Raw genomic sequence first — 72,089 nt, forward strand, 5'->3', positions numbered from 1 at the left:
TATAAAAAACACAAGTTCTTTCATATTTATTATGTATATGATACCTCTCCTATAAGATGGGGACTGATTAAAGTTAGGAACTAAGATTTTATAATATGAAAAGTTGAGTCAAATTAAGTTAAATTGTGTTTTCACGTATAAAAGTTTGGAAATTTTAAAGTTGCCTCTTTTGACCAAATATTCTGAGCCAAACAGAAGCAGTAAAGAAAACTGCACCAGCCAGAAGATGTGAAAGACTCAAAGGCTTTATAGATGTGTGACATCCAGAAAGGCTAATGGGAAATCTGGCATAGCCAAAGGAAACCAAAAAGATGTCGATAATATAAATAATAGGATATTTCGAGGTGAGGCATATTTTTAAAATAAATATTCTCTATATAAAACAAAGCATGCTTCCAACAAATACAAAATATTTATTACACAAAAATGTAGCAACCGACAAACTACCAATTTGTTAAACTTAGAAAAGTACTGACTTATTTCCCCCCAGAAAGGAAAATCTTTACATTTCTGTTCCTTGAGCTCATTTGCCTCCAAGTTATAAATGTTACAAAATTTTTGTTTAAAAAAAAATTGATACTCTATGATTGACCCAATTTATTTTGCTATGCCATGACAAAAACAAAATACCTTTGAAATGTTCTCAGGACTTAAATGAAATCATGTGTGTAACATACACTTATTCAAATAACGTTTACATCAATAATAGGCCAACATACACATTAAATACCCACTGAGTATAGACGAGCTCCGACAGCGCCGCAGGGAACTCAGTACCTGTGTGTTCACAAACAACACGGTTACCAATCTGACTGGGGCTAGTACTACTTAAAGAACATGGGCACTGACTCTCTCCTGGTATGAACATGCTGACACTTTCATCAACTGAATACCAACTTCATTATCTCATATTCTTTTCTCAAGTCCTTGTCTCCAGGTCGGAATAGCCCTAGGGAGAAGAAGAAGGGCAATTATAATACAAAAGGAATTTTTTAGAAATCCGAATCAATTAAATTCTACGTTGGACTCGCTGAGAGGTAATATACTACGCCTCCTAGGTAAGTAAAATGCTTTTCATGGGTGACTTAAATGCCACTCTATGTTATTAGGTAAGAAGCGTAAATAGCTCAAGTTTTCAATGCATAGGAATGATAGAACATCTATATAACTGAACATTATTTAGCAACTTTTATCAACTTTTTAACTGTAAAATAGAGCATGCAAATAGAAACTATATAAAATATAAACATGTAGTTATGAAGTTATTGTAAAGTGGACACCCACTTTAACTCCTTTTTACCTGTGTGGGATATGCAGAAGTGGCCCGGAGCCTGTGGGTCCCGTCTTCTTAGTCCGTTCCTCCCAACCTTTGGTAGGTCTGTAAAGCCTAGAGGGATCCCTACCAACGTTGTTTTCAACCTGTAATCAGAAAAAAAATGAGTGCCGGTTACTTTATATGCACTATTAAGTTTGGGTTGGTGAGTGAGATCTTTAGTAACAACAGCAAGCAGTTATAAGAAACACCCTTGAAATTCGCTCAACAGAAATAAAACTGTTAATAACCTTTTTGGCAAACTTCCGATTGTGCTCCTAGAGCTAACATAAAATCTGAACTCCATTAATCTATTAATAAACTGTTTAACTTAGTTTCTTTTTTTCTAGTTCAATTATTGTATTCTGCTTCCACTGTTGTTCTATTTTTTGTTTCTATTCTGAGGGAAATGTAATGCCTCCAAGGGTGATTGTGGGATAGCCAGACAATGAATTTAGGGTAAATAACTACCAGGAAAGTCCTTCGTTCCCAGGAGAGTCACCAACATCCGTAGTCCGTGTACTCCCAGGGAGATTAAGCAATGCTCCTAGCTACTATAGGTCTAAAACAGAGGCACGTATGGAAGAAAATGAAAAACAGAATGAAGAGTAAGAAGAGAAAATTAATTCAGGGTAAAAGAAAATAAGGTGCTTAGAATGTGAAATGGCAGAATTCCAACAGTTGCTTAAGTTGTGCTAAACTGTGCTTTGTAATACATAAATCCGTTAAGTACGAAATCTAGAGGAAGCGATACAGAAATAGAGTTCTGGATATAAAGGAAATGGATTTCATGCTTGCCTCCTTACCAATCAAGGAGTTAGGATAATAACAAAATAAATCTCAGCACACAGCACCTTTTCTTTTAATTTTGCCAGTTTTCTTTGTTTTTCTGCCTTTTCATCTTCCTTTAACTGTCGATCTAGAATTTTCAATTCAAGTTTATGTAAATCCTAAAAAAAAAATACACCAACAATAGGAAGGTAACATTAAGAAAATAAAATTCATTAGAATTTATTTCAAAGGTCAGTAGCTTGCAAGAAAAATCAAATTACCCTAAATATCAATACTTCAATATTAACCTTTTCCAACAAAGGCTAAGAGCTATCTTTATCCTGAATATAAATGTAACACATGCCCATCCTTTCTGAATTGCTTTCTTTAGCTGTTTTATTTTATAGTTCAATCCAAAACACCTTTTCTTTGATAGTTGAGCTAAGCCTATTTTCACTTTTCAATACAGATATATCTGGTTTTAGATCTCTCACATATGTTCTATTTTACAGGATTTCTTGTTTTTTTTTTCTTGGTCTTTTATTGTGTGGCCTGCTCACCTTTTTTTGGTGGGCGGTGGGCAGAACGCATGGGATCTTTTGTTATTTAGGAAGATTTTTACATATGGACTAGGGGAAATTCCATTAGTGTGGTTTTGTCTATGATTTTTCTTTGCATTTCCCTTATTTTTTGCTTCATGACAGCTGCGGCTATGTCTTTTGATGCACATAACAATTCATAAGAGTTACTTCATAATAGTTATATCTTATTTTTTAAAAAGAGTATTTATTTGGCAGAGAGAGAGAGAGAGAGCGTGAGCACAGCAGGGGGAGCAGCAGCAGGCAGCCAACTTCTGGGGCTGGAGCCCAACATGGGGCTCGATCCCAGGACCCTGGGATCATGACCTAAGCCGAAGGCAGATGCTAAACCCACTGAGCCATTCAGCTCCCCCAGTTATATCTCATTTGAACCCTTTTTCATCTTAAAGTATCCTTCTTGGGTACCTGGGTTAAGCATCCCAAGTTAAGCTGGGGTTAAGTTGGTTAAGTACCTGACTCCTGGTTTCAGGCCATGATCTCAGGGTCATGAGATTGAGCCCCACCCTGGGCTCCAGGCCCAGGAAGGAGTCTGGTGGGGCTTCTCCCTCAGCCAGATCCTCCCTGCCTGTCCTGCGTGCTGCACTTGCCCTCTCTCTCTCTCTCTCTAATAAATAAATCTTGAAAAAATAAAGAATCTTCCGTATCTTTTTAAATACTTTTTGGACTGAATTCCACTTTAATAGTAAAACTGTACTCTTTTTTTGATTAGCATTTTTCTTGTGTATGTTTTTTATTTTCCCCTCCCTCTCAGCAGTTACCTTGATTCCATTAAGTACACACTGAGTTTCTACACCGTACCAGACCTGAGGGTACACGGATGAACCAAAAGGACAAGACCTCTGCTCTCATGGAGATTTCATGACGGTGGGGAGATGGACAGTGAACAAGGGAGCGCATCACCAGTGGGCATAGGGCCAGCAGGTCTGGCAGAGAACACAGCCCATGTGTGGCCTGACCTGTGACTACCTTTCCAGCGTCCTCCCCAGCTGCTTCCCAGCTCCTGTCTGGTGCCCTGAGATCGCTGCGGTTCTGACAGGTTTCTCCCCAAACCACACTGCTACCCTTCATGCCGTTCCCTCTGCCCTTCATGCCGTTCCCTCTGCCAGGAAGGATCCCTGCCTTTCTTCTCCTTCAAGACTGCACCCCAGCATTACCTTCTGTCTGACCCCCACAGCTCTGGAACACTTCCCTCGCTGCCTGCCTGCCTCCCGAAGTCCCTGGAGAACCCATCACTCTACTTCTGCGCGGTCTCACGTCTGTCTTTCCCTGGGGGCTATACGACCCACTAGGATTCAGGGAGCATGTCTTCCTCACTTTCACCACATGAATGCCGGGTACGGGCCCGTTTTTGCAGACCTCAGTCTGGAACGGGACACCACTACGTGGGGCCCTGAAGGCGGACCCAGGAACCATTACTGACTCACTCGCTCTTGAAACCTGGAGATCTCCTCAGCAGCCGTTTTCCTCTTTTCTGCCTTTTCTGCCTTTTCCTTCATCTCCTTCTCAAGCCTCAGAAATTCTTCCTGCTCTTTCTTCTGCTGGGCGTAACTCTCCAGGAGTAATTTTAGTTTAAACTGGCGTTGCCGCGCTTTCTGCTGCTTCTTCTCTTTCTCCTCCTCTTCTCTCACCTCGGAGGCACGTCTCATGGACCTTTCTAGACTCTTCTGCTTCTTCCACGCTTCCACGGCCAGCTTCTGCTTCTTTCTTTGCTCTTCTTTTCGCTTTTGATTATCTTCGTTTTTACTGTGGAAGAGCAGAGATATGTTCTCTGCCTTTTCCTTTAACTTGAGAATTTCCTCCTTCTTTTGCTGCTTTTTGGTTTTCCAGTTCTGAATAGACTGATTAAAAAAAAACAGAGAGAGAGAGAGAGACAGGAAGAGAAAAACATTTTTAATAACCAAGAGCACTTGAAAAGGCAACCCCAAATCCATCTTTCTAGAAAGAACATTGCTTGCACGAGGCTGGTTGCTTAGGTTTTAAAGCATTTTTTTCCCTGAACCAATGCAATTTTTTTCTACTTCATTAAAAAAAAAAATCATGTATCTTTTAAACACTGAATGGTGGTTTGTTCCTTTGGCCTTCCCCTTCCTCTCTTAATTCTCAGGTTCACAAGGACGGCACCTCGTCAAGTAGCTTCCTCTCCTTTACCCTCTTCGTTTGTGTTCATGGGGAACATCTCTTTCTTCTAATCATCTTGCTCTGCTTCCAAACCATCTGTCTAGGCTTAGAATGGTGACCTTTACCTCTGGTCAAATATCAAAAGAGGAATTAAAAGTGGGCGGCTTGGGAGCACAGGGTCTGAAGCCAGCTGTCTGGGACCAAATCCTGCCCTCGCCGTTTAGTAGGTGTGCCCTTGGATGAGTCACGGAACCTCTCTGACCTCACTCTGCTTATCAGTAAACCGGTGCGGGAGTACCTCTCAAACAGGGTTGCTGTGAAGATTCAATGAGTCAGTGCCTGGCACCTAACGATTCACGAGTGTGAAAAAAAAGAAAAGTAAAATTGCTGTACTGCACTTGTGGGTATATAAATATTATTTAAAATTCTAGCAGCCTGCTAGCAGTCATAAAGGAGACATCTCCTGAAACACTCTCCCCTCTAGTCAGGAAACTGTTTCTTCATCTTCTCTCATGGTGTAGCATACACTCATGAAAGAAATCCCCATGGCACGTGCACTGTATGCAAGGCGGTGGGAGAGGAGCCACGGATAATTAAAACACCACCAAGCGCCTTCTACAAGAGTCTCTCAGAGTGCGGGTCCTCAAAAATACCGAGAGTTCACTCCAGAATGTAAATCAACGCACTGCTTCCTTCAGTGAGGACGTTTTCCATGGAAAAAAAAGTGAACTGAACTACACAGGGTGCTTACTGAGTAGCTGATTCAGGAACAATTTATCCTACTGGAAACCAGCAACAGTACAAACTGACATCCAGTCCATGGGCACGTTTGAGTAGCGCGGCTCGGCGTGAGATAAGATACATGCCTCAACACTAGCATACAGAATGCACCCTAGCACGTCACTAAAGAGGTATAAACAAGGGACACCTGGGTGGCTCAGTCGGTTAAGCGTCCGACTCTTAATTTCAGCTCGGGTCATGATCTGAGGGTTGTAGGATTGAGCCCCGGGTCGGGCTCAGCGCTGGGTATGGCGCCTGCTTGAGATTCTCTCTCTCCCTCTCCCTCTGCCTTCCCCCCAACCCTTGCTCACACTCATTCTCTTAAAAAAAAAAAAAAAAAAGTATACACAAGGCGTCTGTGAATTCTGAGGGAACTTCTGTGTCTGAGTGGGCAAACAGGAAGTAGCTTCTGATCTGGGCAGATTTTGATGGGCTGGTATTGGAGGGGAAAGAAAGAATGGAGGCTCTAGAAAGACAGAACAAGACAAGCAAGGATGCTCGGGCCAGAAAGTTCAGAGCATGTCTGAAAGTCATTATCTTCAGTTGGGCAAAACAGGGCGTATTAAATGAAGTGCAAGGTAAAAATGGAAAATTTCCTACCCATCATCTTTTTTTTTTTTAGAAGACTTTATTTTTAAGTAATCTTTAAACCCAACGTGGGGCTCGAACTCCCAACCCTGAGATGCTGAGTTGAACGCTCCACCCACCGAGCCAGCCAGGTAGGTGTCCCTCCAACTCATCACCTTAAACTCTGTAGAGTTAAAACTACATTCCCGATGCTTTCCCCCAAACTTTCCTCTTCTCCTCCAACATGTCTTACTTCAGTGAACAACTCTCAACCTGACTCAACCACACTCCTACATTCAATTAAGAGTCAAACATCAGGAAACAGACTGCGGAGAAGAGGGAGCTGGAATCCAGGTGGTTCACCTTTATTACAAGAAGCACTGTCCCTGCCCCTTTTCCCCAGGGAGGTGGTTCTCAAGCTTGAGCTCTTAACGGAATAACCCAGTGGCGTCGTGAGAACACAACCTGCTCCCCACACCCAGAGCTCAGATTAGGTCTGGAGTTGGGGCCCGGAAAGTTCTAATAAGTCCCCAGGTGATGCTGACTTTGCTGGTCCAGGGACCCCATGTTTTCAGCATCCTGGAAAAAAAGCCCAAATAATTCTTAACAGCTCATTATTTCGAGTTTTTAAAAATGACTTGTTTCCAGGGGCTTGGGTGGCTCAGTTGGTTAAGCGTCTGACTTGTGATTTCGGTGCAGGTCATGGTCTCAAGGTCATGAGATTGAACCCCATGATAGGCTCCGTGCTGGATGTGGAGCCTGCTTAAGATTCTCTCTCTTCCTCTCCCTCTGCCCCTCCTCCCCTCGCCATCCCCCTGGCATGATCTCGCATGTGCACACTCGCAATCTCTCTCTCAAAAAAAAAAAAAAAAAAGAAAGAAAAGAAAAGACTTATTTAAGAGAATTTTCTTAAAGTCCCAAATGCCAATTTTCCTATCTTCAACTTACTTCACAGGGAAAAAAGTAACACACAAACCCTAGTTATTTTCTCTAACATTTTAAATTAAACCTAGAATCCACATTTCTTCAGTGCTCCTTAGGTATATCATCTGTTGAACAATCATACTTTGGCTGTCAAACCAAACCAGCTGATGTTTATTACAGCACAAGTCTACAAGAGGGACTCAGACTCAGACTATCTAAACCCACGGCACCCCAACAGGAGCAATTCTTGCCCTGCAGGGGGCACTGGGCCATGTCTGGAGACATCGTTGATGATCACAACGATGTGGGGGGTGTTACTGCACCTTGAAGGTCAAGGCTAGGGACACGCTAACCATCTACAGTGCACAGGACAGCAAAGTCTCCAACCCAAATAGTCCACAGAGCCAAGGCTGAGAAGTCCTGACTTAAACCAAAGCCAGAATAATATCATTGTGAAAATGGAACCTGTAAGGTATCTGCTACCAGTAATAGTTACTCTTTCCCCAGGGGTAGCCAACATCTTGAGTCTTTTAAAATAAACAATGAGGCTTAAGCACCAAAACTCCAAGAAACTGTTAAGAGTCAAAGAGTCTTTTCCCTACTGCCTCTTTATTTTCCGTTGAAAACAGCTGGGCCTCAGTGGGAAGATGACTTTTACCAAAAACCTAAGTAGCTCTGGATTTCCCACATTTCAAGAGGACATGGAGGGTTCTGCCCACCCTCAGAAGGTCTGTGGCCCGCTGTTATATTTCTCAGGGTCTTGAGACGTTCAGCTGGAGCTCTACCAGTTGGGTAAAATTACTTAATTTCTCATTGCCTCAGTTTCTCTTTTATTGGACAGTGGGTTGGGGGACTATAAACACACTTCCCAAGTGGGTGTAAAAGTAATGATCCATGTTAAAGAGTCTAACACGGTGCCTGGAAGACAGAAACATACAACAAGTAATAGCTATTGTTATGATTTTTACCTCTTTTTTTCTTTCTTCCAGGGCCAGAAATTTTTGATACCATTTCTCGTGCTGCTGAACTTCCTCCTGCGTTCTTCCAGGAAGGTTTTCTAGAACTTCTCCCATGAACGCTGGCTTCCCTTTATGTTTGTTTCTCACCTTCACAAAGTTCTGGTGGTCATAGTCATCCCAGCCCCCCTGTCGCCCGCCTGTTTGCTGAAGGAATTTTTCAAAATCTACCACTTCTTCTGGAAGAGTGCTTGGCATTTCTCTGTCTACAGGAAGCTTGCCTGGCGTGGCTCTGAAGGCCGCCTCAGCTCCTGAGTTCCCCAAAGCCCACATGTCGATTTTTCTGGATATGGCGCTCAACTCATTACCAGTGGTTTTCTCTTCTTTCAGAAGCTCTTCATATCTAAAATTTTAAAGGTAAACTTTGACTAATAAGCTACAAACCGATCCAAACGGACCTTGCCTACCCCCCCACCAAATTTCATTATTCCCGACTCTTCTCGTGTCATCTTCTCGAATTAAAATTATTTACATTATAAATCTAAGCCTTAAAAGAGTTTCCTCAGAGGGGAAAAAAAAAACATCTTTCAAATCCTTATTTAGGTTTTCTGTCTTGTCCAAATATAAGTGAAAATTCACTTGAAACATGAAAAGCAATCTAAAACCCAAAACAAAGGAAGAGAGATGTTATATTGCTCTTGTGTAAGACTAATAATATTAAATACAGAACAAAAAAAATGCCTTGTGTACAACAACCTACTAGAGAGGTAATAAAAGATAAAGGTCCATAATTTTATATCAAAATGAATTTAAAACATACATCAACCTCTGTTCTTCCTTAAAAGTGTTAATCGCATTTTCAATTTCTTCCATCATTTCTCTGAGCTTTTCAACAACTGTAAAAACAAACAAACAAACATGGAAAGACTTTTATGTCGTATTTTAGTAGGACTAAGAATAAAATGTTAGGAGAAAATGGAATGTTGCCTTAATTTCAAAACATTTCTTAACCAAAGGATAAGATAATTGTGCTTTTATAAAGCTAATGTTTATGCCTGCAGTGTTTTTCCCAATTATAGATTTATTCCTGTGCACATGTATTATTAAAATGTACTATCATTATTTTTCCCACAGAAATGTCTACTACTACACATACTGCCTTGTGACAAGCAGTCTTCATTTAACAAAATGGGGTTAAATACATGTGGTTAAGTTCCCATGTCAATATACATATGTCCCCCCTCATTCTTTTTTCGTGGTATCTCGCTGTCTACATTTACCCTAAGTCTTTTCATTAATTCTCCAAGTGATGAACCTTTCGGTAGATACAATGCTGGGGTGAATACTTATGTGTAGTGATCTTGTACGCTCAAGTGTTCCTAGACAACAACTGAAAAATGTGAATGCCACACCAAAAAGTATGCATACTTTACGGTAGGGTCAAGGACGGCACACTATCCTGCTGGGGTTGCTCTACACCACTTATGGCTCCTGAGCGCCCCCTTCCTGTGTACCGTGGACCATTTCCAAAAGGAGAGGAGAAATGGGTCAGGACTGATTTCACTGACATTTTTGTGATCATTAATGAGCCTGAGCAGTTTCTTCATGTGTGTTTTGTATTTCTTTTGCTATAAACAAGCCCCTGATAATCTTTACCCATTTTCCTATTAGGTTATTTACCTTGGTTGCTCCAATCTGTCAACGCTCTTTGTATGTTATGGATATTAGTTTTTTAAGTTACATACGTATTGTTGATATTTTCCTAATATGTTTGTCAACTTTATGGTTCTGGGATTTTTTGTGTGTGTATGAAGTAGTCAGTTATGTCTACTTTTGGCTCTATGGCTTCTGATCGTAACTCTTACAAACTAGAATACAACTGTAAAATTATGAACTCTTGTTGTTTTCTACAATTTTTATGGCTTCGTGTATTACTTTAGTAAGTAATAATTAGCACAGTCATAGTTACCATTTTTTAGTGCTTCCTAGGTTATAAACACTGGATAAGTGCTTCATACGCATTGTCTTACTTCATCTCCCCAAGAATCCTGAGGTAGGTCCTATAATTATCTCCATTTTACAGCTAAGGAAATAAAAGCTCAGAGAGTTTAAGTCATTTGCCTAAAAGCATGTAAGTAACAAGTGATTTGATCCTTCAGGAATGAATGCTGGGGGTTGCCTGGGTGGTTCAGTCGGTCAAGAATCTGCCTTTGGCTCAGGCCATGATCCTGGGGTCCTGGGATCAGGTCCCACATCGGGTTCCTTGCTCAGTGCAGGAAGCCTGCTTCTCCCTCTCACTCCACCTCTGCTTGTGTTCCCTCTCTCACTGTGCCTCTCCCTGTCAAATAAATAGATAAAATCTTAAAAAAAAAAAAAAAGGAATGAATGTTGGCGTACTCAGGCAGGTAAGGATGCTATTTGTTTCCAAATAGCTAGCATTTGTCCCAACACTATTAAGCTTTTCCTTCTGTATTTGAAATGCAATTATTTGAAAGGCGATTATTTCAAAAAGCAAATGGTGGGAAAAACACTAGGCTAGGAATCAGGAAATTGGTCCTTTTCCTCTTTAGTAGCTGAACCTGAAAGCCTCCACACCAGAGTTTCCATCCTGCACGTGACACTATGATCTGTTCTATCCACTTCCTAACTTGGGGGATGCGACAGCATTTTAAAGGTAAAGAACTATATAAATACCACCTGTCACAGTTAATTATCCAATCTATCTTTCCCGATCCCTAACCAATATGACCTAGCTCCATTAAGGCCAAAGGGGGAAAAAAGGTACCTATTAGATTACATAAATATTTCTTTTTTTCTTTTTAAAGATTTTATTTATTTGACAGAGATCACAAGAAGGCAAAACAGCAGGCAGAGAGAGAGAGGGGGAAGCAGGCTCCCCGCTGAGCAGAGAGCCCGATGTGGGGCTTGATCCCAGGACCCTGAGATCTTGACCTGAGCAGAAAGCAGAGGCTTAACCCACTGAGACACCCAGGTGACCCAAGTATATATATATTTCTAATGAGAACAGCAAATATGAATATGTAAGTCAGAAGATGAAATCTAAATTCGCTCACCATCAGGGGTAGGCTTCACATCTTTTAACTGGTGTTGAAGCTTCTTTACATTGTTGTGTATTTTGGCCAATTGCTGCTGGAGTTTTGCTCCTACAAGGAAGAAGTATGTACCTTCAAATAACTCTATGACAAAGGTGGTTACAACTCAGGGTTCTTCGCGTAAGACTGATCACCATCACTCAGTAAAAGATAGCCAAGAGCAATTAAATAAAGGAAAAAAGATGGTTATTTGTGTCAAAACAGCCCGAACATTTTAAAGTACCCTTGCTCTAACTAAAACATGAGAGATGTTTTATTTGTTATTTCCTCCAATACTTAAAAGCACAATGGGTTAAGTCTTACTATGAAAGGAAATGTTCGTTTTCTCTCTCTCTCTTTTTTTTTTTTTTTAACTCTTAGGAGATTGAGTGGACGCTGTTCTAAACACAGGAAACAGTAGCTCAGATGTAATCATGTTCTGCTCTTAGAAAGGTTTTTTTTGTTGGTTTTTTTTGTTATAATTTATGGAAATACAATTTGATCTCTACTGTTGGAATATTAAAACTGTCTACCCAATATTAATTCATTGCATACCGTAAAACTTCCTGATGAGAATTAATGTCATCTAACCACAGCCTCTGTGACTGGGGTCAGGGAGACCCACTAGTGTCACAGTCATGGCCTTGGGGAGGTGCCCAGCTGCCGTGTAGTGGTACTTGTGCTACAGGTCACCAAGTTTGACCAAGGGGTTAGCCCGAAGGAACAGCCTAGGCCCACTGTAAAAGCCAAATGAAGGTCTCACAAAGACATTTTCAGATGTTCTATATCAGCAGCAGAAAAAACTGGATTCTTCTTTCATATTTTCTTTCTGAAGTAATCACCTTACTTCAAATGTTTATTTAAAGTATTAAGCTAGTATCACATATTCATATACATACTCATACAATAATATTATTTCATCATTATTGGGGTACTTTATGTGCCCCCTCTTCCATTTTTGCAACTTTTCCACAAATAAGCATGAGGCACCCAATAGCTGTCTAAAAGTCCTTAAAGCCAATTTTTAAAAAGATTTTATTTATTTATTTATTTATTTCTCAGAGAAAGAGAGCACACAAGCAGGGGGAGTGGCAGGCAGAGGGAGAGGGAGAAGCAGACTCCCCGCTGAGCAGGGAGGGCAATGCAGGACTCCATCCCAGGATCCTGAGATCAGGGCCTGAGCCAAAGGCAGATGCTCAACCGACTGAGCCACCCAGGTACCCCTTAAAAAGAATTTTTTTTTTTTTTTTTAAGTTTACCTACAGGCTCACAGCCAGTGTTAATATTCAAAACAAAAATCACACATGTATATGTGACTTTGGTTTGTTCTATCTTTTTTTTTTTTTAAGTAATCTGTTTCTTTATTTCAGTAATCTGTACACCCAACGTGGGGCTTGAACTCACAGCCCTGAGATCAGGAGTAACGTGTTCTTCTGACTGAGCCAGTCAGGCGCCCCCGGGTTTGTTCTAATTTCTGTTAAAAATCAAGAGTTCCACAAAAGCAGAAACATATTCAATGTATTTTATGGGGTTTCATTCATTCACTGTTGGAACTCTAGGTCAGGCAACTTCTCTAGCAAAGTGTAGTAACTAGGGAAGTAACAGTTTTGTTATTTCGTTTTTGCCACAGTTTGATCAACTACAGTGATAATGCCACAGAGCAAATGATCCCTTAGTTATTCATTTGGAACTGACAGTATGTTTGGGCTGACCGTTAAGGACAGCATTACATAAACACAGGCCAAAAGTGTGGCATGATGTTTGAGGCAAGGAAAAGGTATTTACTTCTTCTAAGTTGTAACATGGCAAAGAGAAACTTCTATAAACTTATACTGAGACAATGCTCTCCCAGAGAAGATGAACACAAAGTGTGAATAAAGAGAGGTGAAACTGTGCAACAATGGGAAATGAAAAGACAGAAACAAAGTTGTCCTTCAAAAGGGAATGCACAGAAGGGAGACCCTCCAGGAACGGCATGATCAAGAGGTATAAAGATCAGCCTCAGGGCGCCTGGGTGGCTCAGTCAGTTACATGTCTGACTCTTGATTTTGGCTTGAGATTCTCTCTCTCCCTCCTCCCCTCCCCCTGCTCATACTCTTGCTCTCTCTCTCTAAAATGAATAAACAAACAAATAAAATCTTTTTTTAAAAAGATAAGTTTCTTAGTCATCTATAAAAGAACTGAGAGGAAGGAAGAAATATTAAACTAGGGATGTTTCAGTTTCTCCATAGAAAAAGGAGAACTTGGGACGCCTGGGTGGCTCAGTTGGTTGGACGACTGCTTTCGGCTCAGGTCATGATCCCGGAGTCCCGGGATCGAGTCCCGCATCGGGCTCCCAGCTCCATGGGGAGTCTGCTTCTGCCTCTGACCTTCTCCTCACTCATGCTCTCTCTCACTGCCTCTCTCTCAAATAAATAAATAAAATCTTAAAAAAAAAAAAAAGAAAAAAGAAAAAGGAGAACTGGACATTTGGTAATTATATTAGGTCCTGCTGTCATCCCAACAGAAGTCGAAGAATGGTTCTTGCCACTATCTGACAGAAGATGACTTTTTACGATACTACAATCTTAGACTCTGCAAGAGAACATTTATTAAGAATTTCTTTTAACTGACTATAAAGGAGTAGAGGCAGTGTGATTTTTATACAAGTCTTAACAGTTCACAAGGCTTAGTTGATAACCATTATTTTTCCTTTATGCAATGCAAAGCAGGTTTTTTTTTTCATTTTGCAACACATAAAATCTACAACAAAACCAGATATTTTTATAGAATTCTTTTCTGAAGGGCAACAGTTAGTACACCGTTAACAATGATTAATATTCGTAACAAACAACAGAACATAATTCATCATGCACTTTATATGGCACTTTCTCATGTATTACCTCACGGGATGCCCAGACAGCTCCCCTGAGGCAGAAATGGTGGGTTTTCCATCACAGACAAGCAAACTCAGGTTTAAGCAGCTGTGTGCCTACCCCACTCCGTACCACTACTAAGTCTAGTTCCTGCATCCGCTGATGTTGACTTATTCAGTCACTAATACCAGGGTGAGGAGCTAAGACATGAGAGCCCAGGAACCAATTTCCCTTCATTTTAAGAAATTTTAATGACATGAACAGGTTTGGCAATGGAAAAAAAAACAAACAAACAAACAAAAAAAAAACAAAACCATCTTTTTCTTCTTAAGGAGAGAGAAATGTACATAGAAAACAATCCAGTTTGGATGACCAAACTGGGACCGGAAGGAACAGACCCAAATCCCTACCAGACAGACATATTACCAAGTAGAAAGTATTTTGACAGAGAATATAACAGAGTCAATCCACAAAGACAGAGCAACACAACCACAACTTGATGTCACTCAACAGTTTATAGCTCGTGAACTCAACTTACTTTCTGTTTTCCTGCTGTTGATCAATTTATTTTCCAGTTCTTCCAGCATACCGTGCTCACTTCTGAAGTCACTTTTTTGGTTGTAGAAATGACTATGTTTATCTTTTTCTATGTTAATCACTCTTTAAGTAAAGAAACAGATGGCATAAATGTGGTTGAGTATATTTTTCATTGTTTAAAATACGGAGACGCTCATTATAATCAATACTTATGGACAGGTTAATGCATGTGAGGAGCCCAAATATAATTACGAGAATTGATTAAGGCTAAGGAGTCAGAGCAGTAGCTAGAAAAGAGTCAAGTTCAACTATAATCGTAATTTGAATCGCTGTTTAAATGACAAAACGTGAGTTTCAGAAAAGGCACTCACGCACTTGGTTTGAAAATACAATAGCGGTCTGGCTCTTGATTCCAGGTCAGTCTTCCTGTGGCCTGAAAATGGCCACAGTTGCTGATGGCTGCTTTCAGGAGATGCAGTTAGCTTTGTAAATGGACCCAAGCCCTTTAGCCTCTGCTGGGGTGAACTTCCTCCTCACTAAAATGCGAGCCCTAAACAAGGCTGTGATTAAATTATATAAGGGCACACCTCCATATGCTAAAAATGTACTACGCAAGTATATTATATTATTAATATAATGACTAAAACTAAAATTTCAAGGGGCAAACAATCCACATAGACAGGAATTTTGGTGTATTTAGGGATATCGTCTACAAGGACTACAAAGCTTCTTCTGTACCATCTTTGCTCCTTGGACTTAGTCCATATTCCAGTAAGGAGATCTAATGTTAGTTTGAACCCTGGGGTAAGACAAAACAGATACTAGCAAGAAGAGTTTCTGGTTGGACAACGAAATTTATTTTCTTCTTCCAGAAATCAACACAAATTCTTCTCCAGGAATCTTGTATTTAATGAACGGTGGAATGTCTCAGGCCTTAATTTCATACAACCTGAGGGGTAACTATCTAAGGGAGTGTTCCCCAATATTTTCCACTTCGCCATCCATTAAAAAAAGTTAATATTTGGGACGCCTGGGTGGCTCAGTTGGTTAAGCAGCTGCCTTCGGCTCAGGTCATGATCCCAGCGTCCTGGGATCGAGTCCCACATCGGGCTCCTTGCTTGGCGGGGAGCCTGCTTCTCCCTCTGCCTCTGTCTGCCTGTGCTCGCTCTCTCTCTCTCTCTCTCTCTGACAAATAAATAAATAAATAAAATCTTTAAAAAAAAAAAAGTTAATATTTATAAAGTTCAGTGGGGAAAACAGATGGGACCGTTCTGGGCCCTACCTGGCTATCTCAAAGGCTGAGAAGATCATACAGTAGTGAGTGGGCTTGGGAGAGGAAGCGAAGGGTAGAACAGAGCTGTCAAGCAGATCTCAGTTTGCGTGTCAACTCTTAAGGACTAAGCATGGCTCCCGGAGTCCTGTGCTGAGACTGGGAAGCCCAGCTAGGCTCTGGTTGCTGGTGGGGGAAATTACAGGGTCAGACAGAAATGTCTACATGGACAGGGGATATGCTAGGACGGTAAGTAAGTGACGTTTTGTGATTCCTGATTTAGAAATAGGCTCCTGTAAAAACACCCAAAATGGACTAATGGAGACAAACAGCTAAACACAGGGAAAGATGCTCAACGTCACTCAGAAGAGGAGAAATGCAAAGTAAAACTAGACCACGGTAACATCATACACCTCTCAGACTGGTGAACATCCCAAGTGTAAGTACATCTTCTGTGGATGAAACTGTGGGGGAACGGATCCTCTCACACCTTATTGGTGGCATTGCAAATTGCCTATAGTGCTCTGTTTGGCAATATTTATTACATCTGCAAACCCACATGCCTTGGACTGAGCACTTCTCCCCCTAGGAATTTTTCCTAAAGATGCACTTAGACATACACAAAATGACACGGACCTACGCAGATACTGTGATTCGTTGTGGCCAAAGATCGACTAGAACCTAAGTGCCCACCACTATGGGGGCAGGTTACATAAATCATGGTACATTCACGCCCTGGGACACAGCCCAGCAGTACCGTGTTCTGTGTGCTGACGGAGGAAAGAGCTCCCAAGATGCACTCTTCTTCTAACAAAGGTTTTATATGAAAATGTTAGACACACCCAAAAGTAGAGAGTGACTGAATGACGCCCCTCGTGTACCCTCATGCCACTCTGATTTGACAATGTGACCTCTCTTTTTCACCTAGCTCTTTTCCATTTTCATATTTTTCTGTGTTTTACGAAGGCATTCTAAATCAATCCACTACATGATATAATTCCACTCCAGGACACCTAAGTGTGCGTCTCTGGGGACTACAGATGCTGAACTAGAAGGCCATGATCCTGTCTGACAAAATCAACAAGTCCTTGGTATCTAAGATATACTCGTAGGTTAAAAATAAAACAAAACAAAGCAAAATGCACAGTAGTATGTACAGTATGCTCCCATTTATATAAAAAAGGAAAAATCTGAATATGTATTTTTATTTCCTCCTAAGCATATAAAAATCCTGTGGAAGGATACATAAGAAACTAAAAACGGCGGCTGTCTGAAGGGAAGGAAGTGGGTGGCTGGGGCCAGGGGTGAAACAGACACTTTCCACTGTGTACCCCTCAGTGTGTGTTGAGTTTTGAATTGTGTGACTGTATTGTTACCTATGCGGAAAACTAAACAGAATTATATCTGAACTGTTTGTTTTTTCTGTATTCAATGAAAATTTTTGGCCAGAGACACTCTACTAATGGATTTTTCTAATACTCTTTCCATGAGCTTTTGCAAAATCTTAGAACAAAATGAAGAAAGTCTAATCAGAGGTGTAAAACCAGCACATACTGGCGAAGAAAGTCTCTACTGGTTTGGTTTGCTGTAGACATGGCCATTAACCACTTGGCCAGTTACCCATCTAAGGACAAACAGAAGCCAGACCCCCAACCTACAGTCCAGTCCTACCTCAAATCATGCATTTTCGAAATAAAAAGAAAATAAAATTGTATTTTCCGAAATTCTGAGTTTTAAAAAATATAAGTAGTACATCCCTGCGGAGAGCATTCAATCCCCGAAAGCTCCAATACGGTCTAACGTTTCACAACGCAGGAGTATACTTTTTTGCTGGCAGAATTTCTAAACAGAACCGCCACTAATCCCAGGCCAGAGACCATTCCCTACAACAGGCTCCAGTTCTCCTGACTTCTTTAGCAAATTGATCTTGTACAAATTCAAAGCAGCTGCAGGGTAGGGTTGGGTGCTGTGAGCTCTAAGGCTTTTGCTCCTCCTTCACAAGATTTCTCATATCATGGCGCTACTGACAAGGCTGAACATGCAACAGACATCACTGGCTGTTAAAAGAAAAAAGTACACACACGCTAACAGTTAAAACAAATGGCAACTTCTCAATTACTCTAGTCTTGATGGGCTGGACGGATCTGAAAGGAGAGAGACCAAGGGAGGGAGATCAATGAAAAGGCCATTTCAAGAAAAATAACTCGAGGGTACAGACTCTTCATTAAAACTACTGACTCTCAAAAATATTTACCAAGTGCTTACGTTGGTCAGTGATGCAATCTAAGGAAATAACTGTTTTGTTTCCCTTGAAATACGCGGACTCAAAATAACACACGAAACTGAGAGAACGCTACTTAAAACTGCGTGTGAAATAGTCTGTTATCATTTGTCTTTTTCATACCCCTGCCTTTCTCGTTCATCTCTGGAAAGCCAGTGACTAGAATTTTGTAACTTAATGTGAGATTGGAGAAGGCGTAGAGTAGGATTAGAAGGAGTTAGAATGAACTTCATGGTGTCCACAATAACATGGCGAGCAGTGGTAATTGAAGATAATGCTCTTATACTTACTGATTTTTTAATTTTTCTGCTGTGCGCATGAACTCTGCTTTCTTCGTCCGACTAACTTTCTGCTTCCAGTTTTGAAGCTGAAAAGGACGAATCCCACCCGAAGTACTGAAACAGCTGTCGTTCTACACAGAGAATAAAAACAAATTTACCATCGATAATAGAAATGGCATGAGATGAAGACAGGATTTTTTTCAGGGAGAAAGCATCGGTAATGAAGTCTCTTGGGGGATAATGTGGGGACCCATCTTATGTAATATATTAAAAATTATTTCTGTTTATTTTAATTAAAAATTAAAAATATATTTTGTGGAAGGAATATCTACCTTAAAATCTAAATTAAATATTAAGTCTCTGGGGATTTTTACAAAAAGATCTAATTCTTTCAGTCATTGAATAATAGGTACTGAACACTTGTGATGTGTGGTATGCTGGACGCCAGGGAAACAATGATGATCCCATCAACAGGGCCCCGGGCTTAAAGTCTGGTAGGGGAAACAGATTTACACAGAAAAGGGTAAACGAACAATAAATTAAAAAAATACCAATTGCAATAAGTGCTACTTAAGAAATAAACAGGACTGAGTTAGAGATAATGGATTAACACACTGTTTTTCAGTTACAATGGCCACAGAAGTTCTATTGAGAGGATGACACGTAATAAGGAAGCCTGGAGCCAGCCATGTCAGAGCAGCAGGGACAGGAGTCCTACCTAGGCAGAGGGCCCAGTGTGTGCAAAAGTGGCAGGGCAGGAAAGACCTTGGCTGGTTCAACAGAGAAAGAACAGAGGTGACATGATGTTAGTAAAGGTGGGGAGTTTGGTAGGAGATGAAGGTAGACGGGCAGGTATGTGGCCCGTCATTTTGGCACTTTAAGTCACTTGGGGGTCTGGATTTTACTCAAGGGTTTTGAGCTAGGAGAATACCACGATACATGTAATCTTTTAAGAAACTCTTTCTGGCCATTTTCGGAGAATAAATTGGTGGGAGGAAGGAGAGGAGGTAAAGCAAGCCTGGAAGCAGAAGGATGGAGGAAGCAGCTGGTACAGCAACACTAGAATGATGGTGTCTAGGACCACTGGGGTGGCGGTGGATAGAAAAAGGAGGGGCGCCTGGGTGGCTCAGTTAATTGAATAATCGACTCTTGGTTTTGGCTCAGGTCATGATCTCTGGGTCTGGGACTCAGTCCCATGTTGGGCTCCATGCTCATTGCAGAGTCTACTTGTCCCTCTCCCTCCCCTTCTCCTCCTCCCCCTGTTCTCTCTCTCTCAAGTAAATAAAATCTTAAAAAAAAAAAAATGAAAGTCCGACTAAATCCATCTTGGATCTATAACAAAGAGGAATTGCTGACAGATCGATTTATATGCAAGAGAAGGGAAACAAAGCTTTACATTTCTTTCACATTTCTAGAAACAAGCTAAAAAAAGTAATGAATTTAGGATATATTTTTTCCACTGAGATGTAATTCACATTACTCTCTCTCTCTCCATATATACATATGTACATATATATATACATATCTCCATCTAAAACGTACAATTCAGTGGTTTTTAAGATATTCACAAATGTTTGCAAATATCACTACTAATTCCAGAAAATTTTTGTCATACCAAAAAGAAATCCCATACCTGTCAGCAGTTTGCTCCCCACTCCTCTTCCCTACAAGCCTCTGACAACCATCTAATCTATTTTTGACTCCATGGATTTGCCTGTTCTGGAAAATTAATATAAATGGGATCACACAACATGTTAACTGTTTGTGTCTGGCTTCTTTCACTTAGCATAACGTTTTCAATATTCATCTACATTGCACAATAAATCTGTACTTCATTTCTTTTTATGGCTGAGTAATAATATTCTATTGTGTGGATCTACCATCTTTTGTTTATCCATTCATCAGCTGATGGACAGTGGGCTATTTTCCAATATTTGGCCAATATAAATAACGCTACTCTGAATATTTGTGTACAAGTTTCAGTATGAATATGCTTTCTCTTAAGCATACAACTCAGCAGAATTTTTGGATCCTAGGGTTAACTCCAACATTTTACTTTCTCATTTTAAAAATTGGGTTGTTGGGGTATGTGGGTGGCCCAGTTGGTTAAGCATCTGCCTTTGGCTCAGGTCATGATCCCAGGGTCATGGGATTGAGCCCCATGTTAGGCTCTCTGCTCAGCAGGGAGTCTGCTTTTCCCTCTCCCTCTGTCCCCGCCACCCCAGCTCATGTGCTCTCTCTCTCTAATAAATAAAATCTTTAAAAAATAAAAAATAAAAAAATAAAAATTGGGTTTTCTTTTTACTGTTGAGTTGGGGGCATTCTTTATGTATTCAGGATATAACTCCCTTCTCAGGTAAAAGACCTGCAAATATTTTCCCAATTTCCCTGAGCCATCTTTCCATTTTCTTGATAACACCCTTCAAAGCACAAACATTCTCAGTTTTGATAAAGCCCCATTTATCCATTTTATCTTTGGCTGCTTGTGCATTAGACAGCCTACAGAAAACATTCAAAGGTCATGAAGACTCACATCTATATTTTTTTCCCAAGAATTTTATAGTTTTATGTCTTACATTTAGGTCTCCACCGATTTTTGTGTTTATATATGGTGTGTGGCAGGAGTCTAACTGGGCTATTTTGTGTGTACATATCCAGCTATCCCAATGCCACTTGTTGAAAAGAATCTTCTTTCCTTATTGATTTATCTTGGCACCCTTGTTGAAAATCAACTGCCCATACATAGGGTTTGCCTATTAACTGTCATTGACCTATATGTCTATCCTTATGCCAGTACCGCACAACTGATTACTGTAGCTTTGTAGTAAGTTTTGAAATCGGGAATAGGAGTCCTCCAACTTTGCTCTTCAAGATTGTTTTAGCTATTTTGGGCCCCATGCCTTTCCCATGTGAATTTTAGGATCGGTTTATCAATTTACGCACAAGAAGGCAACTGAGATTTTCAGAGGGACTTCAACTCTGTAAATCAATTTGGGGATTATGGCCATCTTAACTCTTCATATTCATAAGCTTAAAATATCCAATGATGTAGGTCTTCCTTCTTTTCTTTCAGTGATGTTCTGGAATTTTTAGAGTATAAGCTTTGCTTTTTGTTGTTGTTGTTGTTGTTGTTGTTGTTAAATTCATTCTTATGCATTTTAGTCTTGTGATACTACTATAAACAGAATTATTTTCTTAATTCCATTTTTGATTTGTCCATTGCTAGTATATGGCATTAAAACCAATTTTTATTGATTGCTTTTTTAATCCTTCAATCTTGCTGAATTTATTTGCTCTAGCAGTTTTTACTTGGATCCTCTAAGTTTTTTATATACAAATCATGCCACCTACAAATAAGGATAATTTTACTTCTTTTCTAATTTGTTCCTCTTGCCTAATTGTCCTTGCTAGACTCCCCAGTGGATAAGTAGTGAGAATAGACATTCTTGTCTTAGTCCTTATCTTATGTGGGAAGACTTTTAAACATTTTTTAAATTTTTAATTATTTTTTTATTTTTATAGAGAAAGAGTAAGGACGAAGGTCAGAGGGAGAGGGAGAAGCAGCGTCTCCACTGAGCAGGGAGCCTGATGCAGGGCTTGATCCTAGGACCCCAATCATGACCTGAGCCCAATGTGGATGCTTAACCAACTGAGCCACCCAGGCGCCCCTGTGAAAAGCTTTTTATCCTTTGTCATTAACTATTATGTCACCTGCAGGCATTTTATAGATGTCTGTATCAGATTGAGGAGTTTCCATATATTGCTAGTTTGCTGAATGTTCCTTTTATCATGAAAAGGTGTTGGCTCTTGTAAATTGCTCTTTCTAAATCTATTGAGATGATTATGAGGTTTGTCCTTTATTCTATTAATAACTAAGTTCTATTATATTGATTGATTTTCATACGCTGAACCAACCTTGCATGTCTGAACAAATCCCAACTGATCATGGTATGTAATCCTTTTCATATGTTGTTAGATTTGGGTTGCTAGTGTTTTGTTGGAGAATTTGCATCTGTATTCATAAGAAATACTAGTCTGTTATTTTCTTTCTTGTGATTTCTTTGTCTGATTGTAGTATCAGGGTAATAATAATGAGTTGAAAAATGTTGAATGAGTTGAAAAATGTTCCCCCCTCTATCTTCTGAAAAAAAGTTTGTTACAAAAAAAAGTACATTTAGGACTGACTTCTATCTTTATCTCCCCATTTACTTTTTACCAGTACTCTTCATTCATATTCTTCTTCATTTGGATTTGAATTTCTATGTAGTCTTATTTCAGTTCAAAGGACTTCGTTTAATATTTCTTGTAGGGCATATATGTTACTGTTTGTTTGTCTGGGAATGTCTTAATTTCCCCATTTTTAGAGAATAATTTTGGTGGACATAGAATTCTTGATCGACAGTCCTTTTCTTTCAGCAATTTGACTGTCATCCCACTGACTTCTGGAATCCAAGGTTTCTCATGAGAGGTCCACTGTCAATCTTATTGAAGATCCTTGTGTGTGTCGAATTGTTTCTCTTCTAGTGCATTCAAGATTTTTTAAATTTAAAGATTTTTAAAATTTTTGTCTTTGTCTTTCAACAGTTTGATTATGATGTGTCCAGCTATGATCTCTGAGTTTACTCTACTTGGAGTTCATCAAATTCTAATGATATGTAGATTAATATTTTTCATCAAATTTGGTAAGTTTTCAGGGCACCTGGGTGGCTGAGTTGGTTAAGCCTCTGACTGTCAGTATCAGCTTCAGTCTCGATCTCAGGGTTGTGAGTTCAAACCCTGCATCTGGCTCCACACTGGCTGTGAAGCCTGCTTAAAAAAAATTGGGGAAATTTTTAGCCATTATTTCTTCCAATATTCTGCTGCTCCCCTTTTCTCTCTCTTCTCCTAAGACTCAGTATGTATGACCTTCATGGTGTCTCACAGGCTCTGTTCATTTTTCTCTTTTTCTTTCTGTTTTCAGTCTGGATACTCTGAATTGGCCTATCTTCAAGTTTCCTGACTCTTTCTTTTGCCAGCTCAAATCGGATGCTGAGCCCCTCTAATGAACTTTTCATTTGAGTTATTGTACCTTTTGACTCCAGAATTTCTATTTGATTTTTTAAAGACTTTTAATTTATTTATTTGATAGAGAGAGATCACAAGTAGGCAGAGAGGGAAGCAGAGAGAGAGGGGGAAGCAAGCTCCCCGCTGAGCAGAGAGCCCAATGCAGGCCTCAACCCCAGGACCCTGAGATCATGACCTGAGCTGAAGGCAGAGGCTTAACCCACTGAGCCACCCAGGTGACCCTCTATTTGATTTTTTAAAAACAATTTTAATCTCTTTATAGGTATTTTTCATTTGGTGAGAAATCATCTTCATGCTTTCTTTTAGTTCTGTAGCCATGGTTTCCTTTAGTTTTTTGAATGAATTTAAAACAGCTTATTTAAAGTTTTTGTCTATTATTTCCAACATCTAGTCTTCCTCTGAGATAGCTTCTTTTTACTGCTTACGAAAAAAATTATCTTGTGTGTGAATCTTATGTCCTTGGTTTTTTTGCATGTCTCATAGTTTTTTGTTAAAAGCTTGACATTTAAAAACTATAATTTGGTTAATATAGTTGAATATCATATCAATATACAATTATTATATTATAAACATAACAATTTTATTAAGAAAACATAATTTAACTCTGAAAGTGAGATTCTCTTCCAACCCCAAGCTTTGTTGTTGTTGCCATCTGTTTAGTCAACTTCCTGAACTAATGCTGCGAAGTCTATATTCTTTGTTTGTATGGCATTGCTTGGTTAGCTCAGTTATCACCTAAAAGTTGACTGGTCAGAAGTTTTCCTAGATGCCGTAACCAGTACATCTCCCAGCCCTTGCTGAAGGGGTCTGTGTGCATACCAGGACACAGCCTCAACACGTAGGCGGGTAGTTTACACGTCAACCTTAGCCCTTGTTGTCTCTTGCACAGAGCTTCAAGGCCAGACAAAGATGAAGGCTCAGCGCTTTCTCAGGTCTTCTCTGGTGTACTGGTTTCCTACCGCAACTGCAACAACTTACTACAAATTAGTTTAACACAACGTTTTTGGCTTAAACCACACAAATTTATTCTCTTACAGTTCTGGGGGCCCAGTTATAATTACGGTGTTGACACGTTCATGTTCCTTCTGGAGACTTCAGAGGAGAATCTAGTTCCATGCTTTTTTTTTTCAGCCCTTAGAAGCCCCCTTCATCCTTGCCTCATGCCCCTTCCTCACATCACTGCATCCTCCTCTTGCTTCCATCGTCACATCTCCTACGACTGGCTCTGATCCTTCTGCCTTCCTTTGATAAGGACCTTTGTGAATACACTAGGCTCACACAGATACACCAGGATAATTTCCATTTTAAGATCCCTAATTCAATCACATCTGCAAAGTCCCTTTGACCATGTAAGGTCATAGGGTCACAGGTAGTGGGGATTAGAATGTGAATATGCTTGGAGGGCCCTTATTCAGCCCACCACACCTGAACATGGGCATAGCCCTACGCATGTGTGCAATCTTCTAGAAGAAATCCCTTGTGAGGAACCATGTCAAGTTAGACAAGAAATGTAGTTATTTCTGAAGGACTACTCCAAGCAGCCAAGGGCTATAACATTAGGCCATCAGAGGGAAGTTCACTTAATGAACAACAACAAAAAAAACCAGAAGACCCAGCCCTATCCCGGTTTAAAGCAGGGCCATGCACTAGTGTGATACTGTTAGAGATACCTTTAAAAACTCACAATTCAACTATTAAAATGATGAAGAGGGAAACGGCATTGGAGAGGAAGGTAGAGAGATTTGTAGTCTTCAGTCCTGAAAGGCACTGGTGAGAGGGATTATCAACAAATAATACACAAATATTATAAAGGACAGACAGGGCACATGATTACTTTTCTTTATGGGTAAGAACTTTATAGGGTTCCACACCCTAAGGAGGTTGGAGAATAAAATAAAATATACAATGTTTCTAAAACTTCAAAGACAGTTTCTCCAAAATAATTTAAAGGAGCTGTTCTAGACTGATTTATGTCCACCTCTATTCATATATTGAGGCCTTACCCCCCGCTTTGTGACTATATTTGGAGATAGGGCCTTTAAGGAGATAATTAAAGTTAAATGAGGTCAGAAGGGTGAGGTCCTATTCCAATAGGACTACTGCTTCCTTATAAGAAAAGGAAGGGACAACGGTGATCTCTCTCTCTTTCTCTGTGTGTGCACAGACAAAAGGCCATGTGAGGACACCTGAGAAGGCAGCTATCTACCTGACAAGAAGAGACCTCATACCACAGAACAATCCTGGTGGGCACCTTGATCTTGGATGTCTAGCCTCCAGAACTGTGCAAAAATTAACTTCTATTGTGTAAGCCACCCAGTCTGTGGTATTTTGTTATGGATGCCTTAACAGACTAATACAGGGCTTTTAGATATTTTGGGGAACACCTCTTACATTATGAGGTTGTCATTAGGAAAATCTCTCCTCAAGAAAACATTAATTGGTTTCACTATTAGAGTCAGTGGGAATACTCATTCACTTAATCATACGACAAATATTCAAGTTCAGCGGTAGGCTGAGGATTTGAGTGTGTAGGTGTGTTTGTTGTATACTGAGGGAAGTCCAAAGATGGATAACACCTAGTTAAAATCCTCAAAAACCTCACAATATGGCACAGCTGTGATTCTAATTTCTTTTTTAAAGTCCAAACACCCTCCAGAGAGTCTACTCTGTTATTGCTGTCATCATCAACTACGAGGCTCTGCCTTCCCTAAAATGATGAAACACAGAAAGGAGGGTGTTTCAAGCTCAACACTCCCAACATTTTGGACTGGATAATCTTTGTTGTTGTTGTTGGGGGCTGTCCTTCAGATTCTACCCACTAGATGCTAGTAGCATACGCAACCCATCCCCACCCCAGTCCTGACAACCAAAAACATCTCCAGACATTGCTAAATGTTGGGAACAGATAAAACATTTGAAACGGCTCCACAAGTGATTTTGGTCCAAGCCCTGGAAAGGTAAACCTCTGAGGACCACCCAAAGGGAGTGATAAAAAAGGTTCATTAATAACAATATTATGCAACCTGTGAGAAATGCAAACCAGGAGGCAAAACATGGTTATAAGAATTTAGATAACAAGTCAATTTGAACTAGAGTAAGCCAGAAAGGTTTCAGGGAGAAAGCCAGAAAGATGGCTAAACCACTAGGATCATACATTAAACAAAATGTTAAAAATTATTTTTAAAATATTTTATGCATTATCTATTTTTATATATTTTACTTTCTTTTTTCTCCCCCTGAGACATTTGGGGCAGAGTTAGAATAATAAAGAGAATTACAGAGGATGTGTGAAAATGTTTGCCTGAGATGGAATTTCCTGAGCTCATATAAGTAAAGACAGAAAATTGCTATATTCCTTTAGAGGAAGAAAAAGATGGAACCTATCCTCAGCTCCCAATGGCCTTCCTTCAGGTTTGGATTGATGCTTAAATATTTAGTGAGTGCCTACTATGTTCCAGGACTAAACTCAAAAGTGGAACTGGGAACACAATAGTGAATAAGACTTCCAAAGTTTCTGCCTTCATACAACTTACGTTCCCATGAGGGGGGTGGAGGTGTGGGGAAAAATGAAAATATGTAATACAGCATAAAATAGTAAGTGCTATGGAGCAAAATAAAACCAGAAAAGGGGATACGGTGCGCTGAGTTAAGGGGATTCAGTTTAGGGAGGTCATGAAAAGAATCACTGAGCTGATGGCATTGGAACAAAGATAAATGAAAGAAATGGAGTAAGCCGTAGAACCAAGAGGGAAGAGCATTTCAAGCAGAGGGAACAGCAATTACAAAGCTTATAAGGTAGGAGAGAACCAGGCATGTCTGAGGGTCAACCAGGAGGGGAGTATAACTGCAGCAGACTCAGAGCCAGGGACTGGAGAAGAGCCAACAGGGAGATGGTGGGGGTAGCTCACAGGCCCTGCAGACCATGGTAAGGACACTGGCTTTGGAACAGAAACCAACTAGGGAAGTATTTCAGGCAGAAAGGTATGATGATGTGGACAAAACAGGGGCACTGGGGGTGTTAAGAGTGGGATTCCCGGCTTATTCTGGGTTCTACACAGAACACGGAGGAATTCCCCATGCTTTGGGTGTGGGCTGTGAAGACAATGAGAACAGGGAAGGTCTTCGGCTTAAACAACTGGATCCAGCCATTCCTGAGGATCCTGTGGTCCACGCCGCCAGAGAAAGGGGTCAAGCCAGATCTTTGGAAACACATCTGCCTGGACCACCCCGTATTTATTCCTCCTTGTGTTCCCCAGCGCAGGGGCAATAACAAAGCAGCCACCCATTGCTGGGCACCGACAGTCTCTCCAAACACGCTCTGTGCCAGGGCCTTCCCAGACGTGAGGACCACAGCTCGGTAAGGTGTCGTTACCAGACCCAGTTTTTGGAGAAGGCACTGAGTCGCGGAGAGGGTATGCTCGCATCCCGAGGCTAGGAAGCGGCAGAGCCAGGGCTTCCACCCAGATCTTCCCTCGATTCCCAAACCACATGGAGGTGGCTCTGCAAAGGCAGCGGAAAGCACAAGCCAACAAAGCGCAGCGCCCAGCGTGGGCCAGGCCGCTAGCAAAGGGAGGCTAACGCCGCGCCTCCCGCCTCCGGAACGGCGCTGCAGACGACACCTGTTCGGCGAGGGCCGGGACCCGGTCCTGCACCCGGCACTCACCTCTCCCTCAGGCCCCCACCCGCCGCCAGCGGCTTCTGGCCCTCCCGGATTTACCTGTTGCGGCACCTGCGCTGCTCCCACTCCGCTCCCGGTGGCCGCGCCCGCCCCCGCCACAGCCCCGGCTACCGCGGTGGCCGCCGCCGCCACCACGACCGTCGTCAGGGCGGCCATCTTTCCTCGCCCAGCCGCTCGGGCCGCAGCGGCCACCCGGGGCCAGAGGGTTCCGGCCGCGGGAGCTCCTGGTCCTGCAGACCGTTCCCGACACCGTGGGTCTCTGCGGGACGCAGAGCACAGCGGAGCCAAAGCGCAGGGCGGGGCCGGGGCGAGGGGCGGGGCCGGGGCGCGGGGCGGGGCTCTGACAGGTTGCCGGGCGCCGCCGAGCCGGAGTTCAGGACGGGCAGGGCGGGGCTCTGCCGGAATACAGGGCGGGGCTCTGCCGGAATACAGGGCGGGGCTCTGCCGGAATACAGGGCGGGGCTCTGCCGGGATGCAGGGCGGGGTCGGAATGCTGGGCGGGGCAGGAGCGGGGGCGGGGCCGGGGCTCAGGGCGGAGCGGGAGCGCAGGCGGGATAGAGATGTGGGGCAGGGTCTGTGCGCGGGGTGGGTCAGAGAGGGGCGGGGCCAAGTTGTGGGGCGGGGACTGGGCGGCGTATGGGGCGGGGTCGGGCGGCAAGGCGGGGCTCAGCGGGGATGCTAGGCGGGGCCAGGGTGCCGGGCGGGGCTGGAGCAAGGAGCCCGTCCGCTGTTCAGAGCGGGGCGGGGGCGCAGGCGGGGTCCAGACGTGTAGCAGGGCCTGAGAGCAGGGTAGGTCGAGGGGCGGGGCCAAGAGGTGGGGCGGGGCCGGAGCGCCTGCCAGAGCCACACCTGGGAGCAGTGTGGGACCGGGTCAAGGCGGGATGCGGGGCGGGGCCGGACTGAAGCCCGAGCCCGCCAGAGCGGGGGCGGGGCGCGGGGCCCGGGGGCGGGGCGGAGTAGAGGCTAGGAGCGGACCGCACGCAGGGGGGCGGCGATCCGCCGAGCCTCCCTGCGCTGCGGCCGGTTTGTGTAAACTTTTCCCGTGCACTTGTCTACTCTTATTCAGCAAAATCTTTCTAAACCCCGCATTGAGCTCCGGTCCCCCACCCACCTCTTACTGTCAAACTTCCTTGTCTCATATATGCATACAGCTCTATCTATAGCTACCTAAAGATACTTTACGTAACAGAACTTCTTTCTAGGTTTCTACTAAGCGCTGGCGAAACTGGGTGTAAATGAAAAAAGGATTTATTTATAGGCTTGAACGATTAACTATTAACTAACACTTTCAAAGAAGCGGAAGAGGGCCTACCCTATACTGCAGATACCAAGGGCAGAAATACCACACTTGAGCATAAGAAGAGCGATGTCAAAGATACTGTGTCGAGGGGGCGGGGGTGGTTGGAAAAAAGCCATAGATGACCCCCACAATTAAAGCACAGGCAACCAGCGGCAATTCGCCTGGTTCCCGGACGCACCGCCTTTTCCTCCCGTATAAAGATTCATTCATCCCTTCACTCATTCAATCAATATGCAGCTCCTACTAGATACCAGGCACTGTTCTAGGTCTTTAGAATTCACTGTAGAGTTAGACACGAGTGCGCACGCGGGGAAACACACACACACACACACACACACACACGAGGTTCCTTCTAACGTTTAGAGAATTTAAACAAGTAAACACACGGGGTATTTACTGAGCACTTCCTTTGTGCTCTCACTGTTCTAAGGAACCCAGTGAAATAGGTCCTGCTATTATCTCTTTTCACAGAGAAGGATACAAACCTAGGCGTCTGACTGCAGAGACCATCCAGGTAGAGACGTTCAACAGGCCGCTGAATACATGCTTCTGGAGCTCAGAGAGAGAGACTGGAGATAAAGAGGTGATTCTGGTCTTCATCTGCTTGTAGAAAACATTTTATGTGCAAGTGCAGGGAGGGGCAGAGGGTGAAGCAGACTCCCCACCCTACCTGGGGCTCCATCTCATAATGCCAAGATCATGACCCCAGCCCAAATCGAGTCGGATGCTTTACCAACTGAATCACACAGTTGCCCTGCATGTAGAAAATATTTAAATAATGCTGAATGAGCTCACACAGGCGGGGGATAAACTAAAGTCTAAGAACAGGAGGAGAAGGAGGAGGGAGACTCCGAAGAAGGGGTCCCAGAGAAGGGAGGAAAACCAGAAGTCCATGGGAAAGTGTTTCCACTTTCAAAAAGTATTTTGAAGAGAGAATGATCATAGACCCAGTGGGGTTTGCCATCAGGAGGCTCAGTCAGGTGAAAACAGAAATGCTGCTTGGGTTTGGTAACAGGGAAGTGGCGGCCAACCCAGCAGGAGCATTCCGGTGGGATGGTGAGGAGGACCAAAGCCTCAGGAGAGAGCTGAGGAAGGAGATACTGAAGGTGAAGAACAGAAATGACAGGGATTTCCATGATTTTGCAATACAGGTGTTCAGACAAAGGAGCTGGTCGCTAGAAGATATGGGATCTTTGCTGGGTCATGTTCCAAGGTGAGGAGCAGCGGACGGTGTCCATGCCCTGGGGTCCGGGACACAAGGGAAAAGGTCAGTCTTTGATAGGAGCGTGGGCTCTTCCTGACTGGAGAGTTGCAGCACAAGGTCATTGGTAGATGTGGAGAGAGAAGAAGGCTTCCTCTCCTCTCCCCATTAAGTAGGAGGAAGTAGGCAGCTTGGGTGTATTGCAAAGGTAAAACCTTTCTAATTTATATACGCACATTTTGTCCAAAATGAGGTCTGTTGCTATAGCACCGCCTGAGCTCCTGTAACTGTGAGTCTAGAAAAATCTGGCAGCCTCAGGGGAAATCAGTCAATCAACAACTTCAGTTCAGTGGTCTCTGCATGGGTCAAAACCAGAATGGATACTCTAAGGGAAGGCAGGCACGAGTGAGATGCCTGCTGTTTAAGGCTTTCAATGGTTTATTATGATGGAAAATTCCGAGAAGTGATTAAGAATCTCACAAACAGAAAACCAGAGCAGACCTCTGCAATGAGATCAGGCAGCTGCCTGGGTCCTCACGTCCAGCCTTTCAGAGATCAGAGCTACAAAATATGGTTTCATTTCTTACATTTTGTATCAACTCTAGTTTAACATCAGAGGTTTGTCTTTCCTTAACCTCTTTTGTATTTACATTTCTTCTCTCTTGCACTGAAAATCTTGGCTCCTTACACTACCAACAGAGTACTTCTTTGCATTTTCTTGCAACAATTGGGTACTTCCAAATTACTTTATAGTATGTCCACTAACAGTAAACCTACTGAGTGAAGTTTTAAAGCCATTTGGCGTTCTTTTTGCCCTTAGACGACATCCTGCACTAGACAGCCCATCAGAGAATTTACTGTATTTGAGAGTTTTGTGAAATATGTGTTTTCTCTCTGTGGTTATAGAATCAGTTTGTATGCAGTGGGGTTCTTTCTATTGTATTTGCATTCTGTTTCAGGGCTTCCTCTTTTTTATTTTCTCTCTGGTTTACTTTTTTTTTTTTAAGATGCAAAATTTTATGTACCATATGTAAGGTCAAAACAATACAACCAGGTCTATATAAAGAAGTTTTGCTTGCTAACACATTTTCTCCATGCCATTTCAAATGATCCTCTATGCGTAAGCATTTTTATTAATATCTGGCTCATCTTACAGATTTTTTTGTAAAAATGCGTTTATATATAGATATATATACACTCTCTCTATATATAAGATATATGAAAGTATATGCATAATCTATGTATTCTTTTTAAAAAATTTATTTGAAAGAGAGAGTGGGGAGGGACAGAGGGAGAAAATCTTCAAGCAGACTCCCTGCTGAGCACGGAGCCCAACCTAGGGCTCGATCCCACGACCCATGAGATCACAACATGAGCCAAAACCAAGAGTCGGGTGCCCAACTGAGTGAGCCACCCAGGTGCCCCTATAGGTATTCTTATTTTCCTTCTTTCTTTACAAAAATATGTAGCATATTGTATCAGCATCTTAGGGCTGCCATGACAAAGTATTACAAACTGGGTGGTTTCTAACTATAGCAATTTATTTCCTCACCATTCAGGAGGCTAGAAGTACTTTCTTGGGGCTTGGAGGGGGGATCAGTCCCATGGCTCGCTCCTAGCAGCAACCTGCAGTGTTCCTTGGCTTGTGGAAGCACGACTTCCGTCTCTTATCTCTATCTCTGCATGGGCTTCTCCCACTAGCCCCCAACCCCTGTGTGATGTCTCTCTGTATCCAAATTATTCTCTTCTTTTTTTTTTTAAGATTTTATTTTATTTATTTATTTGACAGACAGAGATCACAGGTAGGCAGAGAGGCAGGAAGAGAGAGAGGAAGGGAAGCAGGCTCCCTGCTGAGCAGAGAGCCCAACATGGGGCTTGATCCCAGGAACCTGAGACCATGACCTGAGCCAAAGGCAGAGGTTTAACCCACTGAGCCACCCAGGAGACCCCCCCCCCCCAAACTGTCCTCTTCTTATAAGCAGCCCTTGGATTAGGGTTCATCCTAATCCTACTATTTATTTATTTATTTACCTTGACTACAATTGCAAAGATCTTATTTCCGAAGAAGTTCACATTCACAGACACTCGGCATTAGGACCTCAGTATCTCTTTGGAAGATGCAATTCAACTCATAACACATATTACATATAATCCTTTACACCTTACATTTTTCACCTAATGACATCTCCTGGAACTCACTTGGTATCAGTTTACAGAAATCTTGCCTATTTTTTTTTTTTTAATGGAGGCGTCATATTCCATTGTTTCATTCAATCAGCCATCTACTGATAGATGGCTGGGTTATTTTGAATCTTTTGCTACTAAAAGTAATAATTCATTAGTATTTCATATCAGGGAAGGGTTTCTTTGAATGTAAACACAGCACAGGTATTGATAAATTCCTTTCCATAGGAGTTGTATTATTTTGCACTCCCACTAGCAAAGCCTAAGGATGCCCATTTCTTTATCACTTGCTATCACTGTGTTTCTTCAACTTTTTGGATTTTTGACTATCTGAATAGGCAGAAAATGATATCTCTCCGTAATTTTAATATACCTTTCTCTGAGAAGTGAAAGTCAGCCTTTTTTACAAGTGGAAGGACATCGACTTTCCTTTTCTTTGAATTCTCTATTCACATTCTCTCCCCATTGGTATATGGGCTTTTCTTTCCATTTTTTAAAAGAGCTCTTTATCAATTAGGTGATTCTGATATAATTTTGTGATGTAAATTGCAAAGATTTCCTTCTGGGTTTTTAATTTGTTTTGTGACTTTTTTTTTTTTTTCTTGCTTCAAAAAAGTTCTTTTTATCTTTATGTAGTCAAATTTGTCAACATTTTAGAATTGTCTTTGATGTTTCTGGATTTATAATCATAGTTGGAAAGACTTCCCTCACTCCAAGTTTGTAAAGAGATGATTTCTTGTTTTCTTGTGTGGTTTCACTTTTTACATGTAGATATCTGGGTTACTTGGACTTCGTTTCGATATCCCTTATGAAATATGGATCCAATTTTGCCTTTTCCCAAATGGCTCTCTAGTTATGCCAACAACATTTATTAAAAACAGTATATTTTCACCGTTGATTTTAGGTGTCACCTAACTTTACACACGTAATTGTTTTATTCTGAATTTTCTTTTTTTTTTTCTTTAAGATTTATTTATTTATTTATTTATTTGAGAGAGAGAGAGCACAAGTAGAGAGAGGGGCAGAGGGAGAGGGAGAGAATCTCAAGCAGACTCTCCTCCCCCAAACCTCCGCCTCCCAAGTGCAGTGCCTGATACAGGGCCCAAACTCACAGCCCGAGGATCAGTACCTGAGCCCAAATCAAAGAGCTGGACCTTTAACTGACTCAGCCACCCAGGCGTTCCTACACTGAATTTTCTATTCTATCATTCCATGTCTATTTATGTATGTACTGATGAATATACACCTTAAAAATTGTAGCATCTTTATAAAATGTTTTGGTATCTTATAGGTCTAGTTCCTCTCATTTAGAATTAATAGTCTACTTTGGGGGAAAAAATAAGTCCAGGTATTTATTGTAATTAGATTAAATTTATTCATTAACTTGGGAAGAATTAACAAATATATGATATAAAGTTATCCTGTCCATGAACAAGGTATGCCTCTACATTTGTTCATGTGTACTTTCATGCCTTTGAAGAGTAAATATTTTTCTTCAAGTTTATTCCTAAATTTTTTATTGCAACTATAAGTGTGAGTCCCTTCCCTTCATATCATCTCACTAGTTATTCTTCAAATCTAGGAAGATAATAGATTTTCGTTAGTTTTTTATATTGCTACTTTAATCAATTCTCTGAATTTTGCTACTATTTTTAGAGTGATTCTCTTAGAGTTTCCACTTATGCTATTATATAACCTGCAAATAGAGCTCATGGTGTATCTTCCCTTGTAATTCTCATGCCTATGTTCCACCTAGGAAGAAGGAAGAAGACTGCAGGTTTAGGTTTCCCTGAAATCAGATCATGAGTCAAAGACTTGGGTAGCAGAAGTAGCTTATCTGGGAGGTGGTCCTAAGAAGCCAACTGAGGGAGTAGAGACAGTGAGGGAAGGAAGAAAAACCTACAAAGAGGTTTTGGTGGTTATTGGTGTGGACATATGGACTCATTCTACCTAGAGACCTCAAGGAAGCTCACAGAAGGTTTCTCACAATTGCTCCACCAAGGGATGGGGAAGCTGAGATATTTATCTAACAAATCCTCAGATTCCCTGGTTGAAGACTTCTCTGGGGGTGCTAAACTCCAGCGTACATAGGCTGCCACACACAAGGACTAAATAAGCTCCCAGAGAGAGCCATTAAGCCAAGAAGTAGAGCGGCGTGGGCAGAAGTGGGAAGCTGTCAGTGTAGATGAGTTAACTCGGAGGTACACCTACAAGATCTGCTACAGAGGCAAAGAGCAAAAGGAGCATGAGAGTGAATCATTCCCCTTTATTTTTTTTTAAGTCTTTCTTAAGAAAAAAGATTTTATTTATTTATTTGGGAGAGAGAGGGTGCATGCCCGAGCAGGGGTGGGGGTGGTACAGAGGGAGAAGTAGGCTCCCCAGTGAGCAGAGAGCCCGATGTGGGACCCAATCCCAGGACCCTGGAATCATGACCTGAGCTGAAAGCAGACATTTAACCTACTGAGTCACCCAGGGGCCCAATCCGTTCCTCTTTAAGAAGCTCTCCTAAGAGCCCTACAGAGTGCTTTCCATTTATGTATCATTAACTATAACTGAGTCACATAGAGCCACCCCTAACTGCAGAGCATTCTTAAAAAATATTTATCTGGGTTGTTATGAGCTGGAAGTTGCTAGCACTGCCTGTCCCACCAGCTTGACAGGCTTTTTAAAAGATTTTATTTATTTATTATTTGACAGACAGAAATCACAAGTAGGCAGAGAGGCAGGCAGAGAGAGAGGAGGAAGCAGGCTCCCCGTTGAACAGAGAGCCCGATGCGGGGCTCGATCTCAGGACCCTGAGATCATGACCTGAGCAGAAGGCAGAGGCCCAACTCACTGAGCCACCCAGGTAACCCTTGACAGGCTTTTTAAACTGTTGTTATATTTCCTGGTTCAGTCTTTAAATGCAAACATATTTTTCCTCTAAATCTATTTATTACTAAAAAAATTATTTTAGTAATAATAATGTTAATAAACAGTGAAGAGAATCATTTATTTTATAGTTAATTTTGCCCCGCATCGTTATATTCCTTACCAATATATCAATCTCTACTTAAGTTTTTGGATTCTTGATCTTAGACTGAGAGAGGTAAATAAAGTCTCCTGATGCTAATGTTTTTCTGTGTTTTCTTCTTTTCTCTCCTGTGGTCCTTCCCGTAAATGTCAAAGCTGTGTTAGTGTACAGACATTTGTAACTCTTAGATCTTCACTGTGGATTTCACTGTTATTGTCGTAAAGCACCTTCTTGTTTAAAGATTTTAGCCCTGCATTCAATCTTGTCTTCTATTAACAGCATTATCTGATGGTTCATTTTTACTGGTATTTTTTTCCGTCCGCCTTTGTCCACACACTATTTTCAACATTTTATTTTTATTTTTTAAAAGATTTTATTTATTTATTTGAGAAAGAGAGAGAGAGAGAGAGAGCATGAGCAGCGGGGAGAGGCAGAGAGAGACGGAGAAGCAGGCTTCTTACTGAGCAGGGAGCCCAACATAGGACTTGATCCCAAGACCCCTGGGACCATGACCTGAGCTGAAGGCAGACATTTAACCCACTAAGCCACCCAGGGGTCCCAAAAAGGCATCATTATTTACAAAATATTTGTATTACTGTCATAGACACACTAAAAAGGGACAGTTTTAGGGTACCCTACAGACTCCACCAGCGTGAATTGTGGGGCTATAAGAAAGTTGTTTCATATTGACTTCTGAAATCGGAATAAGAGCTAGCCAATACTGTTTACATGGGGAGATAACACCCTCCACTATTTTCATTTGTAATGGAAACAGCTGACCTTTCAATGACTATCCCCATATAAGACATTCAATCGTTTAATCATACCTGGGTTTCTGGAAACTAAAAAGAAACGGAGATATAGAGAGTCCTCCATCTTCCAGCTCTTCCTTCATTCCTGGGTAAGGTTTGGGCTCCCTGACACTCTGACAGCAGACTCTCAGTTCAGGATGGCCCCAAGCGATTTACTGCGGAACAATCACAGCAACAAGAGCTGAAAAGTCCACGAAACTTTGCTTCACCTGAGGCTGTGAAGGCAGCTGAGGGCAGGTTCGGATGGAAATGTAACTATGTATCCAAAAAATAATCCTTACTTTTTTGATTGCCTGCTGTGTGCCAAACACTCTCACTAACCCCATCACTACCCGCCTTGGTGTACATAAATAAATTAAGGTGGGGAACCTTAGTGAACAAACTTTTTTCCGAAAACAGGGTGAAGATTCCTTAAGAAATGAAAAATAGAGCTTCCCTATGACCCTGCAATTGCACTACTGGGTATTTACCCCAAAGATACAGATGCAGTGAAAAGAAGGGCCATCTGTACCCCAATGTTCATAGCAGCAATGGCCACAGTCGCCAAACTGTGGAAAAAGCCAAGGTGCCCTTCAACGGACGAATGGATAAGGAAGATGTGGTCCATATATAGAGTATTATGTCTCCATCAGAAAGGATGAATACCCAACTTTTGTATCAACATGGACAGGACTGGAGATTATGCTGAGTGAAATAAGTCAAGCAGAGAGAGTCAATTATCATATGGTTTCACTTCCTTGTGTAGCATAAGGAATAACACGGAGGACATTGGGAGATGGAGAGGAAAAGTGAGTTGGGGGAAATCAGAGGGGGAGAGAAACCATGAGAGACTATGGACTCTGAGAAACCAGCTGAGGGTTTTGGAGGGGAGGTGGGGTGGGGGGCTAGGTGAGGCTGGTGGTGGGTATTAAGGAGGGCATGTATTGCATGGAGCACTGGGTGTGGTGCATAAACAATGAATTATGGAACACTGAAAAAAATTAAATTAAAAAAATAAAAAAGGTTTATTTATTTTTTAGAGAGAGAGAGAGCATGAGCAGGGGAGAGGGGAGGGAGAGGGAGAGGGAGAAGCAGATTTTCTGTTGAGCAGGGAGCGCAATGTGCAACTCGATCCCAGGACCCTGAGATCATGACCTGAGCTGAAGGCAGACACTTAACTGACAGAGCCACCCAGGTGCCCCCCCACCACTGTCTTTAACAAACTTAAAGATAATATGGCTTGAATACGTAGACTGGATCACGAAGCCTGCATCTGACTTGACAATTAATTAATTCTTAATTTCCTAAACCAAAATAACCTCCAAGTCTCTTTTTCTTCTTTTGAAGATCAGTTTTCTTGGGCAGCCAGGAGACAATAAAGAAGATCATCAGTCAGGTTCAGGTTCAGAGCGGGGCTTAGGCGGGGATCCCTCACACCAGCCCCAGGGAAAGGAAAAATCTTCAGTGCGGGTGATAGATCATTGGATAGCAGCAACACTTACTCCCCAAAGAACACTTTTCCCTGAGAATTTCAACCCATGGGATGATCATAAACTTATCATTTCCAAAAAGAAATGAATTTCAGAAAACGTTATCGCAGGGTCATTCTTTTACAGGTCACTGGAAAATGAAACTCATGTGTCATCTCTCTATTTCCTTGGACGTATAGGAAAATTTTCAGAAACTTCTAACACATAGGAACGAAATCACTTTTCAACCAAGTATTTACTCTTGCTTGAAAATTTTCAAGAAAAAGCATCTCCCTTACACGTAAGTGTGGAAGTTTAGAAATTGGACTTTGAAAAAATAATAAAGCATCAGGTAATTGTTGGGGTTTCTGTAATACTGGAAATGTTTTATAATTATCATGTATTAATTTGAGCATCATGTATTAATGTAATAATGATCATGTATTAATCAATACATTATTAATTTAATAATGTAAAAATATCATGTATTAATTAACTGGGCCTCTCTGGACTTCTTTTTAAGTGAGAAAAACAATCCTCTATTTTAAAAACCACTGTTTGTTTTTTTTTAAATACCACCACTTTTTTTGAGTTTTTATTGTGCATAGGCTGAGATAATCCTGATGCTGAAAATTTAACATTAACTAATGCCTATAAAATATAACAAAAAGTAAATGTCTGGCGATGTGCCTAATTTGGTCCACAGAAGCATTTTACAGCTTGCTCACGCCTGAACGCCTTGGCCATTACCAAGGTGAGACTGCAGACACCACGCCACGGTGCCAAGGACAGGGAAATCCATGGAAATGGACATCCCACCCCGACTTGGGCAAGAAAATAGGTTGTATTGAGAGACTGCTCAGAGGGTGTTATACGGATCAGTCTGTGAGAAGCAGCTGGCAGAAACTCTGGTAGAAGCGAAAGAAAAAGAAAGAAGAAAGGCAAGAAGAAAGGCAATCTCTTTTTTAAAAAGAGATTTTATGTTTACTTATTTTGGAGAGAGAGAGAGACAGTGCATGCACCTACAAGTGGGGGTGGGGGATGGAGTGGGAAAATCTCAAGCAGACTCCACCCCAAGTACAGAGCCCAGCATGGGGCTCGATCCCACCATCCTGAGATCCTGACCTGAGAAGAAACCAATAGTCGGACACTTAACCGACAGAGCCACCCAGGCACCCCAATGTTCTGGGTTTGTGTAAATACATAAATCCAAGTGTGCACTTGAGCTGGCTGCTGGTCAGTAGAAATGAATGACTGGTTCTTACAGGTTTGTTTCCTTTGCCTATCAATACCTCTGCTAAGGACTGGTTTTTGGCTTGGGAGGCAAGGATCTTAGGATCTTAGGATTTAAGCTATCAAACACTTGGAGCAAAACCACTGTCCTCATTTAAGGCTGCCAAGCCATGGGGGAGACAACCTGGAGGACATAGAGAAGGGGCTTTCAATACAGAGTGGACTAAATGATGTATTTTATAACCCAGATCTGACATATATTGAACTCTGTTCACTGAATAGAGAGGTAGTAACTTTTTTAAAAAAGATTTTTATTTATTTATTAGAGAGAGAGACAGAACACAAGCAGGGGGAGGGGTAGGGGGAGAGGCAGGGGGAGATGTGGGGGGAGAAGTCCCCACTGGGCAAGGAGCCTGATGTGGGACTTGATCCCAGGACCCCAGGATCATGACCTGAGCCAAAGGCAGATGCTTAACAACTGAGCCACCCAAGCGCCCTGACAATACTCTTTTTTCACACTCATGAAACATTCACAGAAACCTCAATAAATGCAAAAAAAAAAAAAGCAGAAATAATGAAGATATAATTCTCTGATCGCTAAGCAAATGGATTGAGAAGGCAAAAACACCCTGTTACTTGAAACTTTAAAACTCTCATAAAGCTCTAGAGTCAAAGAAGTTACCAAAACTAAAATTCTGGTAACGCTGCATATTTGTCTCTGCGGAACACAGCTAAAGCAATCCTCAGAAGCAATTTTGAGAGGCCAAATGTTATATTAATAAGTAAGAAAGGATCAAAATAAATTAATTAACCACCCAACTCAAGAAGACTGGGGTGTGGGGGGCGTTAAATCAACAGCCAAAAAAGGACAGAAGGAAAAAATGAATTGAGAAACATGAAAGCAGAAAATATTAAAATTTAAAATGCAGAAATTACCTCAATGAATAAATTTAACCAATTAAGGGACGCCTGGGTGACTCAGGTGGTTAAGTGGCTGTCTTTGGCTCAGATCATGATCCCAGGGTCCTGGGAGTGAGTCCCACATCTCCCTGTCTCAAATAAATAAAATAAATTTTTAAAAAATTTAACCAATTAAGATAGGTAAACTACTAGCTAACCTGATTATGAATTAGGAAAACATAAATATATATAATATAAAATGCAAAGGAAAATGAAAGAATCTCAATACACAATTTTGTTCAATTGTCTGCAAATAAATTTTTTAAAAGATTTTATTTATTTAATTAATTAATTTATTTATTTTTGTTTATTTGACAGAAAGAGAGAGAGAGAGACCACAAGTAGGCGGAGAGGCAGGCAGAGAGAGAGGGAAGCAGGCTCCCTGCTGAGCAGAGAGCCTGATGTGGGGCTCTATTCCAGGACCTTGAGATCAAGACCCTGAGCCAAAGGCAGAGGCTCAACCCACTGAGCCACCCAGGTGCCCCTGCAAATAAATTTAAAAATCCAGATGAAATGAAAACTTTTTCTAAGCAAATACAATCTGCTAAAATTGGTAAGAGAAATGTCTAAACAGTATGAAAAACCTAAGAAAAAGGAAAAAAAAAGTTTAATTGGTAGACTCCCAAAGAACACTGGGCCCAGAAAACTTCACAGGCTAATCTTAACCAAAATCTTAGGAAACAAATAGGTTCTGATGCTTTTTAAAAATTGTTCCAGAACAGAGACAAAAGACAAAAGCTTCCAAATTCTAATAGTAAACGTACCATATGCTTGTTACCAACAATGGACAGCAACAGCACAAAGGAAACTGCTGGTAAAAATCAATTATGAGCATTGATGCAAAAAATGTTGAGCGAAGTTTGAGCAAACAGAATTCAAAGGTACCTTAGAAGAAATAAGAGAAAAATAGATTTTACCCCCCTTAGGGTTGCAAGAGTGATTCCACATAATTTACCATGTTGGAAGTGGTTGGGTGCAGCTGATTGGCTCATTCAGCTTCTCCTTTGAGTCCTTTTGAAAAGCAAACACAAAAGCAAATCTAGCTATTAATTGTCAGGTTTGAGCAGGGCTGAAAGCCTGCCAAATCCAGGGGAGAACTACCATTCTCTCCATCACATCTCATTCCATAACGCCTACTCGCTGTGGATCATACAACGCCAAAAATTGAAGCAAAATTCATCGCCAACCAATTCAACTCAAATTCTTTAATGATTTCCTACGAAAAGAATTTGAGAACCTCACTGAATTCTTAACTACATAAACCCGCATTTCACTTTTTAACCACCAGGTGTCACCTGAGAAACAGAAAGCTAGAGTCTACACTTGATTACTTGCAAAAGAAAAATAATTTTCATTTTTTAGGCATCAAAATTAGAATATCCTTATTAGGACATATCAGCCATAGGGGTAGGAAGGTGTATGAAACATAGATAAATAAAAACATTTACACGTATTCAGATTTTCAAATACAAACTGACGTTTCATTTCTTAAATTGATGTCAGTTTTCCAAATGTTATACAAAAATCTAGGAGTTCTTTTTAGTGGAAGTCACTGGAATAGTTTTTTTTTTAAGATTTTATTTATTTATTTGACAGAGAGAGAGAGATCACAAGTAGGCAGAGAGGCAGGCAGAGAGATAGAGGAGGAAGCAGGCTCCCCACTGAGCAGAGAGCCTGATGTGAGGCTCGATCCCAGGACTCTGGGATCACGACCCGAGCCGAAGGCAGAGGCTTAACCCACTGAGCCACCCAGGTGCCCCTGGAATAGTTTTTAATGCTATCAATTTCCATGTGATCTAAAAAGACCAAACTCACCTACATTACAGCAGAAGGTAAAACAAAAGAATAGAGACGAGTAACTCTGAAGTTCGTGAACTAATTTTTTACCAACAACACCAGCCCCTCTTCTGTAATCTATTATTTTCTTCTGTGTGTGACCAGATTCCTTCCACGACCTGTAAAACCCTGCATGATCTGGCGCGGGCCACCTTTCCTGCTTCCCTCTCTTTCCCTCCTGGATCTCCAGCCGCCTTGGGTCTTGTTCAGATCCCAGATCCCAGATGCCAGCATCCCTTTGCTTATGTTAGGGGCTTGGTCAGGAATGTGCCTCCCAACCTCCCTTCATCTTATTAGTCATGAACCTTCCGGACACAGTCTGAATGTCAGCTCCCAAAGAAGCCTTCCTTGACCACCTCCAGTGCCATTTAAATTTGGAGTCCCTCCATTCTGCTTTTCCTTCACAACACGTACCACCATTGGTTATGATCTATTTGTGTGACGATGTGAGCTGGAGGGGATCCTCCTCCACCAGGCACCCTTGTGTCTCTGCCATTAACCAACAGCCCTTAATACATATTTGCTGAAAGAAAGAATCACTGAATACAGATTACCATGTTTGCATGCCTCCCCCACTAGAATGCAAGCTCCAGGAAGCCTCATCTTTCCAATCTGTGTCCTGTTGCAACTCTAGTCCTGATAGAGACGCACTATTAGCATCTATGTTGCTAAATGGATCCAGGAATCGATGCATGCCTATCTAACAGCTCAGTGGGGCTATTTCACAGCTGGCTGGAAGGGCGGAGCAGCTCTCCCACCGGGAGGAGGGCTCAGAAAGGGGATTTCTCCAGGCACTGCATGACATCACACAGGGACTCTGACTGGGACTACTCAGTCATCCTGTAAACTGTATGCATTCATTCAACAGCTTTTTCCTAAAAAACCATTACGTGCCTGTTATGCTGGTTAAAGCTAGGGCTACAAAGCGAAATGAGACACGGTCCTGGCCCCCAAGAAGCTGGCCATCTTCGACGGAAGACGGGCCAGTAGAGCCATCACTGAAGTCCACTGTGACCCACGTATGCTGCACAGTGTGTTACAGGAATACACAGCTCAACAGAAATTGGAGTCGTGGTTGCGGGTCTTCCGGAGAGTTTCCTTAAGGAGGAGAAACACCCCTGCGTAGTTTTCAAGGACGAGAAGCATTGAGTTGTAGAAATAAGAGAAGAGGAAGCAGAGCTTTTGAGAAAACAGCTTGAGGAAGGGCACAGTGGTTGGTTTAGGGAACCTAAAGAAAGTCAGCACGTCTCTAACCATGAGCCTGTTTCAACCACAAGCTAGGAGACTCTCCAGGATCCTGAGTGAGTTGGCAAGCGAATTCCTCCATCCCCACTCCCTCAACCCCAATCTCCCAACGAAAAACTCTCCTTTTGCACAGAGGTCAACACTAAATGACAGACAGTAGGAGAGAAGCCTCCAGCATGAGCAATAGCCATGGCGAGCGTCTCTTATTAGTCTTCCAGGGAAAATAATTGAAGCTGGTCAAGGAGACCCAGCTAGGAGCAGGGAGAATGCGTTGCATCTGCCACAAGCTGCTCTTCCAAGCGTGGGTTCCCTGAGAAACCAGAGCCCAAGGCAAAAGCTGATGAGCTCTTTATAGGGAGCTGCAAGCCCAGGGAAGTGAGAGTGAGGGAGAAGGGAGTGAGTCCGGGGCAAATTCGAAAGAGGCTGCAGTCAGCCTCTTACTGGTTGCGTGAGGTTAATACTCCATCTCCCGGGATGGGTTCAACAAAACCAAAAAACAGCTGCATCTCAAGGCAGGAGAGAGGAAGGGAAAGGAATTTCTCTGCCGGCTCTTTTCCACTGCCTATGTCCCATGGGGTGAGACCCTGACCCAGTGGGTCATTAAGTCCCCTGGCAAGGAGTGTCTTAGCCTTTCTGGGCACCTAGCAGAAGCCCGAGTGATGCTACATTACCCAGGTGAGCATTTGACATGGGGTTTTTTTTGGCCACCCATTGCTTTTCAGCCCATTTTATATTTGGAGAATGTCCTGATTTCAGAGCGCTTGCTCTCCAAAGCAGTCAGAACCTCCCGTGACATCTTCGATCTGAGGATGGAGGATCCAGGTTCTACCAAATCAGACCCACCTCCTGGGGACCTCTAGCAGAAGCCATGGTGGCAGGGGGAGGGAGAGGCAGCCCCCTCTGGGGACCACGGCCAGAGGTGCTGGCTGTAGCCTCCAGTGCCCTCCACTGGGGGGTGAGATCTAGGCTGTCCCCGCCCTGGGACAGTGTGGTGTCACTAGGAACCATCCTGCTGTGTAACATGCCCATGGCTCCCGGTCTTGGAGCATCCAAGGCTGATGCTATGACCCTCCCTGAAGCCCTGACAGCTTACTGAAACCTGTAACAAACTTCTTTTTCTGCTTCAACTAGCTACAGTGGGTCTTGCTTCCGAAATCGAGAACCCCGAAAGATTTGCAGAACCTAAAAATAAATCTGAGGTTGTCTTGAAGTTCTAGCAGACCTCTCACCCACGATCTGCTCAAGTTTGCAGGGAGTGGGTCTCATTGATTTCCATTCCACATGCTGTAATCCTAGGATTCTGGAGCCTTAGAGGCAGAAGGATCCTTTTAGAGACTACTGGATTTGATCCCTCACCTTTGGCTCTGAGCACATTTTTCATATCGCCACATCCCTCACTTGAGAGAACTGAGTTCTGCTGAAACAGACAAACAAGGTAATTTATTCTGGCGAAATGTCTTTGTGCCAGTCATCCAACGTGGAGGGCCGAAAGGGCACTCTTGGGAAATTTTATTTGCGTGAGAGACAGGTGAAGGAACTGCAGGCCATCATCTAATTTAGTGAGACACTTCTGGCAGGAAAAAAAAAAAAAAACACAAAAAAACAGTGACCTATAAATCTGTAATTTTACTGCAGTATTTAGCGAAACCAGGTCACTATTTCCAGCCCCGAGTTTGTTCCCTGGTCTCTTGGTGTTGAGCTCTGTCACGAATTTCCTTTTGATAAGGTTGATTCGTTAGTTGTGGGGAAAACAAAAATGTAAGGTAAAACTCACCAGAATCTTTGGAGAGTGGGACTCCTTAAAGTAACCACTTATGTCCCAACTGTATGATACTAGGATCACAAATGATTAAAAGAGTGGTGGCAATGTTTTCCCTTCTTGCCCATTAAGAAGATGGTGGAATTTACTTTTGATTTAGTTTAACTTCGCTCTTGAGGGGAAGGTTTTCACGGCCAATGGCCGCCAGCCATCTTTACTTTAGAGCTATTGGATTCCCCCAGGGTGGCTGAGGGAGTGAGTATGGGTGTTAGGTTGGGGTATGTTTCAGAATCACCAGAGGATACTATCACCATTCTCCTTCCCTGAGGTTCTCCTACACTACCCTTTAGGTTAGGATGGCAAAGGAACAGAGTACTCTACTAGGTTGAGGACAGGCTACCCAGAAACATTTATTTTATTTTATTATTATCTTATTATTTTATTTTATTCTGAGAGCGAGTGTGTGCACATGAGCAGGTATGGGGAGAGGGTAGGGATAGAGGGGGAGGGAGAGGGAAAGAATCTCATGTAGACTCCCCGCTGAGCACAAAACCTCCCTCAGGCCTCGATCTCATGACCCTGAACTGAAATGAAGAGTCCTGAGAGCCCAGAAGACTTTTTCAGTGTTTGAAGCAAAAAAATCAAACCAAACCAAAACAAAACAAACCAAAACAAAAAAACCACAAAAAGCAAAAAAACAAAAACGACCCACAAAAAAACAACCTGGGGGTGGGGGTGTAAAAAAAAGAGTCCAGTGCTCAACTGACTGAGCCACCCAGGTGCCCCCGCCCAGAAACATTTAAATGCATTAGCTGGTCACATGGCCCTATGCCAGAGAACACATACAGAACACATAGACATATTTTTTTAAGATTACTTATTTATTTGACAGAGACAGAGATCACAAGTAGGCAGAGAGGCAGAGGGAGAGGGAGAAGCAGGCTCCCCGCTGAGCAGAGAGCCTGATGCGGGGCTTGATTCCAGGACCCCGAGATCATGACCTGAGCTGAAGGCAGAGGCTTTAACCTGCTGAGCCACCCAGACGCCCCTCACATAGACATATTTTTTAAAAAAAATAAACTAAACTGGTACAGGAGGGGATACAAGTGAATCATTCTTGCAGAAGTATGTCTAATAAATTCATAAAGACGTGCTTCTCTAAAGGAAACCATTCTATGATCGCATTTCTGGGAGTATTCTGCTGCTCTGTTCCTCTTTGCCTGGGGCCCTTTGAACAAGTTCGAGGCTACTTGTCCTGGCCCTGAGGGATGTGCACCCCCACTGAGAACCACTTTCAGGAGGACTGGCTGTTCTTCAATGGTGTGGATCCTACCCTCTGTGTGTTGGGCCAAAACCAGACAGAGCAGAATTAACTTAGGAAATATAGAGGCTAGATCTTGTCATAGATGCCCTCCCTTTTCCATTGATTTCAAGTGGCAATTACTAAGTTTGTGTGCATGGGATTCTAATTCATCATCTGAAACACTATGCTCGGTAGGCAGGGGTCAGTATTTTCTGGCTAGCTCGCAGGCAGGGGCACTGGCTTTCACCAGCAGACGGTGGTACGTAGAAGCCAGGTGTGTACTCTCTGGACCAAAGCAGCCGAAAAGCTATGTACCTTCCCCCACTCTTTCCCTTTCTCCATCTTCTGGCTAGATGCTGATAAACGGGCTGATCTCCAACCGAGCTGGAACGTCCTTCAGCCTGGTCTTGGGATGGTTCTGTTGGAACAGAGTCTCCTCCCTCCCTCACTCCCACCTTGTACTCGGGACTTCACATAAGCAAGAAATAAACTTCCCTGATGTTGCATCACTGAGATTTCAGGGTGTGGCTGTTATATTATCCAGCATGTAGTAACTCAGAGCTACCGGCCTCAGAAAAACTCTTGCGCTCGGGAACAGATATGAGAGTATCAATGACGGCACTGTTCGGGGGGCTCCCCGCCACTGCCTGACTCCTGAATCAATCAATACAGACAATTAGATCTTCAAATTAAAACAAACTGTAGCACTGCTCACTCAGAGGGAAATAAGTGGGGAAACACAACTCCAGTTGGCTCACACGATGAAACACGGCAGAGGGGTCAGAAAGGAAGAGTCTCTGGTCCATCGAGAGGGGGAAAAGATCTCAAAACCAATAATGATCAGAAGAGGCAAGCTACAGAGGAATGTGCAGAGGATGATACCATCTGACAAAATTTTTAAGCACACGAAGCAACATAATATTGTTCACACTCATATGCCAATATAGTAAAAAATACCAAAAACATGCATGGAAAGGGAGCATTTGGGTTGGGGTCAGCATAAGGAAAGGCAAATGGGGTGGGCGGGGAGCTTTAGCTGTAACTGTAATTGTTATTCTTTTTTTTAAAGATTTATTTATTTATGTGGGGGTAGAGGGGTAGAGGGAGAGAGAGAGACTCCCCACTGAGCGTGGAGCCCGATGCGGGGCTCCATCCTAGAACCCTGAGACCAAGACCTGAGCTGACATCAAGGGTCGGATGCTCAACCAACTGAGCCACCCACATGCCCCTGTAACTGTTACTCATTTTAAGAAGGTGGGTCCTTAGCATGGTTAGATTGTAATGCTGAGGTTTGAGGGGTCCCTCAAAACAGCACCCCTCCTTCCGCAGAAGTTCTGAATCAAATAAAAGAAAGGTGAAGAGTTGGGATGATCAACAACAAAAGATCACATTTATGACTAAGTTAAACAGATGACGGAAATGTGGAATTCTGGAATTCTAAATACTGAGCCCCCCCCCAAACAGAAGCACTGATCCAGTCACCAACAGGGCTGTGTCCCCAAAGGGACCCCTACATGGGCACCTTTGAAACTTGGCTTGTTACGTGGCACAAAGCCATGGAGAGATTACGGTCTCGGGTGGCAAATATGCTCTCAAGAGGAAGGAGGGAGCATTGGACAACCGTTGCCATGAGTATTTCTGGTTCGTAAACCTGCCAGGGAAGGCAGACACTCTACCTCCCATGACAAAGAGACCAGGACTGTGTCAGTCACTCGGCATCCTTCACAGAGAAGGAGATCTTAGGATGGCAGAAGAATGCACCCACTTTCTCCCCAGCACTTAGCATCTCCTTAAAATCCCAGAGGTGGTTACACAGGCATCTGTTAGATTATTTTCTAGAGCTGTCTCTGCATTTGAAATGTTTCATAATTAAATTTTAAGTTAGAAGAACCCTTCATGTAGGGGCGCCTGGGTGGCTCAGTCGGTTAAGCCTCTGCCTTTGGCTCAGGTCATGATCTCAGGGTCCTGGGATTGAGCCCCACATCTGGCTCCCTGCTCGGCAGGGAGCCTGCTTCTCCCTCTCTCTCTGCACCCCCCCCCCACTTGTGCTCTTTCGCTCTCTCTAATAAGAGAATAAAATCTTTTAAAAAAGAAGAATCCTTAGTGTCAATGCCTCATACCTCTGCCCAGAAGCCCTCCTCCGATGCAGAGCATTCTTCAATGACAATGTTTCATTTGCATGATGACCCACAGTGAGGGACTAAGGCACAAAGAAGACCGAACACCTTTGCTGGCATTGTAAAAAGGAGCCCTTCGAAGGCTCTAGAGTTTCATCCAGTGGGTCTGACCACTTCACTTTTGAGAAACAGCCAAATGACCCATAACATTGTCTTGATTCAGATTCAAGTTTAACGGACATTTCTCAACTAAGAGAGAGACCCCAGGAAAGTGGTTGACTGTTTATGGTCCCCAGAGTGGGGTCCATAAACTTGCTGACCTACTAGCTGTGGCAACAGTGGGAAAACTGCTTACCTCTATTGCCTTTTGTTTCCCTACCTGCCTCATCAGATTGTGTGTCAGGTTTATTTATGTATTAAAAATTTTTTTATTGGGGCTCCTGGACGTCTCAATCACTTAAGCATCTGACTCTTGATTTCAACTCAGGTCACGATTCCAGGGTCATAGGATGGAGCCCTGCACATGGTTCTGCACTCAGCGGGGAGTCTGCTCAACATTCTCTCTCCCTCTCCCTCTGTCCCTTCCACTTTTGTGCATGCCTGCACTCTCTCTCAAATAAATAAATCTTTTAAAAAATTCAATAACCTCTTCAATCTCACCCACAACAACTTCTTTCTAGAAACATCGCCAAAGGCAAGGGAAGCAAGGGCAAAAATGAAATGTTGGGAGTTCATCAAGATAAAAGCTTCTGCACAGCAAAGGAAATAGTCAACAAAATCAAAAGACAACTGACAGAATGGGAGAAGATATTTGTAAATGACATACCAGATAAAGGGCTAGTATCCAAAAATCTATAAAGAACTTATCAAACTCAACACCCAAAGAACAAATAATCCAATCAAGAAATGGGCAGAGGACTTGAACAGACATTTCTGCAAAGAAGACATCCAGACAACCAACAGACACATGAAAAAGTGCTCCACATCACTCGGCATCAGGGAAATACAAATCAAAACCAAAGTGATATACCACCTCACACCAGTCAGAATGGCTAAAATTAACAAGTCAGGAAACGACAGGTGTTGGAGAGGATGCGGAGAAAGGGGAACCCTCCTACAGTGTTGGTGGGAATGCAAGCTGGTGCAGCCACTCTGGAAAACAGTATGGAGGTTCCTCAAAATGTTGAAAATGGAGCTACCCTATGACCCAGCAATTGCACTACTGGGTATTTACCCTAAAGATACAAATGTAGTGATCCAAAGGGGCACGTGCACCCGAATGTTTACAGCAGCAATGTCCACAATAGCCAAACTATGGAAAGAACCTAGATGTCCATCAACAGATGACTGGATAAAGAAGATGTGGTATATATATACAAAGGAATACTATGCAGCCATCAAAAGAAATGAAATCTTGCCATTTGCAATGATGTGGATGGAACTAGAGGATATTACGCTGAGCAAAGTAAATCAATCACAGAAAGACAATTATCATATGATCTCCCTGATATGAGGAATTTGAGAGGCAGGGTGGGGAGTTGTGGGGGGCCAAGAGGGAAAAAATGAAACCAGATGGGACCAGGAAGAGAGACAACCATAAGAGACTCTTAATCTTATGAAATAAACTGAGGGTTGCTGGGGGGTGGGTAGAAGGGGTAGGGTGGTGGGGTTATGGACATTGGGGAGGGTATGTGCTATGGTGAGTGCTGTGAAGTGTGTAAGACCTGTACCCCTGAAACAAATAATACATTAGATGTTAATTTAAAAAAAAAACATGTAAACAAATTTTTTAAATTGAGGTATAATCAACGTACAATATCCTTTTAGTTTCAGGTGTCCACCACAGTGATTCAATATTTTCACACATTACAAAACAATCCCTCTGATAGGTGTGGTCACCACCTGTCACCTTACAGAGTTATTACGATATTATTGACTATACTCCCTAGGCTGTACTTTTCATTCTCATGCCTTGTTTATTTTATAACTGGAAAGTTTGAACCTCTTAATTCCTTTCCCTCATTCTGCCTGTTCCCCAAGCCCTCTCCATCTGGTAACCAGCCCTTTGATTCCCATATCCATGGTTTGAGTGAGGTCAGGGTGTACGTAAGGTCCCCATGTGGACCTAGCAGAGACCAAGCGACCTGCAAACAAGGCCCGCATTTTCTAGGGTACAGGTGGGCTCTTCTTCAGTGCACGCCCTGTGGAGAACACAAAATGTGCCACTCCACGAAACATGAATCTAATGCACCAAATACATAAAAAGCCATTTTATGTTATAAACGCCATTTGGAAAATACGTTTTGCTCCACGATGAGGACAAATGCCCCGCATTTATTTCGCTTCCATAAAAATCTGAACCCAATCCTTTCGGTGCAGTAAAAATGTGATCCTCCACTTTGAAATTCTCCCTCAAGTCTGCGTCTGTGTGAAATTCAGAATTCTCGCCAGAGTTAATATTCCCTAGGTCTGTTCAGATAGATGTTAAATAATTCACCTGAAGAATACTGAAGATTAGTCAAGACTATAATTCTTTTGGATATTTTGCTTGACATTCAGAACTTCCATTTTAAAATCTGGAATTAAATTTTTTTTTCCTATTTGATAACTGCCTGTCTCACTTCACCAGTACGCAAGTTCTGTGAGAGCCTAGAATTTCACCTGGGACGAAATCGGTAGTTAAGAAGTCACTGTTCAGGGTGCCTGGGTGGCTCAGTCGGTTAGGTGTCTGCCTTCGGCTTAGGCCATGATCCCAGGGTCCTGGGATCAACCCCAACATCGAGGGATTGAGCCTGCCTCTCCCTCTCCCTCTGCTACTCTTTCTATCTCAAATAAATAAAATCTTAAAAAAAAAAGTCATTGTTGAGCGAATGAGTGAATGAACAAGTGAATAAAGCAGCAAGGCTTTTAATGCACAACTGAAAAAACAATGTATGAAGTAGAAAGAAAGGGCTCTACTTAGGAGCTTGCTACATCAAAATGCATTTTTTTCTCTAAATTCAATGAGTTCCCTTAAATTCTGCCTTTCACTTGTGAAGTTCATCTAGAGCTTTCCACATGTATGGACCTGTGCATTTTATGTTGTACATTAATTTAAATATTTTCAACGTGATATCTGTGTACAGTTGTCCAGTGCACTGGACATGCTTGGTCCTCAGAGCGGATCCGGAAGGGCCCCATGCTTGTTCTCACTGCAGCCTTCGTTTGCCCTGGTGCAGGTAATTGAGGGACTCTTTCCATCTCTGATTCTGTGTGGAATGTTTATTTAATTTTTTAAAAAGATTTTATTTATTTATTTGACAGACAGAGGTCACAAGTAGGCAGAGAGGCAGGCAGAAGGAGAGAGAGGAAGGAAAGCAGGATCCCTACTGAGCAGAGAGCCTGATACGGGGCTTGATCCCAGGACCCTGGGATCATGACCTGAGCCGAAGGCAGAGGCTTTAACCCACTGAGCCATCCAGGCACCCCTGTTTATTGAATATTAGTATTACTGAAAAAGAACTCTGGGGGACCCTGGCTGGCTCTGTCTGCTACTCTTGATTTCAGGGTTGTGACTGTGAGTTCAAGTCCCACGCTGGGTGTAGAGAGAACTTAAACAAAACTAAAAAAGAAACAGAACTCTCTTAGCCCTTTCCAAGGGCTAAGTGTGAAAATATTGAAGAACTACTGTCAGGTGCAAGGGTATTTTCCTTAACAGTCTTTTCCCTATGTTAATAACTTTACATATATTTTTTAAAGATTTTATTTATTTATTTACTTGACAGCAAGAGAGAGAGGGAGAGAGAGAGAGAGGGCACAAGCAGGGGCAGAGGGAGAGGGAGAAGCAGACTCCCTGCTGAGCAGGGAGCCCGATGTAGGACTCGATCTCAGGATCCCGGGATCATGACCAGAGCAGAAGTCAGACACTCGACCAACTGAGCCACCCAAGTGCCCCAACTTTACATATTTTTTTTTAAATACAGGAAATGGAGCCATAAACAAAAAGCTCAAAGAATGTTCTTGTGTCATTTGTGCTTCCTTCTGAAGGATGGAGTTGACTTGTGGAGCATGAGCGATCCCAGAGACACGGAAGAGGATGGCGACCTGCTGGCACTCAGGGGACTCAGCACTCAGGGCAATTACGACCGTTTGCTCGGTTTCCCAGCAGTCTGAGGAAGATTAACAAGGAGGAGTATCATTGCTGGTTAAAACACATTTCCACAGACCTTCCAAGTCCTTTGCCTGACTGGCAAGAGAGAGGATGCATGTATCAGAAGAAGGCATTTTGAAAGCACATTCCAAATAGTTCTCCAGACACATTCTTCTGTCCCTTGACTGCACTCCAACCACATACTGCTCCTTCACCTAAATGAATGTTCCCTGAAGCGTTCTTATCTTCTACCTCAGCCAGTTTTTTTGTTTTGTTTGTTTGTTTGTTTGTTTGTTTCTTTCTTTCTTTCTTTTTTTTTTTATATGTGGGGTTAAAAACCTCGCCAGCTCATTCATTCACTGAACAACTATTTATCAAGTACCGATTTTGTAAGAGAAATTCCAGGCTCTCCCAGAGCTTACGTGCTAGTTAGTGCAGGAAGACAGACCGTCACCGAGTCAGCGAGCAAATCAACAAGATCCTTTCAGCTGGTGATGAGGGTGATGAATGACCTCAAATGGAAGGAGGGCTGGAAAATGTGAGGGGGTGGTCTCCAGAGAAAGTTGGCTGGGGCTGAGACCCAAAACGTGAGCAGGAACGAGGGACAAGAGGGAGCCAAGCAGGCACAAGGGTTGGCAACCACGGAAGAAGGCCTCCACAGTCAGCCCAGGGGAGCGAGGGGGAGAGAGGCAGGGCAGACTAAGGTCAGAGAAGGAGATGGAGCAGGGTCAAGGAATTTGGATGGTATGCTAAAATGAGAAGTCGGTGGGTAACTCTAGAGGTTTACTTAAGGGAGGGAAATAATCTGACCTGTGGTTTCAGAGCTCACCCTGCAGGCCGTGGGTAGTAGGCAGTAGATCTGCTTCGGCCTTGTCAATGAGGCTAAGACAAACTCAGCCAGATCTACCTGGGCCAGTGACAGAATTCTGAATTTCATTTCCCAACTGTTGCAAATCCAGATGAGTTTATGATCTCTCCCCTTTGTTCTTCCTCAGCTTTAGACCTGTCGCCCGGAAAGAGCAGGACCTTTTAGGTAATGATGTTTCCCTCCCCAGAGAACATGACCACGGGGACCCAGCAGGTGGCCGGAAGGTTGGTGGTGGGGAAGCAGTCCACTGTCTCACGCTCTCTTGCAAACGTGTTGGTTGATGTGTCCCGGAAAAGTCATGCTGCAACTTTGCCCCAAACCAAGATTTTTTTACAAAAAATACCCCCAAAGATTAACCCAAAGTGACTCTGCAGTTTTCTCAGTAAGGAGAGACCTGTTGGACCAGGAGGATTCCCCCCAACACAGGCCTAAGGCATGGCCGAGTGCACGGGATTTTTAAGTGAATTATGATTGGAACACGTATCACTTGAGGTATGAATGGTGCTGGACCCTCAGTGATGGGGGAGTCTGTTCTCCAAGCCTTCAGTGTGAACGTTAACAGCAACAGGGACAACGGCACTTAGCTTCTGCCACTGAACTAAATCAGGTGATGGCAAACTTTTCTGAAAGGACCAGCTGGCAAATGTTCTGGGCTCTGTGGGCCATGATCTCGGTCGCACCTGCTCAATGTCGCTGTTAGAGTGAAAAAGGAGCCACAGATAACACGTACAGAGCGAGTGTGGGTCTGTTCCAATAAAACTTAATTTCCCGAAACAGGCAGCGGGCTGTTGCTTATCAGTGGCTTCTGACTAAGGGGTTTATATCCATGAAGTTCTTTGATCCTCAGAATCTGCTGGTTGTTACTACTGCCCTTAATTTACAGAGGAGGGGCCTGTGGCACAGAGAAGTCATGTAACCAGCCCGGAAGGCACAGCTCACAGGTGGCGGAGCTGAGATTCACACCACGTAGCACGGCGGCTCCAGAAGCTGACAGCCGAGTCACTGTGAACATGTCTGGGCCAGGACGAGCCCCAGACTCAGTCCCCTCTAGGCTTCCTTTGCAAATTTACGAGTGATGTGCTTTCTTTATCTCTAAGATGCCTACCTCACAGGATAAAGAGCAGAATGAAATGTCGCAGAATGGAATGGCCCAAACAGTACAATGTTTACATCGGCATAGTGCTTTGGGGGAGTTGTCAAGTCATTTCACATTTTTGGGTTCTTTTAGTGTAATATATGAGTGATAATGGGTGGCTGGGCACTCTCTGAATTACTGGGGACACCTGTGTCTGGCGACGTGTGATCATCTTGGCAGTTCATCGAAGAATGGTCAAATTAGCAGCCTGGGATTTTTCTGCTTCTGTTCTTCCCTCTACCCACCTCATGCAATTATTAAAAGGATCAAACAGAAGAGAAAGAAATACAGAGAACTGTGGAGAATAAGGGATTTTAAGTCTGTAGTATGCAGCAGACATGCAGGGAGAAACCTGACGCTTCATTTTCTTTCTCTGAAAATAGGGACAAGTGTGTGTGTTCTTTAACAGCTATGCTAGGAGCTCTCTTGGATATTTTTTTTTTAAGATTTTATTTATTTATTTGACAGAGAGAGATCACAAGTAGGCAGAGAGAGAGAGAGGAGGAAGCAGGTTCCCTGCTGAGCAGAGAGCCGAATTCGGGGCTTGATCCCAGGACCCTGAGATCATGACCTGAGCCGAAGGCAGGGCTTAACCCACTGAGCCACCCAGGTGCCCCTCTCTTGGATTTTAAGAGATTAATCAAAATCCTTGGGAGTTCAAATGTAATCGTTTTTTCGGAGAGCAAAGTTTTTGTTTTGTTTTGTTTTTAATTTTTTTATTTAATTTTTAAATTTTTAAATAAACATATAATGTATTTTTATCCCCAGGGGTACAGGTCTGTGAATCGCCAGGTTTACACATTTCACAGCACTCATCATAGCACACACCCTCCCCAATGTCCATATCCCCACCACCCTCTCCCATTCCCCCTCCCCCTAGCAACCCTCAGTTTGTTTTTTGAGATTGAGTCTTTTATGGTTTGTCTCCCTCCCAATCCTATCTTCTTTCATTTTTTCTTTTCCTACTCCCCAAACCCCCCACATTGCATCTCCACTTCTTCATATCAGGGAGATCATATGATAGCTGTCTTTCTCTGATTGACTTATTTCGCTAAGCATAATACCCTCTAGTTCCATCCATGTCATCGTAAATGGCAAGATTTCATCTTTTTTGATGGCTGCATAGTATTCCATTGTATATATATACCACATCTTCTTTATCCATTCATCTGTTGATGGACATCTAGGTTCTTTCCATAGTTTGGCTATTGTGGACATTGCTGCTATAAACATTTGGGTGCACATGCCCCTTCGGAGTACCACGTTTGTATCTTTAGGATATATACCCAGTACTGCAATCGCTGGGTCATATGGTAGCTCTATTTTCAGTTTTTTGAGGAACCTCCACACTGTCTTCCAGAGTGGCTGCACCAGCTTGCATTCCCACCAACAGTATAGGAGGGTTCCCCTCCGGAGAGCAAAGTTTTTATGGTCAAATCAACTCCATCTGTGTAAAGTGCTAAGTGCAGATGGAGAGAAAGACAAGTCAAAGAGAAAGTTTGTTGGGTTATATTTTTGAGCCCCAAAGCTTACCTTCTTTTTTTTTTTTTTTGTTAATTTTGAATTTATTTATTTGTGAGAGAGAGTGAACACATGAGTTGGGGGAGGGGCAGAGGAAGAGAGAGAGAGACTTTCAAGCAGACTCTGTGCTGAGTGTATAGCCAGCCCTGAGGCTCCATCTCACGACCCTGAGATCATGACCTGAGCCAAGATCAAAAGTCAGAAGCTGGGATGCCTGGGTGGCTCAGGGTTAAGCCGCTGCCTTTGGCTCAGGTCATGATCCCGGAGTCCTGGGATCGAGTCCTGCATCAGGCTCCTTGCTCACCAGGGAGCCTGCTTCTCTCTCCACCTCTGCCTGCCTCTCTGCCTACTTGTGTCCTCTCTCTCTCTTCCTCTCTGACAAATAAATAGAATCTTAAAAAAAAAAAAAGTCAGAAGCTTACCTGACTGAGCCACCCAGGCGCCCCCAAGGGTCATGTTCTATATATCATTTCTAATACTATAAGGCTCCCTTTCTAGATAGGTCTATTGAGGAAAAGCTAACGTCTGCAGTGGAAATTGATCTTGCACAGGACTCCTGTATTCCCTTTTCGTATTTTTGTTTTAAGTTTTTATCTTGAGAAGAATTAGAGCATTACCAGCAGTTACAAAATATCTATTCAGGGAGGTCCCACATGCCTTTCTCCCAGCTTGCTCCAATGGTACCACCTTGCAGAGCTGGAGTTCTACATCAAAACCAGGACACTGATATTGGCAGAGGACAAAGAGTTTCACCAGGCATCACCAGTGTTATATGCTGGGGTGTGTGTGTGTGTGTGTGTGTGTGTGTGTGTGTGTGTGCATGTACACTTCTATGCAATTTTATCACCAGAATCAGAATACAGAACGGCTTCATCAACCCAAGCTTCCCTTGTGCTACCCTTTTATAGCTAAGACCTCTCTCCTTCACAGTTTTTTCAGCCAGTGATTTGTTCTCCATCTCTGTAATTTTGTTACACTTCAAGAGTGTTACATAAATATAGTCAGAGGGTATGTAACCTTTTGAGACTGTCTTCTTTCCTTCACAGAATTCCTGCTACATATATCTGGAATTCATCTTTTTTATGGCTGACTAGTGGTCCACAGTATGGACATAGCATGATTTGTTCAACCATGCCCCAGGGAAGGACACTGGGGTCATTTCCAGTTTGGGACAATATATTGTGAATAAAGCTACGATGAGTATGCATGGGCAAGTTTTTGTGTGAATGTAAATTTTCATTTTTTCTGGAATAAACACCCATAAGTACAGCTGCTAGATGATACCAAGTACATGTCTCATTTTTAGGAAACTGACACAGTGTATTCCCAAGTGACTGTACTATTTCATTTTTATTTGCCTTTAAAGTATAAGTTAAACTGGGGTTCCTGGGTGGCTCAGTCAGTTAAGCATCCAACTATTGGTTTCAGCTCAAGTCGTGATCTCAGGGTCGTGAGACCGAGCCCCACGTCGAGCTCCACGCACAACGGGGAGTTTGCTTAAGTTTCTTTCTCTCCCTTTCTCTCTGCTCGTCCCAGCTCAAATAAATAAATAAATCTCAAAAAAAAAAAGTATATGCTAAACATAAAAACTCCTTTGTGAGTTCAACATTAACTATAATACCTATTATGCATATTTGAAGATTTAACTCACTGATTTCTTTTGCTATCTGATAAAGTACAAAATTCATCATATATCAGATCTAATTTTAACTTAAAATTCACTCAGTGGTGGAGAAAAATGCAATCCTCTTCACGTCCCTACTATTAAATATACTTTATGGGATGTCTCTTTATTGATATCATTTTATAAAAACACAACAATCACCACTGCATTCAAAAACCCATTTTTCTCCTCTTTTTCCAAGTGGAGAATATAAAGCAAAGTGAAACCACATTTTTTTTTTTCTCCCAATATCCTATAGTTTAAGAGCAGGAAAAAACAAGTTCTTACTGGGTTGACTCAAAAGGTACACTTTAAAAAACTTGATTTTTTTTCTCCTTTCTTTTCCTTGACCTCATGTAGGTAGACCAAAAGATCAAATTGTAGAAATTTCTTTTTCTAAAAAAATAATAAAAAAAAGAAGGTAGCATTCTCTATAAAAGAGCAAACAGAAACAAGGGCAGGTAGAGCCACAGGATCTCAGGGGCTGCAGGAAAAAAGGGGGTGTCTGAGCTCAGCTACAGAACTTAGGAGGCAACGGACAAGAACCCGTTCAGAACTCACTGTACGCCCGACACGGTGCTGGGTGGAGAGATGGGAGGACACAGGACACAGGCTGAGAAGAACAATGGTATCCAGCACCTCCTGTCCAGCTGGGTGCCATGTGGTTCCCCCATGAGGGACAGAAGAGGGACCAGGCCAGCATATGCTTAGTGACAATGGCCCACATGTGTGTTGACCGCAGGCCAAATGCTGGACAGAGAGCTTAGCATATATTACTTGTTCGATTGTCCCCACTGCCCTGTGAGGTGCCTGCCATCATTCCCATTTGACAGATGAGGACACTGAGGCTTGGAGAGTTGGTTAAAATACAACATATCCTTTGCCACAGCCTGATTTTCCATGGTCACCGAAAATGTCTCTCATCTACATTACCTTTCCTGCACCAAGGGTGGAAGGTACATGCCCCCTCCTGTAGGCCACCACAATCACCCTTGACCTGATGTCACTTTTGGCCAAAGCTTTCTTTGACCCAGACTTATTTCATCGTAGCATCTGCATACTGAACTCGCCTGAGCTCAGAGAAGAAGGAAGCAGAGCCCTTTTCCATTCCAGAAAACATGATCACCTTCACTTTCCATCTTTACTGGGACACAGAACTCCCTTTTTCAACATTTTACACTGGGAAAAAAAGGGGGGGGGACAAATAAGGAATTGTTTTGGTTGAAGAAGAAGGTAGAGGAAGGGGTTGCTGGGGTGGCTCAGTTGGTTAATCCTCTGCCTTCGGCTCAGGTCATGATCTCAGGGTCCTGGGATCGAGTTCCACATCAGGCTCCCTGCCTTTCCCTCCCCCTCCTCTCCTTCCCCTGCTCGTGCTCTCTCTCTCTCAAATAAATAAATAATTTTTTTAAAAAAGGAAGGTGTAGGGGGGCCCAAGGTCCCACCCATTCTCACAACTTTCCTCCCCTGGAGGCCTCTGAGAGGCTCATCTCTGAGCGGTTAACTGCCCACAGCCTGGCTGACTCTTATCCACCTCATCCCTGAACCTAAGAGGCACAAAAGCAACACCTTGTTTTGGCCACAACTGGATGAAAGCCCCAGGGAGACACTGGAAGTGGCACCCAGGTGCGCAGCTGAAGGGGGCACTTTTTTTTTTTTAATTAATTTTATTATTTTTTTAAAACATATATTTTTATCCCCAGGGGTACAGGTCTGTGAATCGCCAGGTTTACACATTTCACAGCACTCACCGTAGCACATACCCTCCCCAATGTCCATAACCCCACCTCCCCTCTCTCAACCCCCCTCCCCTCATCAACCCCCAGTTTGTTTTGTGAGATTAAGAGTCACTTATGGTTTGTCTCCCTCCCAATCCCATCTTGTTTCATTTACTCTTCTCCTACCCCCTTAACCCCCCATGTTGCATCTCCTCTCCCTCATATCAGGGAGATCATATGATAGTTGTCTTTCTCCGATTGACTTATTTCGTTAAGCATGATACCCTCTAGTTCCATCCACGTCATCGCAAATGGCAAGATTTCATTTCTTTTGATGGCTGCATAGTATTCCATTGTGTATATATACCACATCTTCTTTATCCATTCATCTGTTGATGGACATCTAGGTTCTTTCCATAGTTTGGCTATTGTGGACATTGCTGCTATAAACATTCGGGTGCACGTGCCCCTTCGGATCACTACGTTTGTATCTTTAGGGTAAATACCCAGCAGTGCAATTGCTGGGTCATAGGGTAGTTCTATTTTCAACATTTTGAGGAACCTCCATGCTGTTTTCCAGAGTGGTTGCACCAGCTTGCATTCCCACCAACAGTGTAGGAGGGTTCCCCTTTCTCCACATCCTCGCCAGCATCTGTCATTTCCTGACTTGTTAATTTTAGCCATTCTGACTGGTGTGAGGTGATATCTCATTGTGGTTTTGATTTGTATTTCCCTGATGCCGAATGATGTGGAGCACTTTTTCATGTGTCTGTTGGCCATCTGGATGTCTTCTTTGCAGAAATGTCTGTTCATGTCCTCTGCCCATTTCTTGATTGGATTATTTGTTCTTTGGGTGTTGAGTTTGATAAGTTCTTTATAGATTTTGGACACTAGCCCTTTATCTGATATGTCGTTTGCAAATATCTTCTCCCATTCTGTCAGTGGTCTTTTGGTTTTGTTAACTGTTTCCTTTGCTGTGCAAAAGCTTTTGATCTTGATAAAATCCCAATAGTTCATTTTTGCCCTTGCTTCCCTTGCCTTTGGTGATGTTCCTAGGAAGATGTTGCTGTGGCTGAGGTCAAAGAGGTTGCTGCCTGTGTTCTCCTCAAGGATTTGGATGAATTCCTTTCTCACATTGAGGTCCTTCATCCATTTTGAGTCTATTTTCGTGTGTGGTGTAAGGAAATGATCCAATTTCATTTTTCTGCATGTGGCTGTCCAATTTTCCCAACACCATTTATTGAAGAGGCTGTCTTTTTTCCATTGGACATTCTTTCCTGCTTTGTCGAAGATGAGTTGACCATAGAGTTGAGGGTCTATTTCTGGGTTCTCTATTCTGTTTCATTGATCTATGTGTCTGTTTTTGTGCCAGTACCATGCTGTCTTGATGATGACAGCTTTGTAATAGAGCTTGAAGTCCGGGATTGTGACGCCACCAACTTTGGCTTTCTTTTTCAATATTCCGTTGGCTATTCGAGGTCTTTTCTGGTTCCATATAAATTTTAGGATTATTTGTTCCATTTCTTTGAAAAAAATGGATGGTACTTTGATAGGAATTGCGTTAAATGTGTAGATTGCTTTAGGTAGCATAGACATTTTCACAATATTTATTCTTCCAATCCAGGAGCATGGAACATTTTTCCATTTCTTTGTGTCTTCCTCCATTTCTTTCATGAGTACTTTATAGTTTTCTGAGTATAGATTATTAGCCTCTTTGGTTAGGTTTATTCCTACGTATCTTATAGTTTTGGGTGCAATTGTAAATGGGATTGACTCCTTAATTTCTCTTTCTTCTGTCTTGTTGTTGGTGTAGAGAAATGCAACTGATTTCTGTGCATTGACTTTATATCCTGACACTTTACTGAATTCCCGTACAAGTTCAAGCAGTTTTGGAGGGGAGTCTTTTGGGTTTTCCACATATAGTATCATATCATCTGCGAAGAGTGATAGTTTGACTTCTTCTTTGTTGATATGGATGCCTTTAATTTACTTTTGTTGTCTGATTGCTGAGGCTAGGACTTCTAGTACTATGTTGAATAGCAGTGGTGATAACGGACATCCCTGCCGTGTTCCTGACCTTAGCGGAAAAGCTTTCAGTTTTTCTCCATTGAGAATGATATTTGCGGTGGGTTTTTCATAGATGGCGTTGATAATATTGAGGTATGTGCCCTCTATCCCTACACTTTGAAGAGTTTTGATCAGGAAGGGATGCTGTACTTTGTCAAATGCTTTTTCAGCATCAATGGAGAGTATCATATGATTCTTGTTCTTTCTTTTATTAATGTGTTGTATCACATTGATTGATTTGTGGATGTTGAACCAATCTTGCAGCCCTGGAATAAATCCCACTTGGTCGTGGTGAATAATCCTTTTAATGTACTGTTGAATCCTGTTGGCTAGTATTTTGGTGAGAATGTTTGCATCTGTGTTCATCAAGGATATTGGTCTGTAGTTCTCTTTTTTGATGGGATCCTTGTCTGGTTTTGGGATCAAGGTGATGCTGGCCTCATAAAATGAGTTTGGAAGTTTTCCTTCCATTTCTATTTTTTGGAACAGTTTCAGGAGAATAGGAATTAGTTCTTCTTTAAATATTTGGTAGAATTCCCCCGGGAAGCCATCTGGCCCTGGGCTTTTGTTTGTTTGGAGATTTTTGATGATTGTTTCAATCTCCTTACTGGTTATGGGTCTGTTCAGGCTTTCTATTTCTTCCTGGTTCAGTTGTGGTAGTTTATATGTCTCTAGGAATGCATCCATTTCTTCCAGATTGTCAAATTTGTTGGCGTAGAGTTGCTCATAGTATGTTCTTATAATTGTCTGTATTTCTTTGGTGTTAGTTGGGATCTCTCCTCTTTCATTCATGATTTTATTTATTTGGGTCCTTTCTCTTTTCTTTTGATAAGTCTGGCCAAGGGTTTATCAATCTTATTAATTCTTTCAAAGAACGAGGTCCTAGTTTCGTTGATTTGTTCTATTGTTTTTTTTGTTTCTATTTCATTGATTTCTGCTCTGATATTTATGATTTCTCTTCTCCTGCTGGGTTTAGGGTTTCTTTCTTGTTCTTTCTCCAGCTCCTTTAGGTGTAGGGTTAGGTTGTGTACCTGAGAACTTTTTTGTTTCTTGAGAAAGGCTTGTACCGCTATATATTTTCCTCTCAGGACTGCCTTTGTTGTGTCCCACAGATTTTGAACCGTTGTGTTTTCATTATCATTTGTTTCCATGAATTTTTTCAATTCTTCTTTAATTTCCTGGTTGACCCATTCATTCTTTAGAAGGATGCTGTTTAGTCTGCATGTATTTGGGTTCTTTCCAAATTTCCTCTTGTGATTGAGTTCTAGCTTCAGAGCATTGTGGTCTGAAAATATGCAGGGAATGATCCCAATCTTTTGATACTGGTTGAGACCTGATTTAGGACCGAGGATGTGATCTATTCTGGAGAATGTTCCATGTGCACTAGAGAAGAATGTGTATTCTGTTGCTTTGGGATGAAATGTTCTGAATATATCTGTGATGTCCATCTGGCCCAGTGTGTCATTTAAGGCCTTTATTTCCTTTTTGATCTTTTGCTTGGATGATCTGTCCATTTCAGTGAGGGGAGTGTTAAAGTCCCCTACTATTATTGTATTATTGTTGATGTGTTTCTTTGATTTTGTTATTAATTGGTTTATATAGTTGGCTGCTCCCACGTTAGGGGCATAGATATTTAAAATTGTTAGATCTTCTTGTTGGACAGATCCTTTGAATATGATATAGTGTCCTTCCTCATCTCTTATTATAGTCTTTGGCTTAAAATCTAATTGATCTGATATAAGGATTGCCACTCCTGCTTTCTTCTGATGTCCATTAGCATGGTAAATTCTTTTCCACCTCACCACTTTAAATCTGGAGGTGTCTTTGGGTTTAAAATGAGTTTCTTGTAGGCAACATAACAAACCCAACATAGATGGGTTTTGTTTTTTATCCATTCTGATACCCTGTGTCTTTTGATTGGGGCATTTAGCCCATTAACATTCAGGGTAACTATTGAGAGATATGAATTTAGTGCCGTTGTATTGCCTGTAAGGTGACTGTTATTGTATATTGTCTCTGTTCCTTTCTGATCTACTACTTTTAGGCTCTCTCTTTGCTTAGAGGACCCCTTTCAATATTTCCTGTAGAGCTGGTTTGGTGTTTGCAAATTCTTTCAGTTTTTGTTTGTCCTGGAAGCTTTTAATCTCTCCTTCTATTTTCAATGATAGCCTAGCTGGATATAGTATTCTTGGCTGCATGTTTTTCTCGTTTAGTGCTCTGAATATATCATGCCAGCTCTTTCTGGCCTGCCAGGTCTCTGTGGATAAGTCTGCTGCCAATCTAATATTTTTACCATTGTATGTTACAGACTTCTTTTCCCGGGCTGCTTTCAGGATTTTCTTTTTGTCACTAAGACTTGTAAATTGTACTATTAGGTGACAGGGTGTGGACCTATTCTTATTGATTTTGAGGGGGGTTCTCTGAACCTCCTGGATTTTGATGCTTGTTCCCTTTGCCATATTGGGGAAATTCTCTCCAATAATTCTCTCCAGTATACCTTCTGCTCCCCTCTCTCTTTCTTCTTCTTCTGGAATCCCAATTATTCTAATGTTGTTTCGTCTTATGGTGTCACTTATCTCTCGAATTCTGCCCTCGTGGTGCAGTAGCTGTTTGTCCCTCTTTTGCTCAGCTTCTTTATTATCTGTCATTTGGTCTTCTATATCGCTAATTCTTTCTTCTGCCTCATTTATCCTAGCAGTGAGAGCCTCCATTTTTGATTGCACCTCATTAATAGCTTTTTTGATTTCAACTTGGTTAGATTTTAGTTCTTTTATTTCTCTAGAAAGGGCTTTTATCTCTCCAGAGAGGGTTTCTCTAATATCTTCCATGCCTTTTTCAAGCCTGGCTAGAACCTTGAGAATTGTCATTCTGAACTCTAGATCTGACATATTACCAATGTCTGTATTGATTAGGTCCCTAGCCTTTGGTACTGCCTCTTGTTCTTTTTTTTGTGGTGAATTTTTCCGTCTTGTCATTTTGTCCAGATAAGAGTATATGAATGAGCAAGTAAAATACTAAAAGGGTGGCAACCACCCCAGGAAAATATGCTTTAACCAAATCAGAAGAGATCCCAAATCATGAGGGGGGAGAAAGGGGATAAAAAGAGGTTCAGAAAGAAAAAAAAAACAATTAAAAGAAGAAAATGAATAAAGAAAAAATATAAAAAGGAAAATATATATATATATTAGATAAACTAGTTAAAAAATGTTAAAAAAGAAAACGGTAAAAGTTAAAAAATTTTAGCAGAAGAAGAGAAAAAAATTGAAAAAGAAAAAAAATTAAATTAACTGCAAGGCTAAAAAATCATTGGGAGAAAGCCATGAGTTCCGTGCTTTGCTTTCTCCTCCTCCGGAATTCCGCTGCTCTCCTTGGTATTGAACCTGCACTCCTTGGTAGGTGAACTTGGTCCTGGCTGGGTTTCTTGTTGATCTTCTGGGGGAGGGGCCCGTTGTAGTGATTCTCAAGTGTCTTTGCCCCAGGCGGAGTTGCACCGCCCTTACCAGGGGCCGGGCTGAGTAATCCGCTCGATTTTACTTTCGGGAGCTTTTGTTCCCTGAGCGCTTTCCGTAGAGTCCCGGAGGACGGGAATGAAGATGGCGGCCGCCCAGTCTCCGCCCAGAGGAGCCGAGAGCCCGGGGCCCCACTCCTCAGTGCGCCCTCAGAGAACAGTGTCCAATTACTCCCATCACCCTGGTCTCCGGCCGCGCTCCAAGCTGACCGAGCCTGCGACCGGTTCAAGGTAACCCTGAGCTGTGAGCTCACTCCTCGGCTCCGTCTCTGTAGCCGGCTTCCCGGTTCTAATACCTGTAAGCTCTGCGACACTCAGACACCCCTGATCCTTCTGTGACCTTCTGGGACCTGAGGCCACGCTGACCCCGCGTGGGCTTCACCCCGGTTAAGCCTCTGGAGCGATGTCCCTCAGCGGAACAGACTTTTAAAAGTCCTGATTTTGTGCTCCGTTGCTCCGCGGCTTGCCGGGAGCCGGCCCCTCCCCCCGCGGTCTATCTTCCTGTCGCTTTGGATTCACTTCTCCGCCAGTCCTACCTTTCAGAAAGTGGTTGATTTTCTGTTTCTAGAATTGCTGTTCTTCTTCTCTTCGATCTTCCGTTGGATTTGTAGGTGTTTGCAATCTTTAGATAAGCTATCTAGCTGATCTCCCGCTACCCGAAGTAGTCTCAGCCGCTACTTCTCCGTCATCTTGACTCCTCCCCCTGAAGGGGGCACTTTTTAACCACCTCACACGCTTGAATGTCCGGGCTCCCACATCGTCCCCCGCACCTGCTCCACACCTGCCCGCTCACCCCAGGCTTCCATAATTCCAGCACGTATGTTAACAAGCAGGCATTTTCCAAGCAGTAGAAAGCTGAAGCTAAAGCCATTCCTTTGCTCCTAAATCTAATAAAGAATCTGAACATTCTTAAGGGCTGGGAGACAGAAGAAAACACAAGAAGAAAAAGACTGCCCAAAGTGGGGAACCAGGGTGCTTAAAAAAGACCAAAAAAGGGGCGCCTGGGTGGCTCAGTGGGTTAAAGCCTCTGCCTTCTGCTCAGGTCATGATCCCGGGGTCCTGGGATCGAGCACCGCATTGGGCTCTCTGCTCCGTGGGGAGCCAGCTTCCTCCTCTCTCTCTGCCTGCCTCTCTGCCTAGTTGTGATTTCTCTCTGTCAAATAAATAAAATATTTTAAAAAAAAGACCAAAAAAAAAAAAAAACCCCAAACAAAAAACAAAAAAACCACAACAACTCTGCTTTTTGGCATTGCTGAGATCCAGCCTTGAGGCTGGGCTCTGTGGCCAGAACCCTTCCTGCTGATCTGAGCAGGTGAAATCCCGCGGTAGCTCAAGGTAGGGCACCAGTGGGACAAAACGTTTGCTTGGACTCTTGTACGGGACTTGAAACAGAAAACAGAGTGCCTGGGTCCAGATTTAAGTTTCATATGGGGGGGGCGCCTGGGTGGCTCAGTGGGTTAAAGCCTCTGCCTTCAGCTCCGGTCATGGTCTCAGGGTCCTGGGATCGAGCCCCACGTTGGGTTCTCCACTCAGCGGGGAGCCTGCTTCCCTTCCTCTCTCTCTGCCTGCTTCTCTGCCTACTTGTGATCTCTGTCTGTCAAATAAATAAATAAAAATCTTTATTAAAAAAAAAAGAGTTTCGTATGGGAAACGAGGTGATTTTGCTGCTCTTTAAAACAAGCAAAGCTTTTAAAGGAGATTCTATTGCTTCCAAAAAATTATTCTTTATTCTTTGGAGGCTTTCTTTCTCTGGCACCGTGGGTTTTCTTTCAGGTTCTTAGATTAAAAGTCTAGGATAAATATACTCAGCATTGAAAAAAAAAAAAAAAGCTCAACGTTCTACCTTTTCAAGAGAGAGAACTTTTACCCTTGCGTTTGGGATGTGAGTCTTTGATACTCTGCCAGGATTTGATTTCAAGCCATTCATCATTAGGGTGATATAAAAATGTCCATCCTCTGCTCCATGACCCACAGCTAGAGGCATTCACCGGAAAAACTAACAGTACACATGATGTTTCACAGAGCCCACGGGCAGGTTTCGGGGTCAGAGATTTCCAAAAGAGGAAAATTTCCTAGAGAGTTTCTATGTAAAGATTCGGAGCCAGTGTTTCTCTTTTGACGGTTCTGAGAACGTGATGTCAGCCTGAGCCCAGAGGCCCACCTCCCCAAATCCTTTCAATTAACAGGATATATATTTTTAAAAATAAGTAATGCTTGGGGCACCTGGGTGGCTCAGTTGGTTGAGCAGCTGCCTTCGGGCTCAGGTCATGATCCTGGAGTCCCGGCATCGGGACTGGGAGTCTGCTTCTCCCTCTGCACCACCCCTTCATGCTCTCGCTCTCTCTCTCTAAGAAATAAAATCTTAAAAAAAAAAAGAAAAAAAAGTACTACAGCAATGCTAGAAGACAAGAGCTGTCATTACATGGAGGACATGTTGCAGACTCTCCGGGAGGCATAAAGAAGACAGAATTGGATTGACAGAGACACTGCTGGAGAAGGTTACCGCAGAGATGGGGAGCTGTTCTGTCCGAGGCTCTGAGCTCGGAGATGGTAGGTTCCAGATGTGGGGCAGACACTTAACCGACTGAGCCACCGAGGTCCCCCCAGGATCGACACTTTACATGTGCATGATTTTCAGTTAGGCAACTCCGATTATAATTTATTGACCCCAGAAAAATACAGGTACACATATATAAAGAGTATAAACAATATGTCCCCTAAAAGAGTGATTGATTTATGAATAATTGTGTGGTACGTCTGTAACAGTGGGGGGAAAAAACCTGTACTGACTGTAAACATCATGTATGAGCATGTAGTATCATGATAATGTCTTTTTTTTTTATAATGTCTTTTTTAAAAGACATTAAGGGGCACCTGTGTGGCTCAGTGGAGTAAGCCTCTGCCTTCAGCTCAGGTCATGATCTCAGTGTCCTGGGATCGAGCCTCACATCGGGCTCTCTGCTCAATTGGGAGCCTGTTTCTCCCTCTTCCTCTGCCCCTCTGCCTGGTTGTGTGCCCTCTCTCTCAAATAAATAAACAAAACTTTTTTTAAAAAAAGTACTAGAATGATGCCACTTACATTTAAAAAAATTTCAATGACTAGATTTCTAAATGTAGATCTGTAAATATGGATGTATGTATATAAATGGACATAAAGTTGTCTGGAAGGGTGTACATCAAACTAAGAGGTGTTGGCCATGACTGCCTTCTTCTCCAGATATTTATAGAGTTTGAACATTTTTTAAAAGATTTTATTTATTTATTTGACAGACAGATCACAAGTAGGCAGGAGGCAGGCAGGGGGGCGGGGAAGAAGACTCCCCGCTGAGCAGAAAGCCTGATGCGGGGCTTGATCCCAGGACCCTGGGATCATGACCTGAGCCGAAGGCAGAGGCTTTAACCCACTGAGCCACCCAGGCACCCCTGGAGTTTGAACTTTTAAAACAGATTAGAATCTACTCGTGTATTGTGCACACTTTTTTTTAAATTAAAGTTTTTAATAATATGGAGTTTCCTCAGAAAGTTAAAAATGGAACTACCCAACAATCCAGTAACTGCTCTACTGGGTATTTGCCCCCAAAATACAAGAACACTGATTCAAAGGGACACACATCACCGCTCCCCCATGTTTATTGCAGGATTATCTACAATAGCCAAATTATGGAAGCAGCCCCAGTGTCCACTGACTGATGAATGGGTAAAGAAGAGACAGTACCGATCTACAATGGAATATTTCTCAGCCATAAAAATTTCAGTTTGGAAATTTCTGGAAGCACTATGATTATAAACACCATGGAGGGGAGTCTCCACCACCTTCTTATAGCACGGGGAGGGGAGACACCCCACTCAAACTTTGCTGGGCTGGGACCCCAGTTTTCTCCATGGTGTGCGGCTGGGATAGAATGGCAAAGTTATGTCAAAATTCTCTGCCTTACTAGGCTGCCCTTTTCCCCATCCTTTGGCTACAGAGCGTAGGCTTTGCCTGGACCTCTGTGTGTCTGTCCCTGCTGGCTTTTCCTGGCCAGATGGCATCTTCAGTGCCAAGGCAGGGATACAGGAGGGCAGAAAGAAAACCCAGGAAATCAAATGCCAAGTTGTTCTGGAGATCCCTACTGCTCAGAGACCACCAACCTCCTCTCGCCATCCTTCAGAGTCTTTTATTTTTTATATACAATCTAGAGTTTTTAGTTGTATTTACTGGGAAGGATAGGGAAAAGCATGTCTGTTCCAGCTTCCTAGAAACAGAAGTCCACTTAGTCCTTTTAAAATGTTCTCTATTGGGGGGCACCTGGGTGGCTCCCTCTGCTGAGCCTTAGGCTCAGGTCATGATCCCAGGGTCCTGGGATCGAGTCCCCCGTCGAATGCCCAGGGTCCTGGGATCAAATACATACATATATATATATATATATATATATATATGTTTATGTGTTTTATATATATGTCATATATAAATAATAAATATATATAAATAAATATAAATATATTTATATAAATAATAAATATATAAATAAATATAAATATATTTATATAAATATAAATAATAAATAATAAATATATAAAAATAAATATATATAAAATATTATATTATATTATATTATATTATACCCTGCTCAGAGGGGAGCCTGCTTTTCCCTCTGCCTCTGTCCCTACCCCCGTGCTTCTGCACACGCACGCTCTCTCTCTCTCTCTCTCTGACAAATAGATAAATAAATAATCTTTACTTTAAAAAAAAAAAGAAACAGGCCAGATGCACGGATTAAATATACATTAGGACAAGGCTAGGCACACCTACGAGCATTCCTAACTTATCAGCTGGTGATAATTGCTCGATTTCCCAACACCACTGCATTTCACAAACACACATAGAATCGTAGGTGCCCACAAGCTCCCTGACCTTCATCATTCTCCTTTGATAAGTTTTGGACAGAGGGGACAGGAAGCTAGGTCTGTTAGTGACCATGGGGAAAGGGCCGGGAGCGAGATCTCAGAAGAACAAGGCTGAGCCGGGGTCGGGGGTGGGGGGTGAGAAGGAGATAGACAGACAGCTGGACAGCTGGATCTAAGGAAGGACGAGGGTAAAATAATATGTAGGCAAAGTCAAGGTTGTTTTAGATTGAAAATGCCTGGCTGACAGCCTTCTGTTTCCAGCCCCGCACACACACACAGTCTGTCCTCTGTGATGGAATTTGGGAAGGTGCTGGAGGAAGGCGTTTCTCCCCTCGGAAGGCAGAGGGGATGTGAGACTGTCTACTTCAGAGACCGAGCAGGAATGCTCTTCTCCCCTCTGCGCTGTACGAAATCAGTCCCTCCGTATCACCATGTCCACAGTCGCTCTCAAATGTAGGCTGGCCCGGAGAGGTAGCGCTTCTCCCCAGGTCCACCACTCCTCTCAACATTGTTTTGTGTTTCTGTTTTTGTGCCTTCTTCATTGACTTGATCATTTCCATGCCTCCCCCCTTTAAATAAAGCCAGGTTAATCGGGCATACGGTTGGAAGCTAGGCTCTAAACAGGAGCAGTTAAATTCATTAGATCTTGGAGGGATGAATTAGTTCAAGTCATTTTTGTTTCCCCCCAAGAAATGGTACAACAGCGTGAAACCTATTTCACAGCTACATTCCAGTGCCTTCAATATTATGAGAGAATACGGGCATTCACTCCTACGGAACTATTTATACTTTGCCATCCTAAAGCAAAGGATCTTCTGTTGCTGAACTCCCAGGGATGCGGAAGGATTTGAATAATGAATAGGGAACTTCCTTTAGGAACAGAGTCTCTGTCGTGGAAAGACTTCATTTCTTAGAAATAGCCAGCTGGGACTAGGCCACGATACCCCATCAATCCCAAGGCCCGTGCTGTGGGGAAGGGACAACAGACATTCCCCATCAGGTACTTGCTTGCGCAATATTATACCTTGAAAGGGGGCGGAGCATTTATTACCAATTTTACCTGCATATGATTTTTCCCAAGTACGGGACATATCAATGTTGTCGAAGAACACAGTACGAAGCTGAGGCTCTATATTCATTCCTGAAAAATTATAAACACCAATCTGAATTTATCTGTTTAATAACCTGAATCCTCAAGGATCACATTACTGGACTGTGTTTTTTTTTAAATACGTTTTATTTATTTATGAGAGAGAGAAAGAGAGAGAACAAGCAGGCAGTGGGGCAGAGGGAGAGAGAGAAACAGACTCACTTCTGAGCCGGGAGACCAATGTGGGGCTCGATCCCGTGACCCTGGGATCATGACCTGAGCCAAAACAAAGAGTCAGACACCCCAGGGACGGTGTCACCCGGCCGCCCTCATCAGTAAAGGTTTTTAAGCAAGCACATCTTGCACCATTTACTGATGAATCAGAGAAGCAAAGTTCGCCTTCTGCCGTGATACTCAAGTGGAGGTCCGGCGCTGCTGTATGTTTACAGAAAACCTTCTCTCTCTTTGTTCATGGTTAAATATTGGCTTTGAGTAGCTATGCATCTTTCCGGCTGAACTCACTCTCTGTCTTGCTGTCTTTTCCCAGGCAAGCCAATCCTCCTCTCTCTGGATTCATCCAACCTCTTCCATGTCCATTTAATTTAAGGGGAGGAGACGTTATCTGGCTGTGGATGAGTGTTGTGTTGGATTTTCCACATCCGAGCTTGAGTTTCTGCTCGCCTGGGTCATTTGTCAGACATGCCAGTGAGAGCTGCCCCGGGGACCGGTGAACACTTCACTGTGAATCATCCTTCATGGATACTGATCACACATAATAAGTTCACCTCATCTATTAAGACTTCTGGGGGGCGCCTGGGTGGCTCAGTTGGTTGGGTGTCTGCCTTTAGCTCGGGTCATGATCTCAGGTTCCTGGGATCGAGTCCCCATGTCAGGCGCCCTCCTCAGTGGGGAGTCTCCCTCTCCCTCTGCTGCTCCCCCTGCTCATGCTCTCTTTCTCTCTCTCTCTCTCATATAAATAAATAAAATCTCAAAAAAAAAAAAGACTTCTG

The 72,089-nt window shown here is 42.6% G+C and overlaps 1 protein-coding gene across 2 annotated transcripts; it reads right to left on the reverse strand.

The window, feature by feature from the left end:
- Positions 1–393: 393 nt before the first annotated feature.
- Positions 394–28,354, reverse strand: CCDC112 (coiled-coil domain containing 112). Of its 2 annotated transcripts, XM_032842283.1 has the most exons (10): positions 28,125–28,353; positions 18,353–18,474; positions 14,513–14,634; positions 11,102–11,191; positions 8,848–8,923; positions 8,040–8,430; positions 4,107–4,520; positions 2,167–2,262; positions 1,301–1,419; positions 394–949 (listed from the first exon to the last, which is right to left on the reverse strand). In XM_032842283.1, exons 1-10 carry the CDS (start codon positions 28,239–28,241, stop codon positions 907–909), a joined length of 1,590 nt encoding a protein of 529 aa, XP_032698174.1. In that variant the 5' UTR covers positions 28,242–28,353; the 3' UTR covers positions 394–906. The 2 variants fall into 2 exon arrangements, with proteins under 2 accessions (XP_032698174.1, XP_032698175.1); XM_032842284.1 differs by lacking the exon at positions 2,167–2,262 and having other exon boundaries at positions 28,125–28,354.
- Positions 28,355–72,089: the final 43,735 nt, after the last annotated feature.

This window comes from Lontra canadensis, unplaced genomic scaffold (genome assembly GCF_010015895.1).
Source record: "Lontra canadensis isolate GAN:19392208 unplaced genomic scaffold, GSC_riverotter_1.0 scaffold126, whole genome shotgun sequence".
Taxonomy (NCBI): domain Eukaryota; kingdom Metazoa; phylum Chordata; class Mammalia; order Carnivora; family Mustelidae; genus Lontra; species Lontra canadensis.

Coding starts and splice junctions, on each gene's coding strand:
- CCDC112 (XM_032842283.1), bottom strand. CDS start 28,241: ATGGCCGCCCTGACGACGGTCGTGGTGGCGGCGGCGGCCACCGCGGTA. Junction 14,635..18,352: donor GCAGAAAAATTAAAAAATCA/GTAAGTATAAGA, acceptor CTTTACTTAAAG/AGTGATTAACATAGAAAAAG. Junction 11,192..14,512: donor CAACAGCAGGAAAACAGAAA/GTAAGTTGAGTT, acceptor TCTTCCTTGTAG/GAGCAAAACTCCAGCAGCAA.